Here is a 72,089-nt window from a genome sequence, read left to right as displayed (position 1 = left end):
CACCACCCTGACTGGGAATTGAACCCACCACATTTGGCGTACAGAATGACCCTCCAACCAACTGAGACACATGGGCCAGGGTGACAGTTATTTTTTTGAATCTCTCATCATATGACCCCTCAGATTGTAGTTTTGTTTTGTTTGCTTGCTATTTCTTATTTGTAGCTGTAATATCTGTAGATCATTATGAGAACTAGCTCATACCATTACAGTCTCATGATTACAAACCAAGTCACAGGAGGGTGCCAGACAATTTCTTACATTCTCCACAGACTCATCTAACAGTCACTGATGGTTGGGTCTCCTTTCTTCCACTCCTGCCCCACAGAACAGGCAATCTCCCCCCTCTCTTGGGTCCCAGCTTCATGCCGGAGGAATGGCATATAACTTTTCAGGTCCTTTAGAGTTCTCAGAGAAAATTATATATATACACTAGAGGCCCAGTGCACAAATTCGTGGGGTCCCTTGGCCTGGCCTGTGAAATTGGGCTGAAATCAGCTTTCCAACATCCTCCAAGGGGTCCTGGATTGAGAGAGGGTGCAGGCCAGGCCAAGGGACTCCACCAGTGCATGATTGGGGCTGGGGAGGGATGCGGGAGGTTGACCAGCCAGGGAGGGGCTGTGGGAGGGTTCCAGGGCATGTCCAGCCTGTCTTGCTCAGTCCCGATTGGCTGGACCCCAGCAGCAAGCTAATCTGCTGGTTGGAGCGTCTGCCCCTTGGTGGTCAGTGCACATCATAGCAAGCAGTTGAGTGGCCTTAGCATATGATTAGCATATTATGCTTTGATTGGTTGAACGACTGTCCAAATGAGCAGACACTTAGCATATTAGGCTTTTATTATATAGGATGACAAGAAGACTTTCTATTGTTGGTAATGACTGCCCCTCATTGCTTAACTTAGCTGTGTTATGGTAATAATACTTTGTCTTTCCAAAGATCATTTACCAGAAAGGGCTGATGTGGAGATATAAAGAGAGAGGGTGTTGGTGATGGAAGATTGGGACAAAGTGGAGAAAATGCTGTTTTTTCCTTGCTGATTATAAATGTAATACATGTTCAGAGTAGAAAATTTGGGGAAGACATAGACTAGTGTAAAAAAGAAAACACAACTATTCAGAGTTCCACAACTTAGAGATAACTAAGATCAAGATTTTGAAACATTTCCTTCTATATAGCTACAAGAATTTGGAAAAACAGAGCCATCTGTAGAGAGCTGACCTACAAGATCATTGAAGGGACTAAAAGGTGACTTTAAGAGCAGGAATGATATATCCATGCCGACATGGATCAGTAGGTAGAGAAAATCTGTTTTCAGAGAGAAAAGTGAGATAAGGATTCAGAGAGAAAAAGAAAGACTCTTGACCTCAGAGAGCAACAGAGGAGTCCAGGTGCTGGTCCAGGGTCTGCAGTCTCATCTGAGAGTTGGACCTAAGAAGGGTCTGACTCCACACTTACCCAGTGGTGTTGGCAGCTTATGGTTCCATCTGGGACTGAGGGTCTCAATTCCTTGCTGCTGCTTCCCAGAGACTGTGCTCAGTTCCCTGCCATGTGAGTCTCTCCAACAAGGTGGCTTGCCTCACCAATGCAAGCTGAGAAAGAATAGAGAGTAGGCTAGCAAGACACAAGTTGCTGATTTATTGATGGTAGCCATTCTGACAGGTGTCAGGTGATATCTCATCGTGGTTTTTATTTCTCTGATGATTAGTGATGTTGAGCATCTTTTCATGTGTCTGTTGGCCATTTGTATGCCTTCTTTGGGGAAGTGTCTATTCAGGTCCTTTGCCCATTTTTATTTTTTATTTTGTGTGTGTTGAGTTTTGTAGGTTCTATATAAACTTTGGATATTAACCTCCTATCAGGTGTATTATTGGCAAATATGTTCTTCTATTCAGTGGGCTGTCTTTTCATTTTGTTGATGGTTTCCTATGTTGTTCAAAAACATTTTAGTTTGATGTAGTTCCCTTTGTTTATTTTTTCTTTTGTTTCCCTAGCTCAAGGAGATATATCAGAAAAAATATTGTTACTAGAAATGTCCAAGATTTTACTGCCAATGTTTTCTTTTAGGATTTTTATGTGTTTGAGTCTGACATTTAAGTCTTTAATGCATTTTGAGTTTATTCATGTGTATGGTGTAAGAAGGTAGTCTAGTTTCATTTTTTTGCACATATTTGTCCACTTTTCCCAACAGCATTCATTGAATAGACTGTCTTTATCTCATTGTATGTGCTTAGCTTCTTTGTCAAATATTAATTGACCATAAAGGCATGGGTTTATTTCTGAGCTCTCTATTCTGTTCTATTTGTCTATATGTCTGTTTTTATGTCAGTACCAGGCTGTTTTGATCATTATAGCTTTGTAGTATAAATTGATATCAGGTAGTGTGATTTCTCCAACTTTGTTCTTCTTTCTCAAAATTGCTATGTCTATTTGGGATCTTTTATGGTTTTATATAAATTTTTTGGGGGGAAGGAAAAAATGGCGGAGGCTTAGACGGACGTGTTGGTGCTTTGTCCTGGAGCAGATAAGGGCGAGCAGCTGAAACGGGTAACATACAGCCCGAACAAGCAGAGGAGATTCAGCTGAGAGACAGTCTGCAGCCAAGAAAGACAGAGAACTCCTAGAAAATGGGGATGGTTGGAGTTTGAGGCTGAAACCTCCCCCTGGGCGCCAGCTCAGCAGCGAGACCGCGCCATCTTGAGTAGCTGTTATCCGCATCCAGAGATTGGCTACTAACCCGGAGGCAACGGCTCTCAAGCAGCACGACTACATTAACTCAGAGGAGACCTGCTCCCCTCCATGGAAAGGTTAGACCTCCCCCAAAGGTGTGGTTTGCAATTCAGGTTGGAGCGAGGAACGCGCGCGCGCAGCGGGAAATCTGCGCCCCCCAAAATCCGCGCCCATAGAGGCCAGCATGACCCACAAGTGAGGAGGGTTCCTGCAGGGCTGCTGGAAGAAGGTAACACTATAAATAAGCCCATAGTTGGACTGGATGCAAAGGGGCAACCTCAGATTCTCCCAGGTGGCCAGGGGCCAGAGCGTGCACAGAGACTCCGCGCAGTTCTGGAAGGTGGAGCCCTGCGAGTTCGCACAGCTTCCCAGGCTCTTGTTTACACACTTCCTCTTAAATCTGTGAGTTTGATTGTTGATCCCTGTGCATGTGATTGCCCAGTTGGGGTCACTAGTGGAGCTTGTAGGGGAAGATTGTTTTTGGGGAGCCTGGGAAACAGAGCTGGGAGTGGCGCCTGGGGAGCCAGCTCTGGGCGGAGCTGGTTCAGGTACAATAGAGAACTCCTGGTCAGAGAGGACTTAAAGCCTCGGAGGTCAATCCAGACACACTGCCACCCAGAGGCAGAGCCACGAACTGACTCTTCTGTAAATACAGATAAGGCAGTAAGGGGAACCAACATGGCCTGCCTTAAAATCAGGACTGTGACTTACAACACGGAGGAACAGTGTATCAGAAGGAAATTCATCATTCTCCTGAATTCTGGGCGTGCCAAAAAGAAGAGTAGAAGATCTGAAGCACCTGCATTACTGCACATTTTTATTTTTTTAAATTACTTTTTCACCTTTTAACTAAGAAAACACTTTTTTCTTTTTTTTTTCTTCTTCCCCATCATCTGATTTTACCCTTTCAACTACTACATTTTTATTTTTAACTAGTATTATTACCGCTACCATTTTACCATTTTTTAAAGTGTCATTTTATTTTGTCTTTATTTTATTTTGGGACTAATGTTCTCCATTCTATTTTCATCGTTCCTTTAACAACATTTTTCTCTACCTCAATTTGCCTCTGTGCTAAACCCTCTTCCCCACTTTTTCCCTTTTGTTGTCCTGTTTCTCTTACCCTACTCCAGCTTTAGATTTTCCCTATTCTTTTTACCCCCTGTTAAAATTTCACCCCACTTATATATCCTATGTCCAATCCCCTGCTCTAAATCCGTATACACCTTTCCCTTATCTTCCTTCACTATCCAAATTTTTTTCTCCTTCTTCTTCTTTTCTCTCTCTATTGTTTTGTTGTTGTTTGCTTGATTGACGAGTATACTGGGTTTTTTTTTTAGGATTGTTTGTGAGGTTAGTCTGCTTATTCTTTTTATTCTTCTGCCCCTCCCACCCCCGGTTATTTCTGTGCTTCTGTTTTCCCTTACGTCGCTTGATATTATTGGTTGTTTGTAGTTTGTATTCATCTCCAGGAATCTGTTGCTGTAATTTGTTGGTATTAGTGGCGGTTCTATAGGAGTTTTCTCCTCATATAAATAGTCTCTTCCCCTCTTATACTTCATTCTCTTTTCTCTCTTACCTTTTTTTACCCTTCTTTTTTTCCCTCCCGTTTTCCAATTTCATTTTTGCACTCCTTTTTTTTTCTTTTTTTCTTTCTTTCTTTTTTCTCTTCTACCTTTTTCTCTTCTTTCTTCCTTATCTACTAACTCTCTTAGCTCGAGGGGCCACCTTTATTTGGGGTTAGTAATATCATAAATACATTCGTATTCAGTGCCTGGTACGTTGTGCCTTGTTGTGTTGTATTTTGTGCCTGTAAATCAACGCAGCAGATTCAAGCAACAGCGGCTTCCTGATCACCACACACTCTGGGGAACAGTTACTGTGTGTGAAGCCTCCCTCCACTAGCCAGAAGAGCCACCACAGCTGTGAACAGCACCCACCAGAGGCCCTGCTATCAACGGAGGAGCCGCTGCTACCACAACCACCCAAGGAGCAACCACAGCCCGAGGAGCCGCTGCCACCCAGGGAGCAGCCACTGAACGACTCAACAACTAGATATGTCAGTGAGATCAAACATGGGTAGACAAAGAAACCCCCAAAGGAAAGAAAAGGAGGACTCGCCAGAAAAGCAGCTAAGTGAGACAGAGGCATGCAACATGATGGAAAAAGAATTCAGAATAAGGGTCCTAGAGTACATGCACCGGACGGAGGAAAAAACCAATACCATATGCAAGAAGCTAGAAGAAACAGATGAAAAAATCAACAACTTAAGTAAGTCCCAAGAAGAAATGAAGAGCGACATAGCTGCAATAAAAAAACACCATTGAAAGTATCAACAGTAGACTAGGAGAAGCGGAGGACCGAATTAGTGAATTAGAAGACAAGGAAGCAAAACACACTCAAACTGTACTGCAATTGGAGAAAAAAATTAAAAGACAGGAGGAGAGCCTAAGGGAGCTTTGGGACAACATGAAACGAAACAACATACGAATAATAGGGGTGCCAGAACAACAGAAAGATGAACATGGATTAGAAAACTTATTCGAAGAAATAATATCAGAAAACTCCCCTGAGGTGGGGAAGAAAAAAGTCACACAAGCCCAGAGAGTCCCAAACAAGGTGAACCCGAAAAGACCCACACCAAGACACATCATAATTACCATGGCATATGTTCAGGACAAAGAGAGAATCTTACAGGCTGCAAGAGAGAGACGGAAAGTTACATACAAGGGATCTCCCATTAGATTATCAAATGATTTCTCAACAGAAACACATCAGGCCAGAAAAGAATGGACGGAAATCTACAAAGTGATGTAAAGCAAAGGACTGAATCCAAGAATACTCTACCCAGCAAGGCTATTATTCAAAATTGAAGGGGAAATAAGAAGCTTCACAGACAAAAAAAGGCTAAGGGAGTTTATCACCACCAAGCCAGCCATGCAAGAAATGCTAAAGGGACTGGTGTAAAAAGAAGAAATAACAAGCTCAGAAAGAAAACAGCCACACACAAAAAAAGAAATGGCTACAAACAAGTATCTTCCAATAATAACTTTAAATGTAAATGGACTAAATGCTCCAACCAAAAGACATCGAGTGGCTGAATGGATAAAAAAACATGACCCATACATCTGCTGTCTACAAGAGACCCACCTCATTAGAAGGGACTCACACAGACTGAAAGTGAAGGGATGGAAAAATATCTTTCATGCAAATGGAAAGGAAAAGAAGGCTGGGGTAGCAATACTTATATTGGACAAAATACATCTCAAAGTGAAGGCCATAACAAAAGATAAGGAAGGCCACTTCATAATACTAAAGGGATCAATACAACAAGAAGATATAACCCTGGTAAACATATATGCACCCAATGCAGGAGCACCCAAATTCATAAAAAAAATCCTGGAAGATATCAAAGGAGAGATCGACAACACTACAATCATAGTAGGGGACTTTAATACACCACTGACATCACTGGATAAATCCGCTAGACAAAAACTCAGCAAAGAAACAGCAATCCTAAATGACTCACTAGATCAGATGGACTTAATTCACATCTTCAGAACTCTTCACCCCAAAGGCATGGAATATACATTCCTCTCAGGTGCTCATGGGACATATTCAAAAATAGACCACATATTGGGTTACAAGCAAAGTCTCCACAAATTCAAGAAGATTGAAATCATAAAAAGCTTCTTCTCAGACCACGATGGCATAATGTTAGAAATAAACTACAATAAAAACAACCCAAAATACTCAAACACTTGGAAGCTTAATAGCATGTTATTAAATATTGATTGGGTTACCAATGACATCAAAGAAGAAATTAAAAACATCCTGGACACTAATGACAATGAAAACACAACAATCCAAAACCTATGGGACACAATGAAAGCAGTCCTGAGAGGGAAGTTTATAGCTCTACAGGCCTATCTTAAAAAACAAGAAAAAATGGTAGTAAATCATCTAACTCTTCAACTCAAAGAATTAGAAAGAGAGCAACAAGAAAAGCCCAGAGTGAGCAGAAGGAAGGAGATAATAAAGATTAGAGCAGAAATAAATGAAATAGAGACCAAAAAAACAATACAGAAAATCAATGAAACCAAGAGCTGGTTCTTTGAAAGGATAAACAAGATTGACAAACCTCTAGCCAGGCTCACCAAGAAGCAAAGAGAAAGGTCCCAAATAAACCAAATCAGAAACGATAGAGGCGAAATAACAACAGACCCCACAGAAATACAAATGATTGTTAAACAATACTACGAACAACTCTACTCCAACAAACTAGACAACCTGGAGGAAATGGACAAATTCCTAGAAAAATACAACATTCCAAAACTCAATCAGGAAGAATCTAAAAATCTCAATAGGCTAATAACTATGGAAGAAATTGAAGCAGTCATCAAAAAGCTCCCAGCAAACAAAAGCCTAGGACCAGATGGCTTCTCAGGGGAGTTTTACCAAACTTTCAAGGAAGAACTCCTCAGACTACTACAAAAAATTCAAGAGGAAGGAACACTTCCAAGCTCATTCTATGAAGCCAGCATCACCCTAATACCAAAACCAGGTAAAGACAACACAATGAAAGAGAATTACAGGCCAATATCCCTCATTAACATAGATGCCAAAATCCTCAACAAAATCTTAGCAAATCGGATCCAACAGTACATCAGAAGGATCATACACCATGACCAAGTAGGATTTATCCCAGGGATGCAAGGATGGTACAATATACGCAAATCAATAAACATAATACATCACATAAACAAATTGAAAGAAAAAAACCACATGGTCATATCAATTGATGCAGAAAAAGCATTCGACAAAATCCAACACCAATTTTTGATAAAAACTCTCAGCAAGGTGGGAATAGAAGGATCATACCTCAACATAATAAAAGCCATATATGACAGGCCCACAGCCAACATCATACTCAATGGACAAAAACTAACACCATTTCCCCTAAGAACAGGAACAAGACAGGGATGTCCACTCTCACCACCCCTGTTCAACATAGTCCTGGAAGTATTAGCCATTGCAATTAGACAAGAAGAAGAAATAAAAGGCATCCAATTTGGAAAAGAGGAAGTAAAACTGTCCTTATTTGCAGACGACATGATATTATACATACAAAACCCTAGAGACTCCATCCAAAAACTACTAGACTTAATACATGAATTTGGCAATGTAGCAGGATACAAAATTAACCCCAAGAAATCTGAGGCATTTCTATACACCAATAGTGAACTTGCAGAAAGAGAGATTATAAAAACAGTCCCATTTACCACCGCACCAAAAAAATTAATATACCTAGGAATAAACTTAACTAAAGAGGTAAAAGTCCTCTACTCAGAAAACTACAGGACGTTGAAAAAAGAGATAGAGGAAGACATAAACAGATGGAAGAACATACCATGTTCTTGGATTGGTAGAATCAACATCATTAAAATGTCCATACTACCCAAAGCAATCTATACATTCAACGCACTTCCCATTAAAATACCAATGGCCTACTTCAAAGATCTAGAAGGAACTCTCCAAAAATTCACCTGGAATAAAAAAAGACCCCAAATAGCTGCAGCAATCCTGAGAAAGAACAAAGTAGATGGGATCTCAATGCCAGATATCAAGCTGTATTACAAAGCCACTGTTCTCAAAACTGCCTGGTACTGGCACAAGAACAGACATATAGATCAGTGGAATAGAATAGAGAGTCCAGAAATTAGCCCGAACCAATATGCTCAATTAATATTTGACAAAGGAGGCAAGAACATACAATGGAGCCAAGATAGTCTCTTCAATAAATGGTGTTGGGAAAATTGGACAGATATATGCAAGAAAATGAAACTGGACCACCAACTTACACCATACACAAGAATAAACTCAAAATGGATAAAGGACTTAAATGTACGACAGGAAACCATAAAAATTCTAGAAGAATCCAAAGGCAACAAAATCTCAGACATATGCCAAAGCAATTTCTTCACTGATACAGCTCCTAGGGCAGTTGAAACTAAAGAGAAAATGAACAAATGGGACTACATCAAAATAAAAAGCTTCTGCACAGCAAAAGAAACCATCAACAAATCAACAAGAAAACCCACCTCGTGGGAAAACATATTTGCCAACGTCATTTCTGATAAGGGCCTCATCTCCAAAATTTATAGGGAACTCATACAACTTAACAAAAAGAAGATAAACAATCCAATAAAAAAATGGGCAAAGGATCTAAATAGACACCTTTCAAAAGAGGACATCCAGAAAGCCAAGAGACATATGAAAACATGCTCAAAGTCACTAATCATCCGAGAGATGCAAATCAAAACAACAATGAGGTACCATCTCACACCTGTCAGAATGGCTATCATCAACAAATCAACAAACGACAAGTGCTGGAGAGGATGTGGAGAAAAAGGAACACTTGTGCACTGCTGGTGGGAATGCAGACTGGTGCAGCCACTATGGAAGACAGTATGGAGTTTCCTCAAAAAGCTGGAAATGGAACTCCCATTTGACCCTGTGATCCCACTCCTAGGAATATATCCCAAGAAACCAGAAACACCAATCAGAAAGGATATATGCACCCATATGTTCATAGCAGCACAATTCACCATAGCTAAGATCTGGAAACAGCCTAAGTGCCCATCAGTAGATGAATGGATTAGAAAACTGTGGTACATCTACACGATGGAATACTATGCTGCTGTAAAAAAGAAGGAACTCTTACCATTTGCAACAGCATGGATGGAACTGGAGAGCATTATGCTAAGTGAAATAAGCCAGTCAATGAAGGAAAAATACCACATGATCTCACTCATTCATGGATAATAAAGACCATTACAAACTTTTGAATAATAATAGATACAGAGGCAGAGCTGCCTCAAACTGATTGTCAAACTGCAGTGGGAAGGCCAGAAAGGGTTGGGGGGCAGAAGGGAGGGGAGTAAGAGATCAACCAAAGGACTTGTATGCATGCATATAAGCATAACTAATGGACATAAGACACTGGGGGATAAGGGAGGGCAGAGGATTGTCAAGGGCGGCGGGGGGGGGGGGGGGGGGAAGGACACATATGTAATACCATTTGTAATACTTATTATAATATTTTTTTAAAAAAGAATAAAAAAAATATTAAATAAAAAAAATAAAAAAAAATAAAAAGGGGGGAAAAATTTTTTTGGAATACTTGTTTTAGTTCTGTGGACTATGCCATTGGCTTCTTGAGAGGAATTGTGTTGAATATATAGATTGCTATGCATATAAATATGTAAGTTCTTTGGTTTATCTCCTCTCATCTCCCCAACCCCACATAGAGGTATGCCAGTTACCAGCAATACATTTATTTTTTAAATGCATTTTTATTGATTTCAGAGAGAAATGGAGAGAGAGAGACAGAGAGAGAGACAGAGAGAGAGAGACAGACAGAAAGAAAGAGAGAGAAACATCAATGATGAGAGAGAATCATTGACCAGCTGCCTCTTGCATGCACCCATTAGGACTGAGTCCGCAACCCAGGCATGTGCCCTGACTGGGAATCGAACTGTAACCTCCTAGTTCATAGGTAGACCTTCAACCACTGAGTCATGCCAGCCAGGCACTAGCAATACATTTAAAAGATCATATATGCTTCTGCCGGGTGGCTCATTGATTGGAGTGTGTCCCATGCATAAAAAGGATTGCAGGTTTGATTTTCAGTCATGGCAGATACCTAGGTTGCTGGTTTGATACCCCGTGGGGGCGTTTACAGAGGCAACTGATCAATGTTTCTCTCTCACAAAGATGTTTCTTTCTTTCCCTCTCTCTCTCCCCCTTCCGCTCTCTCTAAAATCAATAAACATATCCTCGGGTGAGGATTAAATAAAAGATCTACACTGTGATCAAGTGAAATTTATTCTTAGGATGTAAAGTTGATACAATACCCACAAAATAATTGTGATACACCACATTAAAAAAGATAAAAAATCACATGATCATATCAATATATGCAGAAAAAACATTTGATTAAATCCAGCACCCATTTATGAGAAAAACTGTCAGCAAAGTGGGAACAGCAAAGTGGGAACATAATAAAGGCTATAGAAGAAAAATTCACAGTCAACATTATATTTAATGAGCAAAAACTAAAAGTATTTCCCTTAAGATTGGGAATAAGACAGGGATGTTTGCTTTCAGCATTCCTATTCAACATAGTACTGGTGACTGTCTCTTCAGTTTTCTCTCCAGAGCCACAAACCCTAGTTTCTCCTCAAGTGACTTTAGTCTGCCCCGCCCTCCTGCGGGAGACCAGGGTGAGTGACTTTGAATAAGATTTTGTTCATTGGCCCTTTAAGAGGGTGCCTGTGCCTGGCCAGTGTGCTAAGTGGTTAGAGCATTGGCCCATACACCAAAGCATCTCAGGTTCGATTCCCGGTAAAAGGCATATACCTGGGGTTGCAGGTTCGCTCCCTGTCCTCAGTTGGGGCGCGTGTGGGAGGTGACCAGTTGACGTGTCTCTCTCACATCGATGTTTCTCTCTCACCCCTTCCCTTCCTTCCATTCTCTCTGAAAAGCAATGGGAAAAATATCCTCAGGTGAGGAATAACAACAGCAAAACAAAATAGAGGGCACCTGTGTCTCTAGTGGACTCCCTCTCTTCCTGGCAGACCAATCCCTGACTGTTTTCACAGCCAGATGCTATGTGTGTACCTCTTCCGGGCTCTGGCACTCTCAACTGGGGAGCCTGCCTTTGGGTTGAGAATCCACATTTCTGAGGGGAAACTTCTGCAGCTGAGATATCCCTCCAGAATCTCAGCTGCCACTCGTGGGAGCAGGGCCAGCCCTTTTTGCATCTCCATCCTACCTACCAATCTCAACGTGGCTTCTTCTATAAATTCTTGGTTATAAGACTTCTCTTGAGCTAGTCTTCAGATTGATTGCTCACTATATTTTATTATTATTTTTTGCTCACTATATTTTAGTTGTAATTCCAGTTTGATCCTGGGAGGAGGTGAGTGTAACATCTACCTACTCTGCCACCATCTTACCAAGAATCAGAAAATAGAACTTTCATGTCATGCTCTGTTGAGCTAAAGGAATTCAGGGACATCTGTGTTGTTTCTAGCTTTCGTTGGAGCATATTATCTTTACTTAAAAAATATGAACTATTCTTGGAAATTAAACCTGAATTTTGGTGAAGATCTTTCTTTTTTTCCATTAAAATGTATGAGTAATTGTATTTAATGTAATTTTATATTTACAACTGTGGTTTTTATTGATTTATATTTGAAATAGCTTGGTGGATGCAAGACATTTTTAATCATTAAAGGATAGCCCATTGTTTATTGAATAGACTCTCAATTCCACTCTCACCTGGGTAATTGGAAGCCTTCATCTCAACAGTTAGGCCCCACAATTTTTATTGGTTGGGAATATTCTTAGAAGTGAAATCAAATGATCCTATAGCTGCTCTCAGCTCTAAATCTCACCTAAAATATCTTTTAGTGCACAGTAAATATTAATGGAGAGTCTAAATGATCTAATTCAGAAGAGCTGGATTCAACACAAAATCTGATGTCATGTCAGCAATCTCCTTCATGGAACTTTAGAGCAAGTCAGGGCAGGAACAGAAGAAGGGAGGATTGTAATGTTAAAGAAAAATAACACTTAATTGAACCTCACAGTTAGAAAATTGTAAGAAAAAAATGCTTGAACTTTTGCCATCATTAGGAAGAAAAATAAATAATGAAAATTGACAATAAAAACATAAAGAACTAATTTTCAATTTCAATTTGTCTTTCTGAATGATGGCTCTTTGGTCTTTTATGAAGGATAAATTACATTTGAAATGAAGTCTTTTAAATGAGTTATCTTTTGGGTAATAATTTTGCATACCTTTACAATGCATTTTACTTATTTGTGGGGGGCGGTGGGGTAGAAAGATGAATTCTGAAGAAGTTGAGAGGAAAATAATTTCAGGAGGTAATGGATGAACTTGGTCTGGAAGATTAATCAGGGCAGTTGCAAGAGATTGCCAAATGCATGACGGGAGTAGGACTAAATATCTGATTGTAATTAAAACTTTAGGTTTCTAATGGCTGCATGAAAGATATTTTAATAAACGTGAAATGCACTTTCTAAATGGCACGCTAACTTTTAATGACTTGGGTGTTTTGTTTGATTAGTAACCTGGACTGTTAAATTAAAGCCAACTGCAAGTGCATGATAAAATATTGATGGTTTCAGGCAAATGAATTGGGGGAGTTATGCTTGATAGATTTTTTGTGTCATTAAGGATTTTAACTGGTGGAAAATATATATTGCTGGTGCTTAAAGATAGTTAAAGAGGATCTTACTGTTTATACGACCTCGTTTTAATTTTACAGTAATAATAAGGGGAAAATCTGAATTATTCACAGATGGTTGGTCAAGAGAGGTCACTTAATTAAAAAAGTGTTATTTTAATTATACCTGTTTCACATTCCTGGAGGAGGAAATTAAATATTTTGAAGCATTTGATTATTTCTGTTTCACAGAGTACCTGAACTTTTGCTGACTCTTGTGAAGGCCTGAGATTGTTGTGTGTGAACCTTTTACTTCCCCTTATTAGGGAGTTTTGCTTTAAGAATCAGGATTTAAAAATTAAATTTTCACTGATAGTTTAGAAATAATACAGGAAGAAGACATATACATAGTATATAATATACTACAATAATACAATGCAATATAATATAATATAATAATGGAAGAAGAAAACATATAATTATATATATCATATTCTTGTACATGCAGGACAATTTCTAGAAGCAGATATAAGAAAATATGAGGCACAGTTATTCCTAGGAGTCAAGCTGGGGAGTCAAAAGAAAGGAAAATTTTATTTCTTCTTTTTTGGGAAATAGAGTATGTTTTGCAATGAAAAAGCCTCAGTTTTATTTAAAAATTTTTCTTTGAAACCCAGATTTATTTTTTAACAACTCAACTGTTCCTTTTCACACCTGTCTCCCCATAACAGAATTTTCTTGATTCTGTCAGATGTGGTTAACTTTAATGAGTTTTAAAAATTTAAGTCAAGTAAATTCCTTTCCTTCATTCTATCCCTCCCTCCCTCCCTCCATCCTCAAATATTTAGTATTTAGTATCTCTTACTGGTTTTTGTGGCATAAATAAAAGTAACTCTTTGAAAAAGAGACCTCAGCACCATTCTCAAGGTAGCTGTCCGCCTGATGGGTCTTCAGCTGTGTGAAGAAAGAAAAAGGTGAGACTTTGAGAAATGGAGTAATTTTGCAGAGGACAATGATTTGGGGGGGCCTAGGCTCTGTGTGTCTAGATGTTCCCTCACATAGAAGGAAAACAGTTCATGAGAGTCTTGCAAAGTGCCGGAAGGACCTTTCGAGGAGAAGTGATGGAAAGGCCTCTTTATAAAGGAAAGGGCCAGCCCTTCCTCAGGCATTGACCGTGGGGAGCTTTAGGAACACAGGCTGTTTGAAGTTGAAAAGACACAGGGAGATTATTGGAGAGTATTTCACACACACACACACACACACACACACACACACACACACACACTTCTTTCTTGTTGCTTGCTCTTCAAATGACTGAACTTCAAGGGAATGAAGGGTATAAAATTAATTCAAGCTTTGCCACTTACTGTTTTTCCCTGAGTTTCTAGTTTCTATACCTTTCTAAGCCTCTTGAATATGAAATGAAGATATTGATTCCATGTCAGAGCTGTTCAGACAAATAAAATAATCTTCAACTACTATATTATAATGTAGTAATTTAAAAGAGCTAATTCTAAGGAATTATAGTTGTTTGGATTTATTTTTGAGATAGCAAATTTTTATATTAATAAATAGTAGTAGTAACAGTAACAACAGCTATAATTTATAGAGTACTCACTGTACTAAGAAAGTTTACATACATTATCTCAATTAATTTCTTCTGCAACCCTGTGGAGTAAGCTAAGTTTTACAGATTAAGAAATCGAGGCTTAGAGAAGTTAAACAACTTGTTAGCAAATGACAGAGGCAGAGATGAGAACTCAAAGTTTTAGTTAGTATATAATTTTGCTGTTGTAACAGATACCCAAATAAAATAGCTTAAACAAAATAAGTTTATTCCTCTGTCATGCAGTCTGGAAGTGCACATGTGTTTACAAATTATTAGGGTCATAGGCTCATTCTATCTTGTTATTTTGCTGTCCTCAACATGCAGCTTCATTTCATTCAAGATGGTTGTTCCCTCTGCCAGCATCCCACCAACATTCTAGGTAGCCAGAAGGAGGGGGAAAAGCCACTGTAAGGCTAACTCCTTCTCTTTAAGGGAACAACCCTGAGATTCTCCACATCACTTCTACTCTCATCTCATTGGCTAGAACTAGGTCACATGGCCACCCAACTGGAAGGGAACCTGGGAAAAGTAGTCTTATTATGGGTAGTCATGTGTCTCACTAAAGTATACCCTCCCCCTGTCCGCCCCCCCCCCCCCCCCCACCGGAGAAAAAGGGGAGAATGGATTTTGAAAGAGTAGCAGTATCTTCCTTATCTATTTTGTAAAATTGCCAAAGTTATGTGTTAGTGAGATTCATTTTGCCAAAATACACCAATATTAGGGAAAACTTTTATTTATTTATTATTTAAAAATATTTTTATTGATTTCATAGAGGAAAGGAGAGGGAAAGAGAGATAGAAACATCAATGATGAGAGAAAAACATTGATTGGCTGCCTCCTCCATGCCCCTCAGTGGGGATGGAGCCTACAACCTGAGCATGTGCCCTGACTGGAAATTGAACTGTAACCTCTGGTTCATAGGTTGATGCTCAACCACTGAGCCATGACAGTTGGGCAAGGGAAAACTTTTAAATATATGAAGCCATCCAATCACAGAAAGAGGAGTGAGCTATTTCCATTAGAGGCTATTTAAATAGACACTGATGGACAAATACTGCTGTGCACTGTATTGAGTGTTCTGAACATGTATAATATTATGTTCATGGATTGGAAGAATTAATATTGTTAAAATGATGATATTACCCAAAGCAATCAACAGATTCAATGCGATTACTATCAAAAGACAGTGTCATTCTTCACAGAGCTAGAACAAGTAAGCCTAAAATTTACATGGAGCCACAAAAGACCCCAAACAGTCAAAGCAATCTTTAGAAAGAAGAACAAAGTTGGAGAAATCACAATACCCGATACTAACCTATACTGCAAAGCTCTAATAATTAAAGCAGTATGCTGGCAGAAAAACAGGCACATCAATGGAACAGAATAGAGAGCCCAGAAATAAACCCTTGCATATATGGCCAAGTAATCTATGAAAAAGGAGGTAATAACATACAATGGAGTAACCACAATCTCTTCAACAGTGGTGTTGGGAAAACTGGACATATTCATGTAAAAAAATGAAACTGGACCACTCTCTTATAAATACATAAAAATAAAGTCAAATTAGGTTAAAGACTTAACTGTAAGGCCTGAAACCATAAAATTCCTAGAAGAAAACATAGGAAGTGAATGATTTGACATAAGCCGGAATAATATCTTTATATTTTTATTACTTTAAAAAATTTTTACTGAATTTATTGGGGTGATATTGGTTAATAAAATTATATAGGTTTCAGGTATACAATTCTATAATACATCATCTGTATACTGTATTGTGTGTTTACCACCCCAAGTCAAGTCTCCTTCCATCACCATTAATTCCTCCTTTACCTTCTTCTACTTGTCTCCCTTCTCCTCTGACAGTTGTCAGTCTATTCTCTTTATCTATGAGTCTGTTACTATTTTGTTTTGTTTTGTTCATAGAGTCCTTGAATAAGTGAAATCATGCCTTTTTAGATATGTCTCCTAAAGCAAGGGAAACAAATGAAAAAGCTTTTGCACAGTGAAGAAAACCTTCAACAAAACAAAAAGAAAACCTACCTGAATGAGAGGATGTATTTGAAAATGATATATCCATTAAGGGGTTCATATCCCAAATGTATAAGAAACTCATACAACTCAATAACAAAAATAAATCCAATAGAAAAATGGGCTGAATACATGAAAAGACATTTCTCCAACGAAGACATACAGATGGCCAACAGATATATGAAAACATGCTTAATATCACAAATCACCAGGGAAATGCAAATCAAAACTACAATGAGGTCCTAGCCAGTTTGGCCAGTGGATAGAGTGCCAACCTACAGACCAAAGGGCCCCAGATTTGATTCTGGTCAAGAGCGCGTACCTTGGTTTTAGGCTTCTCCCCAGCCTGGGTCCTGGTAGAAGCTCATGCGGGAGGCAACCAATCAATGTTTCTCTCTCACATCGATGTTTCTCTCTGTCTTTCTCTCTCTCTTCCATTCTCTAAAAATCAATGGAAAAATATCCTTTGGCTCAGGGCTTCTGGCTGAGTGGCGCTTCCCCTGTGGGAGCGCACTGACCACCAAGGGGCAGCTCCTGAATTGAGCATCTGCCCCCTGGTGGTCAGTGAGCATCATAGAAACTAATCATTCTAATAGTACAAAACAACAAAAAAAGATAAAAATAACAACAAAAAATTACAATGAGGTCCCACCCATAACATTCAGAATGGCTATTATAAAAAAGTCAACAAATAACTTGTGTTGGTGAGGATATGGAGAACAGGAAACCCTTGTGCACAGTTAGGACTGCAAACTGGTGTAGCCCCTATGGAAAATAGTATGAAAATTCCTCACAAAACTAAAAATAGATATAATATAAGACCCAGCAATTCCACTTCTAGTTATTTATCCAAAGAACACAAAACAAGAACACGAAATCAAATAGATATACTAGTATGCACACCCTATGTTCATTGCAGCATTATTTCAATAGCCAAGATAGAGAAGTAGTCTAGATGCCCACCAACAGATGAAAGATGTGATATATATTTATCATATCTTATATAGTAAAAGGCTAATATGCAAATCAACCAAATGGCAGAACGATTAGTTTCTATGATGCTCACTGACCACCAGGGGGCAGATGCTCAATTCAGGAGCTGCCCCTTGGTGGTCAGTGCGCTCCCACAGGGGAAGCGCCACTCAGCCAGAAGCCCTGAGCCAGGTTCACAGCTGGTGAGCGCAGCGGTGGTGGCGGGAGCCTCTCCTGCCTCCACAGCCTAAGCCGTCAGTGAGACATCCCCTGAGGGCTTCCGGACTGTGAGAGGGCACGGGCCGGGCTAAGGGACCCTCCTCCCCCGCCGAGTATATGTATTTCATGCACCTGGCCTCTAGTCTATATAATAAAAGCCTAAGCGACTGTTACGGCAAAACAACCAGAACAACCAGTCACTATGACGTGCACTGACCACCAGGGGGCAGATGCTTAATGCAGGAGCTGCCCCCTGGTGGTCAGTGCGCTCCCACAGGGAGAGTGCTGCTCAGCCAGAAGCCGGGCTCACGGCTGGCAAGTATAGCAGCAGTGGCAGGGCCATCTCCCACCTCCATGGGAGCACTAAGGAGCAGCAAGCTGAGCAGTAAGGAGCAGTGAGCAGGCGGGCGGTAAGGAGCGAAGGGTTCTGGACATCTTCTGAAGGCTCCCGGACTGTGAGAGGGCACAGGCCAGGCTGAGGGTCCCCCCCCACCCCGAAAGGCATGAATTTCGTGCACCAGGCCTCACATCTATCTATCTATCTATCTATCTGACAAAATCTTGCCATTTGTAACAACAGGTGGTTGCAGAGGGTATTATGCTAAACTAGAGGCCTGGTGCATGAATTTATGCATGGGTGGGGTTGGGCCGGCCTGCCCTGATGGGGGCCAATTGGGGCTGGGCCAGCCGGGGCGGGAGAGGGGCCGCAGGTAGTTGGATGGTGGGGGAGGAGGGGCCACAGGTGGTTGGATGACCAGCCCCGCCCCTGATCAGGGTTGGGGGGCCGATTGGGGGCGGGGCTGGCTTAGGGGAGGGCCCTCAGGAGGTTGGGGGGGCAATTGGGGACCGGATCAGGCCGGTTGGCTGCCGCAGTGCACATCATAGTGACTGGTCGTTCCGCCTTTCCAGTCACTGGGCTTTAATATATATAGATGATATGTCAGGCAGAGAAAGACACACACCATGTGGTTTTGCTTATATGTGGAATTTGAAAAAAATCAAACAAATGAACAGATAAAACCAATTAAGAAAATACATAGAAACAGAGACCAAAGGGATGGTTACCAGAAAGGAGGAGGTGAAAAGGGAAGGGGAATGTAGTCAATAAGATTGTGATAAGTTTGTACTATGACAGATGATATTGTATGCCTGAAACTCATATAACCAATATAATATTATATACCAACTATACTTAAATAAAAAAATTAAAAAAATGAATGTGAAAAAAATAAACTTGTGTATTATACAAGTGTTGGACAGCCTTATGTTTCTTCTAATTCTAAAATTCTGTAGTTTCATTAAATTGCTTAGTGACTATATCAGATATGTTGACTCTACAAAAGTACCATGTATTAAACCATGGGTACTCTCTGTCATGCAGAATATTTTTTTATAGATTTAGATGTGTATTTGATATTTCTAAAGTTATATATCTCAGGCTGAGCTTATCGCCCTCTCTTCATCTTAAACCATATTAACTTCCTTTTTTCCTAAGCATGTTACTGCTACTCTTTTACACTCCTCACTTAAAATTTTGACCTATTTCACCTGTTTTACTCCATTATCCTAACATTTCTCAACATTGTATAAATTTTGCCCCTTCAACAGGTTCTTCAATTTTTCATTCCTCCTCCCATTCCTTCTGCCATCCCCATAGGTCAAACTCTCACCTCATCTCTAGACTGCCTCAGTGGCTTCCTAAGGACTCTGCCAGTCTCTAGCCCGTATCCTTTCCAGTCTGGCCTTCACATGCTGACACACTGGTGCATATTCCATGGCTTTTAACATGCTTCTAATGCTATAAAACCAATGGGTGCTCCATGGTGCAGTCTTGCCTACTTTAAATAAGCCTCTTTGCCCTGACTTTGGTCAAGGCCCTTCCTACCTTTGCTCCAACCAATCTTACCAACTTACTTCCCTTCACTGCAACACATATCTTCTTCTGTGGTCAGACATTTGTACTCTCTGTTCTGTTCTTATTCATTTGAGTTCTCTCTCTTGCTCTCCTCTCCCACTTCCTTTTCCCCCTTTCCCTCTCTTTAATCACCAATTAATTTCTGTGTGCCTACTGTGTGCGAGACTTTGGAGATATAACTGTGCAATAAACTAAGACATAATTCCTTCTCCCATGGAGCCTACAATCTAGGTTAACCCTTTGCACTCCGCTGTCCCCTCTCAGGGGACATCGGAATTCTAGCATATCACTCGGATGTCCCCTCTCAGGGGACATTGCAGTTTATTAGTGATTACGGGGAATTGAGTTATTTCAACGCAACTTTTTGAGACATGCATGTTTCCCTGAAGTTTTATCTTGAAATGGCACAAGAAATTAAATCAAAATATCGTAAAATTACTAAGATATATACAAGAAATGTCAGCGGGTTTTGTGTCGGACGAGAACGTGAGATGCGTGCTCACGACGGTCCAAGCACTTCGCGATGCCACTTGAAAAGAGCGATAAGGGGAGTTTGTAGAAGAAAGGTCGGTTTTCGAACATAGCGTGCACTGTCTAGTGAGATATATAATTACAAATAAACAAGTCTACATCTGGAGGAAAAGATTTTCAAAGCTGAGCTCATTTTGGTTTGAAGCTTCGAGCAGTGCACATAGATCTAACGAGGAGAAAATCGGAAAAGTGATTCTTTTCTTAGTGAATAAATTGTTTGGTGAAAGCTATTTTGGTAAATATCATCTTGTCAGTTAGTAATAACAATTAGAAATTTTCAACCCATGCATTTATTCATATTTTTTATTAGAACAATGGCAAAGCGTCCAACCACGAATGAGTCTCATGACACAAGTAGTAGTGAAGATGAGCTCCAGATAGACCTCTATACAGACACGTTAGAAAGACTAACTGTAGAACAAAACGGCAGCAGTGATAGTGATATCGTTCAACCTAGAAGGCGACGAATTGTTCGCATAGATAGCGAAAGCGATAATAGTAGTGCGGAAGAAAACACACGGCAACATGACAACGTATCGTCAAGTGAAGAGTGGGAAGATGTTACCGAATCGGACGTTCCTCCAGCCACGATAAATTTTGATTTACACGAAGAAATAGCCGGACCACAAGTCCCGAGTAACATAAAAGAGCCCATAGACTATTTCACATTATATTTTACTGAAGAATTAGTAGACAGCATAATAAAAGAGACAAACAATTATGCCAAAGAAGAAATTGGAAAGAAACAGTTGCATACAGAAAGAATAATACTACGCTTCTTGCGTGGAAAGATAAAAGAATTATTACCATGCTCACCAATTATTATAACACAAACCTACAATCTACCCAGAGAACATTACTCGGTGGACATATCGTAACAGTCAGTAAGCCTGAAATGGTGTTAGAATATACGGCAAATATGGGTGGTGCGGATCGTGCGGATCAATACACTTCGACGTATTGTTTCCTCCGTAAATCGCTCAAATGGTGGAGGAAGTTATTTTTTGGGGGGTTGGAAATGTGTGATAAACTCATACATAATGTATCGCATCGAAAAACAAACAAGTAATGAAACGCCAATGACACACCACAAGTTTGTCAAGACACTCGTTGACCAATTAAAGGGCGATTTTCGTGTATCGAGAATGTGTCCATCCACATCTTCTGCGGACAATAGATTAAACAATAAACTACATATTCCCAATGTGGGACAAAGAAAACGGGACTGCATTGTGTGTTCTAACAGGAAAACACCTGGTGGCAGGCGTCAAACCACTTATTACTGTCAAACATGCACTAATCAGCCTGCAATGCATATTGGGGAGTGTTACAAAACTTATCATACTGTACAAAATTATAAACAATAAAATATTGGTTTTTTTTGCAAATATACATTCCTCAATGTCACCCAATTCATATAAGTCCAATATCATTATAATACGTTACTTGGTTCCAAAATTATACTAAATAATACGAGGGTCTGTAAATGCACGTTTCCACCGCAAAGTAGCGTCGAGTAGCTGGTAGCCAATGTCCAGAATGGTTCGGAGTGCAAAGGGTTAAAAATATTCCCTTTTATGCTTGTTTATGCCTCTGTGTCAGTTTGTTTCATCTGGCTGAAAGCTCTCCTTTTTCCTTCTACCCATCTAAATTGTGTTCTTATCTGAGGCCTAACTCAAGTTTTACTTCTCCTTCAGGCACATTCTCTGAATGCCTCACTGCACTCCTATTCCTAAACACTGTTAATACAGTCACCACTGCATACTTTAGTTTCTGATTATTCTTTCTCCTGGTACACTAATTGTGCTCTATTCTTGAGAGCAGGAAATATGTCTTATCCATATCTATATCATATCCATATCCATATCCATATGTAGCTGTATGTAGACCTCTGTTTCTTTCTCTGCTTGTATAAACCCTTGGCACAGAGATCTTTCAAAATTCTCTAATTTATCAGAGTAGAGTTGTTTAAATTTAGGCTCCTGGACTTTTCCAGATTTATGTCTATTCGGGGCCAAGTGTAATCTTTGTGTATTCTCACATCACAAACAATCTTTTAAATGTCCACTAAGGATACCTCTAGCACCTAGGGCCATTTTTTTTTCCACATGGTAACAAAATTCTGAGTGCTCAAGAGCTTGAGATTTAGAATGAGACACACCTGGGGTCAAACCCCTGACTAGCTAGCTCTGTGAGCTCCTCAATGATACTAACTCCACAATCTCTCTTAATCACACTAACTAGCTCTGTGGTCTTGCTCAGTCACACTAACTAATTATATGGTCTTGAGAAACTTTCTTCATGTCTTAGGATCTCATCTATGAAGTGAGGATAAAGTTGTTATAATCACTGTGAAATGAGATAACATATAGAAAGGAATTAGCACAATACCTGGCATGTGGTAAATTGAGAAGGTAATAATAAACAGGCTAACTGGGCTCACTTGCTAAATGACTGTCTCCCAAACACTGGTGCCATGGTATTTAACATTCAAATTTGGGCCTTAGCAAAAGACAGATTGCTATAGGCCACGAGTCTCTTGGAATGCTGTGAATGCTAAATGCGTGAGTGTCAGAAGTTTAGTGAGCTTTGTGATCCCCAGCTCCTGGCACGCGCTGGATCTTAAGAGAGGCTCAGCATATGATTTACTGATTCATGGTGGGGATGGTTAGGTAGGGAGAGTTAGAGTAGAGAGCATGAAGGGACTGCTCAGGGCTTTCTTTTTTTAAAAAATATGTTTTTATTGATTTTAGAGAGATGAAGAGAGAGGGAGAGAGAGAGATAGAAACATCAACGGATGAGAGGGAATCATTGATGGGCTGCCTCCTGCATGGTCCCCACCGGGGACTGAGCCTGCAACCCGGCCTGTGCCCTGACTGGGAATCGATCTGTGACCTCCTGGTTCATAGGTCAATGCTCAACCACTGAGCCACACCAGTTGGACTGCCCAGGGCTTTTTTAACCACCTGCATCTAAATCCAAGTTCATTCTGGACCGGAGCACAACTGGAGCTGTTCTGTGAGGAAGCAGCTCATGGCCTTGTCTAAAGATTTTGTGAATGGAATTGAGAAATGGAGGAGAGCCAAAGATAGCAGCTGGGCTATTCTCTCGGACCAAGCAAAAAAAAAAAAAAAAAACTTTTATGGAATAGGGTGTGAGTTTGTCTGGCATACTGCAAAAAGAAGAAATGTTCTCCAGTGATCTTCCCAGCCCCCACCTCCATTCCCGCGGGCTTTGGAAACCCTGGGAGAGAGCATGGCCGCTAGCTCTGGCCAGGGCCCCCCGCCTTGTGGGCAGAGAAACAGTGTCCCCCACTCCCCAGAGGCTTGTAGCCTGGACAGGGCAGGGCATGAGGTAATTACAGAGAGAATACAGGTGTGTGCACGCGGCTCAGGGTCACAGGAAACCAGATTCTCCTGAGAGCTAGTTATAGGACTGCTGCGTCTGCCCCAGACCCTGGATGGAGGCTGCGTGTGGTCACACAGACGCCTAGTCCTGAGGATCAGATTAGCTAGTCATGCAAGGGGAGGCCTGGAGGGAGTGCAGCTCGGGCTGCCTACAGCTGAAACGATGCAGTCTGTGGTAGAGAAAGGAAAGATCTGGAATTAGGGAGGCTGCTGTGCAGTGAGGCCAGTTTATTTGTAAACCACCAGCACAGAGTTAGGGAAGTTTGTTCTGCGTGATGATCTCTCTCCTTTGGATCTTTCTGGGTCCCCTGAATACTTAGAGAATGGATTTGTGGTATAAAGCCCAAACCCTCCTATCCAGGTTCCCTACTCGTTCCTTACTTATCTATTCCTACACCCTTTCCCTGATCCTCTGTCACTTTCTTCCTGGCTAATGGCTGGCCCCACCCCATGCAGAGCCATAGACCAGCAAAGGGGCGCCCGGGGAGAGGAGGCTGGGCGTGGCGCGCGCAGTGCGGCCCGAGTGCGTCTGCAGCGCTCCGCCTCCTCCCGCAGGCTGTCTTTTCACAGGATTGCACACCAACACCTTCGAAGCGGAAAAGAAATCCCACCCTTCCTTTGAGGCTGCTTTTGTAATATTGCTTTCCCCTGGCTGGTTGGATTAGTTAAAATTTCATCAGCTTCGCTTACACAAATGTCCCTATTGTCATATCAATAAAAGAGAGGATATCTCTTGAAGTTGTTTCCTGTCCTCAAGAAATAAGGCAGAAAAATATCTGATCCGGCTCTTACTCTGGAAACTTAATTTCTCTTGCAAACCATAAGCCAGTCAGATGATGTATTTTAAAATACACGCACACACATATACACATATATATTTTTTGTGGTTGTTCAGTGGTCTTATTAAAAGAAAAAAAAAGAGTCTTCCCACTGTTCCCATGTTCCGTGTTCTTTAGGGCATGAGAGGCAGGTTTGCAGATCCTAGCAAAAACATGCTGAAAGCGAACTCAAAACAGTAGCAGCCAGGATGGCATTATGAGACTAGACCAGTAGGGGGCAATGTGACACAATCTAACAGAGGTTGACAGTCTAATAAAACATCAGAAATAAGGGTCTTTGAGACAACAAAGGCAAAAATTGTGCTAAGAGCTGTAAATCTTGTATGCTAAATTCCTGTGCAAGAGACAGTCGTGGTTGTTTCATAATTAAACATGCTACTAAAGCATAAATCCTGTGTTGATAACTTCCTCTTAGTGGCCTCATTTCCCGTGGAGTGAACCAGAGGCTGTCCTGGCCGCCCATTAGCAATGGGAAAGATTTCTGGTGTACTCAGGACAGACTCATCCTTTGTGTATTGGAAACAACAAAGTAAAAGTAAATCACCATCATCACTGCCACAAAGGGTTCCCTAACCATCTTATTGAACATGTTTGTGCTACAGGGTGAGATTTGATGGTTGACTCCAGCATCTTCCAACCATGCTGGGCAGTGGGTGGAGAAGGAAGACAATTTATAGGCCTCGCATTAGTTTCTTGGGGCCACCAAAACAAGGTACCACAAGTGGAGTGGCTTTAAACAATAGAAATGTATTCTCTCAGTTCAGGCTTGAAGTCAGAAATGACGGTGTTAGCAGGGCCACGTTCCCTAGTCTAAGTCCAATGGGGAAGAATGCTTCCTTGCCTTGTCCCAGCTTCTGGTGGCAGACATCTGTGCCTGGTGTTCCTTAGTTTGTGGCATCATGACTCCCATCTCTGCCTTATCTTCACATGGCATTCTTGTTGTATCTCTGTCTTTACCTGGCTGTCTTCTTATAAGGACATCAGCTATATTTGATGTGTGGCCCCCCCCTACTCCAATACACCTACAGGAACCCTGTTTCCAAATAAGGTCACATTGTGAGGTACTGGGGATTAGGGTGCAGGACTCAGGAACATATTTATTGGTTTATTATAAAAGGATATAACTCAGAAAGAGCCAGAAGACATGCATAGGACAAAGTCCATGGGAAGGGGCGCAGAGCTTCCGTGCTCTCCCAGCCTGCCCTCCTCCCAGCAACTCCACGGGTTCATGCAACTGAGGTGTGTGAGGGGCTTGCATCGCCTGTCTTCAGTGAGGTTGATCATAGACTGAGCTGTGGCCCTGTGGGACAGCCTGTAGTTCTGGGGTTTAACTTAAATTTTAGTGGTGGTGAGGACCTTTTTAGTAGTAAATTCATTTGACTCTCATACCTAAGACATGTTCTCCAGAATCTTCCTAATCAGTAGTGAAAGTGATACTTGATTTTTATATCTGAATCCTATGTCTTTAAGTAATTCTAAAATCCAATAGGAAAATGGACAGTATTACTGATAGTCCCTTCAAACTTCAGTAATAGAGAAAAATTCTAAACAACCATAATGTCCATTAAATAAATTGTGGTACTCCCATTCAATAGAACATCATGCAGCCATTACAAAGAACGAGACAATCTTATACATAGACGTAGGAAAGTGTCCACGATATGATGCCAAGGGGAGAAAAGGGCAACTTGTGGAAGAGCTTACATAATACTAGTAAGAGCTCATGTTTGCTTTAAAAAGTTTGTATGTAAAAATAAGTTTTTATATTTCCTAACAAAATGTTTGGGGAAATGCATACTGATCTGTTAAGAGTGGTTACTATCAAGCACTGGTGTGGTGGGAGTTTGTACTTATACAATATGTTCTGTTTGGTTAGAAGGCTTTTTTTTTCAATGAGTTACTTTTGTAAAAATAATAAAATCAGTTTCATTCTTTTAAAAGTAAAAGTTATGATTTTTCTGTTACTGGTGAGATTAGATAATCTAGTTATCAGAAATTCAACATTTAAAAATGTTTTTATTGATTTTTGAGAGAGAGGAAGGGAGAGGAAGAGAGAAAAACATCAAGGATGAGAGAGAAACATTGATTGGCTGCCTCCTGCACGCCCCCTACTGGGGATCAAGCCTACAACCCAGGCATGTGCTCTAACTGGGAACCTAACCGGTGACCTCTTGGTTAATGGGCTGACGCTCAACCACTGAGCCACACTTGCTGGGAAGAAATTTAACATTTTTCTCTGGCTACAAAGATAGTGAGAGCCTTAGAGGTGATCAAAATACATGGCCCTCAGATTCGAAAATTATACTTGGCCATATTTACCTTGGATATTATTTTTGAGTTGGTATATAATTTCTCAGTTTAATTATCTGAACTCTAGTCTTTTCTGTTTGTCTCTTTTTTCCTGATAGTAAAAACAATGCATACTGATTGTATAAAATTTGGAAAATATAGATAAAACACAAAGAAGCAGTGAGATGAATGGCTTTCAGCCCATCATCTAGAGACAAATATTTTAAACATTTTGGTTGTTCATTTCCAGTTTTTTTTCTATGCATATTTGTACATGGCTGATACTGTAAAGTAAGTTTAGATTTGTAACCTCTATTCTTTTATTTAATGTTATATTGTAAGCTCTCCCCCATTGTGGGGGAGGAAAAAGAATTTTCCTTCTAGCCTTCTAAGTTCTTCTGGATGGTCTAATAATCAAATTGACATGAGACGGATTAGCATGAGAAAATGACCAAATTTATTATGTATATGTGGGGGTTCCATAAGAAAATGGGACCTGAGGACAAACTAAGAAGAAGGTGGCAGGGATTGTAGTTTGGGACTTCAAAGGGGAGGGAGGCCCTTCACATGGAGGTGGAAAAACAAATGTTTGGTAAACATTTAACAATGGGACATAGAGAGGAGCTTGAACCAAAGGGCCTTGCTGGTTCCTCCCTGTATATCACGCAGTAGTTCACATTACATTATTCTTATCTATGATGGTAGCTCCCTTCCTGGAGCAGGTCCTCTGTCTGAATACTTTTAGGCAGTTAGAGGGAAGATCAAAGGTTTTTCCCGAGTCTTTCATTTCTTAAAAATAGACAGCTTGAAATAATCAAATCCCCAAAAGCATAATTTGGGGTGGTAAACTCTCACCATCATGTCAAAAAACTTGTTAAGCATCATTTTGAAAAACAATAATGTTTTATTATACAGACTAAAGGCCCGATGCACGAAATTTGTGTAAGAGTAGACCAGTGAAAAACCCTAACTTAACTCTGGTGCCATGTCACATATAGAAATTTTTTGATATTTGCAACCATAGTGAAACAAAGATTTATATTTTGATATTTATTTTATATTTTTAAATGCCATTTAACAAAGAAAAATCAACCAAAAAAATGAGTTCGTGTGTCACCTCTGACACGCGTGTCATAGGTTCGCCATCACTGGAGTAGGCCTTCCTTCCCCTGGCTGCCGGCACCGGCTTTCCTCTGGCACACGGGACCCGGGCTTCCCTCCTGCCACCAGCAGGTACCTGGGACCTGGGCTTCCCTCACAGCTCCGACTTCGTCCAGAAGGTCATCTGGAAGGACATCCAGAAGGACGTCAGGTCTAATTAGAATTTTACGTTTTTATTATTATAGATGTGTTTCAGTTAGAATGCTTTCAAAATGCAGCCTGAAAATAGATGGGTCCAGCTTTGATCAGGGTGATAGATTGTGATTCATTAGGACTTTTCATGGTAGTTTCAAGATTGCTGCCACAGTTCTCAACTGTATGTCTACACAGTCAAATCTTAAGCAGGAAGCATGAGGGGTAGGGGCAGAGTAGAAAAGAAACTTTTTAAGAATGTGATTTTTTTTTTGGTGGGGGAGATGTAGAAAACTTTGCCAAGTATTAAGGGCCTTAAAAATATTTATAACCTTTGCCCTGGCTAATTTTGTTCAGTAGTTAGAGCCTCAGACCTAAGGGTTGTGGGTTTGACTCCCAGTCAAGGGCACCAAAAAGTAATATTTATACCCTTTAATTTAGTAATTCTATTTGGGAATTTTTTTAAGGAGTCCTTCCCTTACATGTCCTTGACAGAACTGGCTCTCATGTTCATTTCTGGACTAATGATTGCCATGCTATTCTAGGACCACTGCCACCTAAACAAATTGTCAAGGGGATAAGAAGAGGAATTTGACTAGGAGTTGAGTAGGTAACCAGGAGTTATTCCCTTCTTTTGTACTGGAAATAGTTTTGCATATAAAGTATTTGAGTCTAAGTCTTTTTGCATTTTAGATAGTTTCCTGTGGAGGGATTCACAACAGCAGAATTATTAGATCAAAGGTATAAATGTTTTTATGGTACTAGATACTTATTACTGACATGAATTTTTTTTATTCAATTCTAGATTTACATTTGATATAAGTCAGAGAGAGCTCTAGATTCCCCTTTACAAATAAAACAAAAGGCCTCCCCCTCCCCGAAACTATACCCCGTGAATTTGTAAGCTTTTCTTTCGTAATCACTGAGTGAACTGAAATTGAACAAAAATCATAATTATCACGGAGGAGAGCAAACTCTGAGGTGAACATGACTGCTCATTGAGGAATATGGGGCTGACTGGGTTGGTCTATCTCCCAGTTCTTCTCATTCTGTTTCCTTCAGATCATGTTATTCGTCACCACTTCCACATAAATGTAGAAGCTGTGGAAGGGAAAATAAAGTGAAACTCAGCTAATTTTGCTTTTTATTATTGATTAAGCAGAAGATAGAAAAGTGTTAAGAAGTTAAAACTTAGGAAAAAATTAATTTAAAAATATCTACTCTTGTTATATTTTCAATCTGCTTCTGAAGATTTACTCAACTGCAATCAGATTCCTGCCCCCCTCCCCCCAATAAAAGCATTAGTCACACTGGATTCTTTTAGGAGAAGGACAGAAATATGGTTCAATACCCAAGAGAACTGTTGTGAATGTTAAATGAAATTTGAATTCTAAAGAAAAGTAGAAGGATTTGTTGGTATGACTCTCTAATGGATTAATGCTTTGTGAGTGGGTGTGCTAATTAAGTCCACTTCGTTGATCCATGTGTGCCTTTTCCAACCTACCTTGAAAAATTACAGTACCCACGGCACTATAACAAAGACCTCTTCCAACACGTGTGGAACTGACAGGACCCACTGATAAATTTGAAGTTCCATCCCTTTGAGACTCAGTTGAGATTCCTCTCACATATTGCTTAAGTTTTATCTGAATCTTGTGTAAAAGATAATCTTTAGAAATTCTTTCCTCGGTAGACTGCTCTATTTTCCCATAAAATACACTTGCAAATAAGGGCAGATTTTTTAACACAATGCCTGCAGCAACAGCCATGATAAATCCTTTCTCGGCCTCAGCTTTCTGTAACCTTCTCCATCCCTCACAATGACACACACTTTCTCTCATTCATCTTTTATTACAATTCAATATTGTGCTTGAATATCATTAGCTTGTATGCTGCTCGTATGCAGCATTCCCCACCCCCTTTTCTTTAAAGGACAAACTACTGTTGTTGTGCACATTTCATCTGGAAATTGACTTTGGTGTTATAGGTTCTAATATATTTACACAACAGGTACAGAAAGGTATTGGAAAAAAGAAGAAATATTTTTAACATCGTAAACCTCTAGCAAAAATATGTGTGTAATAGAATCTGGTACTGTGGTATTACACACATTACAACTGTCACTGTGACTTAGAGCCTTAGTTTAGCTGAAAGAAAATCTATAACCCCAGAAATGCAACAATGTCTGAGTCACAGTTCAGGGTAATAAATGTTTTTCACAGAATACTGTAATCCATATTTCCAAAAGCTGATGCAACAAAAGAATTTCTACTAGAAATCTTTCAATTTCATGGGTGGAGGCTCCAATGCAGAGAGAAACAGAGAGGGAGGAAAAAAAGTATTTAGAAAAAAAGATACACTGGAGTGACATGATAAACTGCCGATGTTCAGAAACCTTAGCCCTCAGGCTAGTGAATTTGGGTGCTGTAGACCCTCCTCTGATAAAAGGCCACAGAAGGCAAACTTTACTTAAATAATTTCAACTGCACAGCTTTCCTCTTTAAAGGGCATGTTCCTTTTAGGAGCATTGTTTTCATGACTACAACAAGAAAGTGGGAGAGGAATTCCAGACATGAATCAGGAAGAGCTTTCCTAAATGGGGAAATGAGGAAATAATGTCTTACTATCCTATTGCCTTTGGATGGGCCTGGGTGGGGCTTGATAGTCTGAGGAACATTCTCAAGTACCTGTGCCTGCCAATCACGTTCTCTTGACTTGATTGCGGGTGGGGCAGATAGAAGTCTAGGATGGCAAGCAGCAGGTCCAATGGAACCAGTGAAAAGAAGATGTTTTAATTTGGCAGGCCTTCTTCTTTTGGTTGTTTCTGGCCATCTGGGACAGTTCCTTTAAAAAAATTTATTAAGTTTATAGGGGTGACATTGGTTAATAACATTATATAAGTTTCAAGTGTACAATTCTATAATAACTCATCTGTATATTGCAATGTGTGTTTACCAGCCAAAGTCTGGTCCCCATCCATCACCAAAATCGGACCCTCCTTTGATGAAGGAAGGGCAAACCTCTTCATCCTTCCTCCACCCTCCTTCCCCTCTGGTAACCGCCATTCTGGGTGTCTATGAGTTTGTTTTGTTCATTTGTTGCTTAGAACAATCATTTTTGCTAAGAGCAGGAACTAAAATACTTTTCTTGTCCATTTGAGGAAACATGGGTAGAGTATCTGCTTGACTGTTAGAATTTGATATCACAAAATAGGCCTGGCACTTTACTGTGTCTGTGTCACCCTATTCCCTTCCCCTGTGTGTGTGCTAAACTCCTCCTCATTCCTCCAGACCCATTCAAATGTTCACTTGGAAATTATTTCTCCCAAATCTTCAGCTCTCAAAGCAGCTTATTTGCATCCCTTTTACAGTCAAACCTCGGTTCTCAAATGTCTCCCATCTCAAACAATTCAGTTGTCCACCAAATTGTTCATGGAAAAATATGTCTCTGTTGCCAAACAAAACTTTGGTTCTCCACCTGACAACCCTTTCATGTTGATGCCTGTGATCAATCACGTGTCTCTCTGGAAGCAAACAAAGGAGAGAATGAGCGAGTATGAATTAGTTTGCTGCTAAACCTCACATTGTTAACATCTCAGGAAATTGTGCTGTGAATATTTTCATCATTATCTTGCTTTTGTTGCCACTTATTACTATTCTTTATAGTAAAGTCACCATGGGTCCTAAGAAGTTTAGTAATAACAGCAAAGTGAAAAGGAAAGTTGTGAGAACAGCAATAGAGTTTTAAAAACAAAGAATTTGAAAGCCTGATAGAGGTGTTCCTGTGTCTGATCTGACTACCGAGTATGGCATAGCAAAGTTGACGATTAGCACAATTTTAAAACAGAAAGAGGCCATCGAGAGTGCTGATACTGCTAAGGGTGTGAAAATGCTCACGAAACAATGGTCGTAGGCAATTGAAGGGGTAGAAAAATTATTGTTGCTCTGGATAAATGAAAAGCTGTTCGCCGGTGCTAGCATTTTGGAGGCAATGTTATGTGTACAAGGAACGATGCTGCCTACTGACCTCCTGAAGGACACCCCTGGAATGAGTGCCGAAAGTGATTCATTCAAGGGAAGGAGAGGGTGGTTGGGTAAATTTCAGAAAAGAAGTGGCATTCATAGTGCAGTGAGGCATGGGAAGGCGGCTAGTTCTAACAAAGTAGCTGCTGATAATTTTGCGAAGGAATTTCAAGAACACATAGAGGCCAAGGAATTTGTTCCCTAACAAATGTTCAATTGTGATGGGACAGGCCTCTTCTGGAAGAAAATGCCAAAGAGGGCCTACATCACACAGGAGGAGAAGTCATTGCCAGGACACAAGCCAATGGAGGACAGGCTGACGTTATTATTGTGTGGGAATGTGAGTGGGGACTTTAAATTGAACCTCTTCTCATCTACCATTCTGAAAACCCACGAGTTTTCAAGAAAAATGTTGTTTAAAACAAGTTGAATGTGATGTGGAGGGCTAATAGCAAAGCCTGGGTAACCAGGCGATTTTTTTAATTGAGTGGATTCATGAAGTGCTTGCCCCAAGTGTGAAGAAATACCTTCAGGAAAAACAATTGCCACTCAGGGCCCTTCTTGTAATAGACAAAGCTCCTGCCCATGCTCCAGGCTTGGAGGCCCAGTTGGTGGAGGAGCACAGCTTCATCACTGTTAGGTTCTTGCCACCTAACTACTCCTCTCATCCAGCCCATGGGCCATTTCTAATTTTAAGTAACTCTATACAAAGGCACTGGTTCAGAGGTGCTTTGAGGTGACCTCGGAAACGAATTTAACCCTCAGGGAGCTCTGGAAGGAACATTTTAATATCCTCACTTGTTTGAGGCTCATAGACCATGTAATCAATCTGGAAGACATTGTGGCCTGAGCCTGTTGCTGAAAGAGACTTTGAGGGCTTTGAGGATGGGCCTGTGCTGCTTGTGGAGGGTACTGTGTCTTTGGGCGAGTCCACGGCTTAGAGGTGGATGATGATGATATGGAGGAGTTGGTGGCGGACCACTGCACTGCGCTGACCACTGAGGAGCTCCAAGACCTGCAGAGGGAGCAGCAACAGGCGGCAGCTAAGGTGCTCTCTTCAGAGGAGGAGGAGGGGAGGGAGGACATTCCTACTTCACTAATCAAGGAAATGCCTGGGAAATGGGGAGAAATGCAAAGTTTTATTGAGAAATATCACCCCACAAAGAAGTAGCAAACTGTGCAATAAACTTGTTCAGTGACAATGCAGTGTTTCACCTCAGGCAATGGTTAAAATTCAGATAAAAAACAAACATCATTGGATAGGTTCTTAGTGAGTTGGGCCCAGTGAGCCTGAAGCAAGTTCTAGTGGAACAAAGAGGCAAAGGGAGAAAGATCCCAGAAAAACGGCTACCTGACCTTTTTATGGAAGGGGACTCCCCTTCCAAACAATAACATCCCTCCATCCGCACTCCCCATATTCAGTCACCAATAGCTGTCAACATTTTTTTTTTTTAATTTTTATTTTTCGCTAAAAGTTTTACAAAGGGTATTACATAAGTGTCCTTTCCCCCCCCCCCCCCCCGCCCTTAACAAGCTGTCAACATTAAAGGTAAGTTCGACTGTGTACAGAAATTTTCATTTTTTACTATACATTTCATTTCCTTTTTGCTAAATTTTCACTTACAACTCATGTATTTTTTGTTTCTAAAGTGTTTATTTATAGATTAAACAGTACATTTAACATGTATATAAGAAAGGTTAAAACAGGGAATCAGTTGGGGGTCTTGAATGGATAAATTCAATGTATATTATTTCTAATGGGAAAAAATGATTCCGTTTTCAAACAAATCGCTTCTCAAACAGCCTCCTGGAACAAATTATGTCCAAGAATTGAGGTCCCACTATACCAGTGGTTGGCAAACTGTGGTTCGTGAGCCACATGCGGCTCTTTGGCCCCTTGAGTGTGGCTCTTCCACAAAACACCGGCTCTTCCACAAAATACCAACTTCTGCGCATGGGCCAGGAAGTTTCAATCGCACTGTACATGCGCACCCGCAAGTGGTATTTTGTGGAAGAGCCATACTCAAGGGGCCAAAGAGCCACATGTGGCTCGCGAGCCGTGGTTTGCCGACCACGGCACTATACCATTCATGACGTTCCAATGTTAGTTGTTCATATGGGCAGCTGATCAGTTTGCTGAAGATCAATTCCCCAAAGTCATCCAGCCAAATTAAATTCACCAAAAGTCAATTGAGGAAAGCAATTTGCTTAAAACAAATTTTTCTACAGGTCTGTGATTTATTCATCATGAGGCAGAAACCTTGTCTGATTCATGCCTGGTGTTCTTGCACAACTCAGCATATTGCTTGGGGCATCAAAGGGGTTAGTGGATGCTTAGTGCTTATTGAATTTAACTAAATATAATTCTAATACAAATGAAATAGATTCATATTATTCTTGCTTTCCCTTTGTTCACCTTTTCTATTTTAGTTACAATGTGCAGACCACACCTAGCCAGAGTATATAAACCTTAAGAAGTTTTTCTGCCAAGTCTGTCCTGCAGGTATAGAGTTTCCATAGATTTATGTGTGAAACTCAGCCCTTTATTGGATTTAGAGCCTCTTGGTTCCCTAGTAGCTTGTATAATGCTTGTTTTACTGTAACTTCTAAAAAGGATTTATCTTTGCTTACAATTGTTTTCTTGTCCCTTTCATTTAGTTCTATTGTTGTTTCTCTTTACATAGTTGATTCATCACCATTGGTTATGAGAAATGGATTAGACATATTTTCCTGTTCTGTCACATCTGACAATACTCAAAGTCCAGGGAAACTAAGGCAAGCTGCTAGGACATCTGTGGATGAGGGCAGTGATGTGGATGTGGCAACATTGTTGGCTGCCCACCAGCAGCAAATCCACCCCTTCCCTGGTACTGGGTAGCCATATGCCCCAGGGATTGTGGGACTCTTCCTGTCTCCAGGGGGAGAATTATGATTAGTCCAAGTCAGTCTTAGTAATTCATTCCCATTTGCCAATGAGTGGTTAGGAGTGAGCATCAAACCCAACATTGGTCAATGAGATGTAAGGGGATGCCTGCTGGGGGACTTCAAAAGGTTTTCTCACTTAGTAAGAGTCAGAACAGGGAGATTTATTTCCTGCTTTGGATGTTGCTAGGTGTGCAGACTTGGCGCTTGGTACTGTTTCTCCGGATTACAAGGCAGAAAGCCAGAAGAAGCACCAAGAAGTGGATTCCAGGCAGACTTGTGATGTTTAGCCACCAATGAGCCAATGCTATAGCTGCCTTACCCCAGAGTTCTGTGCTTAAGCTTTGGTACCTGGGTTTTCTGCTATTTTCAGCTGAAAACATCCTAATTAAAACAGTAGGTGTTGTATTTTACAAAATAGTTGAGTTCCCTGACTATGAACATTTGGTAGATGTCCCTCAAGTCCTCTGATCTCAGCCTGGCATGAAGTCTATATGAAGTGGGAGTCAACAGTTCTGTGATCCAACTCTGGTGCTACCATTTATTTATCAGCTGTGTGACCTTGGGGAAGTTGCTCAATTTCTCTGAGCCTCATTTTCATCCTCTATACATTTGCTGTGTCCCACATTTCTAGAAATCGGAGTCTCTTACCAGCCCTCACTCCATCTCTGATCCTCATAACATCTAGGATGAGGATTTTGAAAAGTTTTGCTTTTTAGCAAACACTTTCTAATAAAAAAAATCTGAATATATTATGGATTTCAACTGGCCTTCAGGAAATGGTATTAGTTCTTAGTTCATATTCATGCCATTTATGTTGGCAAGAATGGCCTCTTCTGTGTTAAACAAAAGAGATAATGTAATTGCTTGAAGCTTTTAAAATACTTGAGGAGTGAAAGGAGTAAAGCTTTTAGAAGACTTTTATGCAGGTTATAAAAATATGAATGAACATCTTTCAAGAGAATCCTGAAATAATTAAAAATAAAAAGTCAGACATTTTCATTGGAATCCCTCAGTAGATTATACAAGATCTAAAATATATGTCTCTTGTACCTTTGGCTCTCCCCTTACTTGAAATATGCTATAAAGAAAAAATTCTCCTCAATTTTGGTCCTAGTGAATAATATACTGGGGTTTTAAATTTTGGATCTGGTGAGTAAATAGAGCTAAGATTCAAGTCTAAGTTTCTAATTTCAATGTCCAATAATACTTAACTGAATAAAGAAATATTCCATTCATTTATGGAAAATCCTATATTCAAGATAATAACAATTAGTGAAAATGTAAACTCATCATGATATATTTTATAAAGGCATTTAATGCAAATTAATATTTATTTCACATAACATCTATTAATAAACTAAGAGAATGAATGAAGACTTTCTTAATATGGTAGAAAAAAGTCAATCTCAAACCAATAGCTAAATTCATTCTTAGTGCAAAATACCAAAGGCATTCCCAAAGCCAGGAACAAGGTAGAGTTGTTCACTGTCACTGTTATTTTTTGTATATTCTAGCCAATGCACTACAACAAGAAAAATACATATAATTAGACATATAATTATTAGAGAGGGAAAAATAAAATCTTATTATTTATAGGTAGCATAATCATCTGTTAAAAACCAGAGTATTAGCTTAAAGACTATTAAAACTAGTAATAGAGTTTAAAGAGGTGGCCACTCACAAAATCTTTTCCTTATGCTTAGCTATAAGGTTACCAAGAAATGTGTAGGGCCCATATGATGTTATAGTGAGGAACCTGATCATTTTTTAAATCCTCATCTGAGGATATGTTTTATATTGATTTTGGATAGAGACAGAGAGAGAGAGAGAGAGAGAGAGAGAGAGAGAGAGAGAGAGAAATATCACTGTGGGAGAGAAACATTGATCAGTTGCCTCCCACATGTGCCCTGACTGACAGACTTATCAGGGAAACGACCTGCAACCTAGGTACAGTAGGTCCTCAGGTTATGTCGGCGATCTGTTCCTATGCTGCGACTTAACGAGATTTTTGCCTTAAGTCGGAACCCACGTACATAAGCACCTACGTCACTCACATGGAGCACATACACAGCAGTAATGAAGTGAAACAGTAAAAAAATTTTAAAAGATAACAATTCCTGACCTTTACTTGTGGTAAATACACTAAATAATAAAAAAAACATAGAGCACATATATACATATGTCGAAATGATGGAACTTTTTTTTTAATAAGCAAATGGGAGATGGCAATGTAACCACAAAACAATGTACTTTGAGTCTGACGTAACCCAAGGACTGCCTGTATATGCCTTGACAGGGAATCAAACTTGCAATACTTTGATGCATGGGACGATGCTCCAACTAACTGAGCCACCTGGCCAGGGCTGACCAATTTTTTATATTTAACTTCTAACTGCTTTTAAGTCTTTCCCTTTCCTCTTTTCTTTGTACCACACATATGGAAAGCTGATAAGAAAGTTCCTTCTCCTCTGATGGGAGATAGCCCTATCCCATGTGGTAACATACACTGAGTGGCCAGATTATTATGACCACCCCATCAGTAATTCATTGACACTTCCAAAAATAGTGAATATTGAAAACTTCCTAAGCAAATACTCTCAAGGTTTTATTATTATTATTTGCATAACTAATTCACTTCATTGTACTGATGGGGTGGTCATAATAATCTGGCCATTCAGTGTATACACCAAGTCCCTTACTGCCCCAACCACAGTAAAAACCCAGAACAGTCTCCTTCTCTTGCTCTTGCAAGCGAGTTTGGACCTGCTAGAGAGTCCTTCCCTGTCTTCCCCAGGTGGCTGAATTATGTGAGTAATAAACCTTTTCGTACCCTCTTGATGTGTGTCTTCAGTTTGACATTGGAACTAAACTTTGCATGAGGATCCCTCCTGCTTTTGCAGAGTGACCATAAGGAATATATAGCAGATACACTAGTAAAAAAGATTGAGATTAATAATGATAGCTAACATTTACTAATGCTTATTATGTTTTTACATACTGTATTCAGTGCATTGAATTATTTAATTCCTACAAAACTACATGAGTAAGTGACATCACTACCTTAATTTTATAGATGAGGAAAAAGAGGCCAGAAGTTAGGTATTCTGCACTAGGTCACATAGCTGACCACAGGTGGGGTCAGGATATAAATCCAAAAGTCTGGTTCCAGAGCTCTCTCTAAGCCACTACATGGGCATGAAAGGTGAAATGGAGGCACAGGATGTTGAAGGGAACTTGTGTAAGTCACACATCCATAAAGAGGCAAAACCAGGATCTGCCTTATTGCCTTTCTGAGTTAATAATTGACATTGATATACTGCTTCATATCTAAAAAGGCATGATACATACGTTATTTCATTTGATAACCTCAACAGTTGTGGGAAGGTAAATTAGTAGAGGCACAAATCTCCCATTGTCCAGATGAGGAAACCGAGAGCCAGGAAAGTTCTGTAATTAACCCAAGATGACATACATGTTAAACGTGTCTAGCAAGACATAAACATGGTCTTTGATATCACATTTTTCATGGTACCAGGTGTCTGTGTTCAAGGTTCTCCTAGAAGCGTGCTTAGATGTGGAGAGGCTTCCAGATGTGAATCATCCAAACTGGAGTTTCCTCGGAACCTGTATCTGATTTGTGGGTGCTTCTTCCCTTCTGGCAAGTGCCACGCTCTGGTACTAAGGTCTGGAAATGGTCAAAGTCTCAGAAGGTGCTTTATTGTCCTGTTACTTTTAATCACAGTGAGGCTGAGCCAGGGGATGTCTTGCTAGGGACGACAAATACCAAGGCAGTTATGGTAGAGTCTATCTTGTAGAGATGGTTGCTCTTCTGCCATGTGACTTTGCTGTCCTCCCGCTAAGAGATGCAGTCTGTTTCCCCATCTCCTTGAACCTGGGCAGCCTCTGTTTCTGCTTCGGCAGAGTGATGCTGTGCAGTTTCCAGGCGTGGCCCTTACCTGGCCTAACAGCTGCTGCTTCCTGCCTCTTGGAAGCCAGACACCATGCAATGAGAACACCTGCCCTGGGACCACAATGCTCAGAGAGCCCTCGCCCCTGTGTGAGCGGTGTTGGAGGCTGAGACACGCTGTGGGGAGAAAGAGAAGCAGAGGAACACTTGGAAGTGGGTCCTTCAGCCCATGCTGCCCAGGCTGTCACCCCACATAGCAGAGATGAACTGCCCTGGGCCAGACCTTCCTAAATTTCTCATTTATGAAATGGTGGCACAGTTGAAGCCATTAAGTTTTGGGAGTGGTTTGTTATATAGCCAGAGATGACTGAAACTAATAATTTTAGGCTCTTCCTAGTACTACACAACTGAGAAGTCAACAACAGCCACAGCTTTGCCTCCCATGTACATGGAGTTGCTTCTCATTTAGCAGAATGAACCACAACTGGAGTGGCCACTTGTCATCAATAATCATTTTTCAGCTCTCAGGTGCTTAGGTCTTTAAAGATAACCCCTTTTACCATTAGGATTGGATAGTTCCCAGAGAACTCATTTATACATCGCTGAGCTAAAATATCATGATTTGTTTTGAACAAGAGGAAAAGAATAACTCAATTATGTAATTACATTTGTCTTATTTTTTGAAGTTTCCAAAGTGCTTTTTCAAATCTACCATCTCTCTTAATCTTATTAATCCCATTTTTCCCGATAAGAAAAGAGAGGCTCAAAAAGGTTATAAGACAGGGAGATAGGATGGGAGGTAAGGCTAGAATCCAGATGTCTTGGCTCACAGTCTGTTTCCAATCCAGCAGCTAACCAACCTGTGAGTTGGGCAACCCAGAGAGTGGATGGCAGGGAGTCCTGCCTCCAGCTGATGATTTATCCATTATGGTAGGTGTATGTTCAATGAAACTTGCTTGTTTCCAAGACGACAGAACTCAAACGAAAACCTCAATTGCTTGGGAGGAGGCAGATTCACTGTCATTTCCATCCCTTTGAAGAATTGCACATTTTGATGGGCAAAGTGCCAGAAATAATTAAACCAAATAGCTCCAGAGCAGAAGAAAAGAAACATATATATAAATGTGGGTGGCATTTCTGCTGTGAGAGTCTTTCAACATGACAATCCAGGAAAATCCAGGGATCAACCCCTTATAAAAAAAGAAAACCTGGAAAGAAAAAAAGGGAGTACCTTGAAGTGGAGAGAAGAGAAGGAGAGGGGGGGAGGGAAGAAGCCATGGGCAAGGGGGAGGCACAGACCTGGCCCTCTGTCTTCTCCCTGGTCCCCACGGGAAGAAGCAGTGGAGGAAGCAATCAGATTTTAACTGGAAATCCTTATGTTGAGTCAAGTGGCTTGAAGCATTCATTTTGTTTTTATTTTATTTGCTTTTCTTGTGAGGTATCCACTTTGGCTCTAATTTCCCGATTTTGCTGAGGAGATCAAGAGATTTTGAGCAGAGCAGAGATGGAATACATTCTCCTGTATTGGCCACATGCCAGATTTTATTACAGTTTTTTGTTAACTTAGCTTATTATGGAATGGAAATTTGGTCTCTCAGACATGTGAAAGGGATTTCTTCCTTTTTTGATTTCTTCCTTTTTTGTCTTTAATTCATTCAACCACTATTGAGCAGCTATTCTATAGAAGGTCCTGCCCTAAGAATTGGGTATTCAGAAATGTCTAGGGTACACCATTTATGACTCATGTTTAATGTACCCACTTGCCTGGTCTTCATAGCTAAGTAATGAAAATTCCATAGTCCTGTTGTGAGCTACAGAGTGACTGTCCAATACATGGCTTTTATGCATCATTCATGTATTCATGAATTCATGTAGTCAACAAATAATTACTACCTCTTGCTAAGAACCAGACACTTTGCTACGTGTTGGAGTTTTAAAAAGTGAACAAAAGCAACATGTATAACAAAGAATTAGTATCCAGGATTTATAAAGAAACTTACAAATCAATAAGAAAAGAACAAATAAATCAACAGATAAATGAATAAATGATATAAACATGGGATTCACTGAAGGGGAAAACATAAAAAGCTAAAAAGCATTTGATAATATGTTCACCTTCACTTAGTGAGAAATAGAAATTAGAATCATCACAAGATGTGACTTTATTTTTACCTACTCATGTGGCAAAAGTGAAATATTTATTAATATCCAGTGGTGTTGACTTTTGGGAAAAGGGCACATTTCCTGTATTTCCGGTGGGAATGGTAAAATGGTCCCTGATTTTGGAGGACAAGTTGAAAGTATCTATTAAAATTGTCTGTACCAAGAACAATTGGAAACAACCTAAATGTCTCTGGACTGGATAGATGGGACATGGTATATTCATATGGTGAAAATTTTACACAGCCATTCAGAAGAAAAAATTAGAGCTATCCACATCAACATGGATTGGTGTTAAAAATATATTGTATAGTGAAAAAAGCAAGTCGCAGAGTTATATGTACTCTATGACATTTATGTGGGAAAAACACAAAAAAATCAATACTCCATATATTCTATGGTGTAGGTAAACAGCCTGGTACAGATATATATCAGATATAATAATAGTTCTCTCTTGGTTTTTGGTGGTGGAAAGGACTGTCGAAGTCCAAAGGGACTTTATCTATAATACTGTATATTTTATGCAACTATATTATGTATAATTGTTAGTGAAAAATCAGCTAGACGGAAACAGTGAACAGAACACAATCCCTATCTTTGAGGAACTTATTGACTAATGGCCTTATCTATGGGCAAAGCTGAGATTAGAACCCAGATTTTAAGTTTCATAGTGCAACCATCTGCCTCTTGGATGTATGATAAATTTAACCACCTGTGAATAATCTCATGCTCTGACTTGCTTTCTGCAAAGTGATTGCTTTTCAAGTTGGTGTAAAGGTTAAGGTATTTTATTTCTTTCTTTGAGTGGGGAAGTGGGTGGATTTTTCACTTAAAAAACTGTTTTATTGAAATAAATGAATAGATGCCAAGAATATTTATAATTTATGTGTAAGCTATGCAGAATAACAGTACAATGAGCACACTCACTAACCTCCCTCCCAGTCTCATCCATTTTCAAGTGTGGTGAGGATATTTGGACTGTTCCATCACAGATAAGACCTGAAGGGCTTGGTGGTCTTTCATAGTCTACAACAGTACCATTTCCACAGCTCTCTAGCAGCCAAATAAGTGAAAGAAATAGCACTGTTTGGAAAATTGGAACCTTCTCTTTGTGTGCTAAATGGCTAAGCAGTGATTTACCTGGGCTGCTTCTAGAGGGTGAGCCGGCACACAAAGGTCTAAAAGATGCGTCTAGAGGTAAAGAGCGTCTAAGTGTATTTAGCAAACAATAATGCAAAACACAGAATATAGAGCATGGAGGAAGCAAACTGCACATTTGCTGTCTGGGAAGTAATGGAACATTTATAGTTTTGGAATAGCTAGTTCAGAGCTGAAGGAAGGGAGATCCTTGTTTCGGCCAATGAACAAATCAGTGTTCTTAGGAACTCAATGGGGAATTAAAGGAATTTACCCATTGAGTAGTCCATTTTTGAGGTTCTTCAAGTCTTTATCTGAGAAGGGATTTAAGTAGGAACTAGATAAGATTATACCCAAAATGCAGAGAGCATAAGGGACAACACACTCAACACATGCAAGGAGGGAGAGGGAGAAGGGAGGGGGGCGAGGGTGGACGGAGAAACAGAAAGAACTGAGGGATGGGTGGAGTTGAAGGCCACAGTTTGTCTCCCATGATCTGCTAAGGTGTTGGCGGCTACAACCTTTTACACACATGGCATGAAAGTCTCACAGCCACATGTTGCCTTTAATAAATGATAGATGTTTACTCCAAATAAAGGTTAGAAAATTAGTAAGAAATCAGAACTAAAAAGGGATGAATAAGGAGTCCTTAGAAGCTCCTGGCAGCCATTTGGGGCCCCCCAGAAGCTATGCTTCCCAAAGTCCCAATTTCTTCTTTGCAGACAGTGCTGGAAACCTCACTCCTTCCCTCACCTGTTGGGTCCCCAGACAGAATACAGGATGCGATATTTGGGACATACTTACACTAAGAAATGATTTGTTGTTTATCTGAAATTCAAATTTAACTGGGTGTATTTTTATTTTCTAAACCTGTCAACTCTATGTTTGTGATATATGCTTACCCTTGTTCCTCCCCCAGTTCCTTTTCTAATTCTGATCAAGTCAAAGTTCTATATCCCCCAAAGACCCCAACTGCCTCAGAAGGGGCCCTAAGGAAGGAAGGAATGTACCACTCTCATTTCTATCCACCCCAGGGCCCCCAACAATGGAAGACCATCCCATCATTTTGAAAAATTTATGATGACTATTAGCCACAAAGGTCTTTCCTTTCAATATCTTCACAGTGAAGAGATTGGGATGGATGTCACTGGGCAAGAATATTCAGGATTAAGAATTATAATCTTATTGCTAAACCGAGGCGTGGCAGAAAGATTCTGTTACCAGGAAATGCACACCCTTTCTCATAGACAATCCCAAACACACCTGGAGTTCAGAAGATGGGCAAAACATTTCTTTACTGTTCCCATTGGGCTATTCTCCTACCCAATCTTAGTTAGCCTTGGAGGAAATCTAGAAAGTCCCTTCCATTTTGCCCTGCTTGTAGTTGAAGCCAAGGAAACCTGTTACCTTTCCTGTCCTGGGGAGAGGCTGATAGAGGATCATAACTTCAATAGAGAGAGGATCTAAGTCAGAAGTTGGCAAATTACATTTGTAGGGAAAATCCTGCTCACTGCCTACTTTTGTACAGCTCATGAGCTGAGAAGGGGTTTTATATTTTTAAATGGTTAAAAAAAAATCAAAAGAAGAATAGTATTAAGTGATATGTGGAAATTACACAAAATTAAAATTTTGGTGTTCATTGTTTTATTGGGAGACAGCATGTTCATTCTTTTATGTATTGTCCATGGCTGCTTTCATACTACATAGGCTGATGTGAATATTTGTACTGAAGCCCATGTGGCCCACAAAACCTAAAATATTTACTATCTGGCCCTTTTTGAACAAACTTTGCTGACCATTGATTTAAGTAATAAACTTCTCTTACAAATAGTAGCTGTTTCTCTGAGAGTATAACTTTCAAGTGTATTTACTACATAGCTTACAAGATCTTCTTCCCACCAGGACTGCATCATTGAGAACCTTTTGGCTGTCAGGGACAGAAAACCCAATTCAAAGTGCCCTTGCAGTCAAGTTGAATCTAGCTGCAGTGGGACTGCTTTACGTGTACATTCATGTTTATGTGAAAACTTTGTTTTGGATTGAAAATGAATTACAAGAAATTTCACATGATCTTGGTTTCTCTCCATCTGCTGACCTGCCTTGCAGTGTGTGAGCTTTATCCTTTATCCCTTCTCCAGAGCGCCCCTGCTGGTAACCGAGTGGCTATAGCAGTTTCAGATCTGACAGCCTCACTCTATGCTGGCTCCCATTTGACACATGTGGCAAACAGAGAAAATGTTATTTGTACACATTTAGATTAACTAGGAGGATTTGTGAATGTTTACATAGGGCTTGTTGAAAAAAATCCATACTATCTAATAAAAGGGTAATATGCAAATTAACCATCACTCCATCACAAAGATGGCAGCACCCATAGCCACAAGATGGCGGCACCCAGTCCTCTCAGCCCCGCTGGAGTCCTCCAGTCCCAGGGGGCAGCTGCTGAGAGCAGGCAGTGTGAGCGGCCACCCTGCCGGAGTCCTCCAGTCCCGGGGGGTGGCCACTGAGAGTGGGCAGTGTGAGTGGCCTAGCGGAATGCTTGCTTCGTCGCCGTGGTAACTACAATAAAAGTTGGCTCCAAAGCAGCCTGTTTCTGAGTCTGGGAAGGAGGGGGTCCTGAGAGCTCTTCTGCTGGCTGCTCAGGAAACAGTGCTGACACTGCTGAGGGAGCCGTTGGGGAGGAGGCGGTAACTGCTGCTGCAGAGCCAGAGTGGAGGAGGCAGGGGAGCTGGAGTAGAGGAGGCGGGGCTGCCTCTGCTCCCGCAGGGGTGGCGGGTGGGCCACAGTTCAGGAGCCTCTGGGAGTGGTGGCACTAGGCCATCCAGTGCTGCATCCAGTTCCTGAGGCATGCCTGCCAGTGCCGTGATGCCAACTGCCCACAGCCATCCTGCCAAAAAATGAGGTGGGTTGTGCAGCACACCAAGGGCTGCCAGCGCAAGACCAATGGAAGTTGCGGAGTGTGCAAGCAGTTCATGGCCTTTTGCTGCTACCATGCTAAACACTGCCAAGAAAACACATGCCCCATTCCTTACAACCTCAACATCAAGCAGAAGCTCCGCCAGCAGAAGACACAGCACTGCTGGCAGCATGTGTAGCTCATGCGCCAGCGGGTGCCACCATCAACACCCGCACCACGCCTCAGCTGAGTCTTCCTTCCCCTCCTTCAGCACCACCCTGGCCCTCCACACTGCATCCCAGCACACCCTGGACACCACAGCCCTCGACTCTGCCCCAGACCTCACCTGTGAGCATGTCACTGGCTGGCTTCTCCAGCATGGCCAGAACTCAGCCCTCCACCACAGTTTGCACTGGGAAGCCTACTAACCAGGTGCCAGCCCCACTGCCCCCAGCCCAGGCCCAGCTGCAGCAGTGGAGGTGCCCAGCAGATTGCATGTGAGGCACAGCAGCAGCAGCATCTGTACTGGGTGAGCACCAACAACAGTATGCCCCTGAGGCACAGTGACCCCCGAGAGCCAGGTGGCCCCCATGGGCCTGAATGTGACTGAACCAGGTCAGTGGGCCTGTTATTCTGTCCCCCGAGCCCCGGCAGTGGCAGCTGGCACCCATCCCCCAGCAACAGCCAATGTGAGGCATGCCCAGACCCGTGATGTCTGTGCAGACCCAAGGTGCAGCCACCTCAGAGCATCTCTCCAGGGGCCCTGCAGGACCTGCTGCGGACCCTGAAGTCTCCCAGCTCCCCCAGCAGCAACACATGCTCAACATCTTCAAGTCAAACCCTCAGCTGATGGCAGCTCTCATCAAATAGCACACAGCCAAGTAAGTGGCCAGCCAGCCCAGCCTTCAGCTCTAATCCAGCCTGCTGAATCTGAATGCCATGCAAGCCAGCGGGCTACAACCTGCTGTCTCTCCCCAGCAGCGAGCAATGGGAGGCCTGAACCCCCAGGGCCAGGCCTTGAACATCATGAACCCAGGGTGCAACCCCAGCGTGGTGAGTATGAACCACAGTACAGAGAGATGCCACGGAGCAATAGCAGCAGCAGCAACAACACGGCGAGAGGCATGTCCGACTGTGTGATCGGGCCTAAACTGGCAGTCAGACATCTCCCGAGGGGTCCCAGATTGGAGAGGGTGCAGGCTGGGCTGAGGGACACCCCTCCAGTGCATGAATTTTGTGCACCAGGCCTCTAGTATGTTTATAATCATTATAAAAAGAAAATAACAAATTTTAGGAAAGACATTAAATATATGACTTGTATAAATCTTAAAAAGAAAAGTTTTCAAAAATTTAAATGAGAAGCTTGGTCTTGCTTGCATAAAAATAATATTTTAATTTACTATTTTATGTTTGAAATGGTTACATGTAATTTTTAACCAAGACTTTAAAATCACAATCTCTTCAACTGTGATAGTTGTTCATATAATTAAGTGAAAAAACATGTAAAAATTTTAAACAATCATTTTAGATCAGCTCAAATTATATTTACAAGATTTGTCAAAGTTCTTCCTTTATTTATTTATTTATTCATTTATTTATTTATATTTTTTTGTTAATCCTTACCCAAGGATATATTTTTCCATTGCTTTTTAGGGAGAGTGGAAGAGAAAGGGAAAGACAGAGAGAAACATTGATGTGAGAGAAACACATCAATTGGTTGCCTCCTGCATGAGCCCCAACCAGGGCCTGGGCCGGGGAGGAGCCTGCAACCAAGGTACATGCCCTTGACCAGAATCAAACCCAGGACCCTTTGGTTCACAGGCCAACATTCTATCCACTGAGCAAAACTTGCTAGGGCAGTTCTTCCTTTATTTTTATTGACAAATGTATTATTAAAACTTCTTATGATGGTAATGGATTTTTAATCCAATAGAACTTTTGTATACATGGTTTTAGCAACCATGTTTCTTGGATGTGATTAACATGGCACATAAGCCACAAGTGGAAAAAATAGCTTGTTTACAAAGACAGAGATTGGGGGCCATTGCTTGGAGTTGTGCCTTTGAGGAGCCCCCAGACCCACTGCCCAGCTGCATCCTGGGCTGCAGGCTTGCACGCTTCATTCCTTGGACACCTGGAACGTGAAAGTCCCCAGTAGCTCTAAGAGCCCCTTGCTCACCGGGACAGCTACAAGCTTTGCAGAGGGTGTGTGCTCTGTTGATGGCCGGGGGCAGAGCACAGCCCTGGTTGTACTCAGTGCATCCTAGCAGGTGGGTGAGACCTAGATGGCGCTCTGTGCTGCCTGCAGGGGCCATGTGGCATGCCATTGGACCCTGCTCACCTCTGTCCATTTTCTGAGGAGCACTAGGCGAGGCTATTTGCGGCCAGGGGTGACCTGCCTGTGGGTTTTGGTCACCCTTCATGCCCTCTTGTCACCCCTAAGGCAAAAGGATCAATGTCTTTAGAACCTCCCTGGCCTATTTGTGGCATACTAATGAGCTCTGCCTGGGAAGCTCCACCTTAACAGACGCCTCTGCAATGTTTCCTGAACAACTGAAGAAGGTGATTGAGGAAAAAAGTACCTACCAGGACGAAGTTGAACTCTCATGAACCTGGGTTGCTTTGGAAACATATTTTTCCATTTGTTGTTGTCAGCTATACGTTATGTGTGCATCCATATATGTGTGTTGCACCAAGGATTATGATATACCTCCTTACCTTGTCAGTCTGCCTTTAATTAATATAATCTATTTTACCTAAAAATAAGAATCTTACAGCAATAAGCTTCCACTTACCTCTCTCCAATCCTTTGTGCTACTGCTGTATTACATTTAACTTCTACATCTGTTATAAACACCAAAATACATTGTTATATTTGTATTATATCATCAATTGTTACTTTTTAAAATAGCTTTATTGGGAATGCAAATTCACATATCATAAAATTCACCCATATTCAAAGTGTACAACTCAATGGTTTTTGGTATATTACATAATTCAAAATGTGATAAAATACATATAACAAAGTTTGCCATTTTTACTTTTAAGGTACATTTCAGTATATTCACAATGTTGTGCAACCATTGTTGCTATCTATTTCCAAAAACTTTTCATTACCCCAAACAGAAACTCTATAACTAATAAGCAACAACTCTCTATTTTCTCCTCCCCACATGGTAACGTCTAATCTACATTCTGTCTCTATAAACTTGCCTCATTTAGGTACCTCATATAAGTAGAATCATATAATACTTGTTCTTTTGTGTCTGGCTTATTTTACTTAGCATGTTTTCAAGGTTTATCCATGTTGTAAAATGTATGAGAACTTAATTTTCTTTTTAAGCTAAATAATATTTCATTGTATGTATATAACATATTTTGTTTACCCATTCATCTGTTGGTGGACTAGTTAATGATCTTTAAAGGAAATTAAGAAACAAGAAAAATGCTCCTTATATGCTTATCTCTGTATTTATTATTTATGGAACGTCTCAGTTGCTCATGTAGAACTGGATTTCTCTCTGGTGTCGTTCTCTTTCATCCTGGAGGGGGCAGCGATGCCTTGGTTGCGGTGGAACTGTGACTCGAAGTGTTCATTTTACCTTTTCTTGGGTTAAAAGGATGTGAGGTGGGTACCACGGCCCATTTTTATCTCCGTGGAGCCTTCGCTGACACTCCGATGCAGAGAGTAATTGTTTGTGCCCGGGCCACATTCCCTCCCTGTGTTAAAACAGGTGTGGAAGCATGGACGTCCTCATGTGGGCAGACAGAGAGGACTGTCTCTCCGCAGGGAAAGGCAGGCCCCAGGCGACGCTCAGCAGGACACAGCCATCTCCAGGCGGGACTCTTCTCTCTTATTTCTGCTATTTGCCTGTCCATGAGGACTTGTGTTAGTGAGGAAACAGAACATGAATATCGTTTCCTGCTGGGAGATACTTTGAGTCCTCTCCCAGGCCTTTGGGACCCCCCTGTGGGAAGAGAGCGTGCTGTGTGTTAGGCGCTGGTGGTAAGCAACGCCATTCATTACCTGCTGGTTTTCAGACTGTGTCAGCCTTCTGATGGCAACCAGAAGTGACTGTGGATCTCTAGAGACCGAGAGTTCTCTTTCTGAGTAATGGCCTTGGTGAAAAGGGCTTGAAATTCCAGTTTTCCCCTGAATGTCTTTATCATCCTGCGGCTTCATATTTAAGTACTATTTTCTGGAAGTCATTCTTTTCAACAATAATTTGGAAGGAAGTTGCTTAGAGGCATCAAGGAGAGGGAGCAACTTGGATAGAATCAAAATGGGAGAGAGATTGAATTCCAGGTTAAATCCCCAATCTGTCCCTTAAGGCTGAGGCATACACACGAGAAAGCAAGCAGCAAACAGTGGGTAAACACGCTGGACTCTACAGTAGGTAATGGATATTGAAGGATGATCTTGTCATGCATGCTAAACAGATACTTTTATGGGTTTAAATTTAATTACCACCTGGAAATTAACAAGGCTAGAAAGAAGGGCAATGTGTTGTTAAGTGATGGCGATGGATAAGTACTGTTTGGAGCACATAGATAAACGAATATTTAATTTGTAATGCATAATGAGCTAGGTGTCTATAAACAATTTGTTTTTCAAGTTCCTGTCACAAAACAAAATAATATAATCATCCAAGGTCAGGAAATTACTGTTATTACTGTTTTCCTTTGGTTAAATGTTAAAATCAGTTTGTAGGTAGATATTGATTTGTATTGTTCAAGTTGGATAATATACATATTTTTATTGTCATACTTTCTGCTGCTTCTTTAAGGGATGGGGCATAAAATAATTTTTGGTCCTATATCTTTTTGCTCATTTACTTCAAGTATGTGTGTTTGGTTAGAGTGTGCTCCTAGAGGAAGGGGGAGCGGACTTCTATATCTTCTTTCCTAACCCCTTTTAATATTTAGAACATTTGTTTTGTTGATGATCTTTTAGGAGGAGAGCCTGAGAAAGAACCTTTAGCTAGGCAGTAGAAGAAGGGATCCAGTTTGGTTTGAAAATGATATAATTTCTCTTCTTTCTTTGGTCATAAACTGTATGGATCTTTCTAAAGCTTAAATTGAGGCTGCCCTTTGCATCCCAAATGGTGTTGAGTTGGGGCTGAAGTCAGGGTGCTGTAGGAGAACTATGTAGGCCTGGGTCCTGGTCCGGGGAGTCCCACCGGAAGAGTTTGTTCTCTGGTGGAGGCCAGCCCTTTGTGCTGAGCACAGCATGTGTGTACATGAATGTGTAGATCCTCCACTCCCTGGATTGCAGGGAGCAATGCTGTTTCTTGCAGAGTTAATCAAGAGTTAAGTAGCTCAAGAGTTATGTGGGTGCCCATCCAGACAGAGGCTCATGTGGAAGGGGTGCACATCCAAGACACAAATCTACGGAGTGGATCCCGCTTCAGGCATCAGCTCTGCAACTGACTGCCTTTTTTCTCTTTCCTCAAAGTTGTGCCCTATGAGCCGGGGAAGAGTTGTCTTGGGTGGAAGTGGAGGACAGGGCTGAACTGTTTTTATTTATTGAATAAATTTGTGTTTCTGCTTTATTGTTTTCTTTCTTTTGTTTTTATGCATTTTAGTATGTGTATCTGGGAGTGTGTGGGCAAACCATGTATTCCAGGGAAATGTAGTCACTCATACAGGTCTCTAGGGTTGGGGAAGGGTGCACAGAAGATCATCCCGTGCAGCCATTCCCAAACCTCGGCTCTGCAACTGGGCCCCTCCAAGGAGCTTCGAAAAATTCAATGTCCAGGCCCCACTCCTGGAACTTCGGGGTCAGTCATTCTGAGGACCCAGAGATTTACGTCTCAAAAACACCTCAGTGGGTTCTGGTGGGTAGCTGGGTTGGGACCCTCAGAGCCAGTATATCTCCAGCCTATCAGTGGAGCACACTTCAATCTTCCCAGTACATAGGGGTTAAATACAAGCCAGATGACACCTACAATCATGAATTTTGGCACTGGAATTACTTTGCCGTCTTTGGGCCCTCATGGTCTCTTTGATCTTTTTAAAGTACAAACTCTAGCCTCTCTCTGCTTCCCGCACCAGGAAGCCTTCCACACCACGCAGGTGTTGGGGGTGGGAGTCGCTGTGGGGCCCGGCTCTGGGACAGGTTCTGTAACACGCAAGCTATTTGAGAGGGAGTGTGAGTAACCCAGACCAGGCCAGGATTCTCATGGGCAGGACCTGGTGTGGCTTCCTGCCCGGGCTCTGCTGTGCCCCAGGGATCCAAGAGGCTTTCCTGCCAGTGGGAGGTGGTGAGGTCAGTGCACTGAAGAATCCACCCTGGAAATGAAGAAGGCAGGGGGTGACTGGAAAATGTTTTACAGTGGGTTGGACGCTCGCAGAACCCCAGAGGAAAACGACTTTAGTAATTTTGTTTTTTTATCATTGTTTCTCAAGTCCCATAGTGGAGAAGTAGGGCCTAGTTTCCAAGGTGGGGATGCATTTTAGCTTTTGTGTACTTGAAAGGGGGTCTCTGGGGGCTCGGGGCACACCAAGGGCAGGGCAGGGAGGAGATGTTGGCTGCTAATCTGGGAGCACCCAGAATAAGAGCTGGGAGATTTATGTGGTGTTTGTGTGCGGTTGAAACCTTGGCGGGGAAGCAGTCCAACTCTTCATTGACAACCCTTTGTTTTGAGATAAATTTAAACAGGGCTGTTAAGAGCATTTTGCGTTTGTACAAGTGCTTTTTATGAACAATAGTTTCCAACCATTTAATAATGACCTTGGCGCTTTCATCAGAACAGCACAATTCTCAATCTGTCCCTGGCTTTGCCGAGGAACCGTCACACTTCCTGTTCTCCTTAATCGCTTCTCCCATCTGGGAAGCATGGGGCTCTCCAGAAGACACCTGCTTTCTTGCCTGTTATTTCCAAAGCTTGGATCCCCGGCTGGTCCTGAACGGTTGTGAGTGAGGAGAAGGTCAAGTCTCTCTCTTGAGGGACAGAGATCGCCAAGACCCCATCATCTCAGTGCCTGCATGTGAATCCCCAAGTGAGCCTGGGCTCGGTTCATGAACTTTTTCTTAGTGAAGGTGACTTCTGTTCATTTCACAAAAAAGGAGTTCATGGAGGATGAGAAAAGGAAGATTTTGAAGATGAATTAAAATCAAAATTAGGAGAAAAAGAAACACATACAGAGTTAAAGAAGGAAAAAGTTGTATTTAGTTTAGAAAAATCCTGTGTCCTTAGGAGACTAGCATCTGTATTAGATTTTACTTATTTTTTTTAGCACCTGTATTTTAGAAGACTATCCTGGTTGCATTCACAAGTAGATTTCTTGGTATTTGGTAAAGAGAATGAGGCTAAATGAGAGGGGAATGACCATGCTTTCTATAAAGGTTCCCATGCTGGTGGGATGTGAGGACGCAACATTATAAAGGCTGAGGTAGAGGCTGAGGATAGGATTGAATAATGTTCATTGTTTGGCCTAGTCCCAATTCTTGGGTTGCAGCAGGGGTTACTGGTGAAATGGGCTCAGGCAGCCTTCAGCAAGGGGTTATGGGCTGCAGCAATCTTTCTTGGCAGCATTCACTGCCCAGCGCTAGCAACTCCCACCTGGACAACTTTCCACAAGAATCCCAGTGGCTTGCACTTCCCATTTCTCTACAAAGGAATGCTTGTGTGAGACAACAGTGTCCTCCTCAACATGAGAACCCACCATGGACTTGGGAATTGTCTCACTGTGGTGTGGGTGGGGGTGGGGGGTAGCAGAGAGATGGTGCAGGAAATACCCAAACAATGTAAAACCCAGCTCCTGCCCCCAAGCACCATACTATCCATAAGGTATTTTAAAAAAAGTCTATTGAAAATAATTAAGAATGTTTATTGAAGTAAGTTAGAATTGAAAAACTCTTAAACAACAACAGAGTCTAGGGCAGTGAGGGTGAACCTATGACACACGTGTCAGAGGTGACATGCGAACTTATTTTTTTGGTTGATTTTTCTTTGTTAAATGGCATTTAAATAAATAAAATAAATATCAAAAATATAAATCTTTGTTTTACTATGGTTGCAAATATCAAAAATTTCTATATGTGACACGGCACCAGAATTAAGATAGGGTTTTTCAAAATGCTGACATGCAGAGCTCAAAAGGTTCACCATCACTGATCTAAGGTGATTGAAGTGTCATGGGACTAATCAACAGAGGCATGCTAAAAAGGAGAGATTAAAATGCAAAGTCAGGTAAAATAATAATAATCCTATATAATAAAAGCCTAATATGCTAAGTGTCCGGTCGTCTGGTTGGTTGTTCAACCAATCAAAGTGTAATATGCTAATGATATGCTAAGGTAACTCAATCGCTTGCTATGACATGCACTGACCACTAGAGGGCAGATGCTCGGATCGGTAGGTTAGCTTGCTGCTGGGGTCTGGCTGATCAGGACTGAGTGAGACAGGCCGGACACACCCTGGAACCCTTCCACGGTCCCTCTCTGGCTTGCCAATCTCCCGAGTCTCTCCCTAGCCCCAATCGTGCACTGGTGGGGTCCCTCGGCCTGGCCTGTGCCCTCTCGCAATCTGGGAACCCTCAGGGGTTGTTGGAGAGCTGGTTTCAGCCTGACTCCACAGGCCAGGCTGAGGGACCACACTGGTACACGAATTCACTAGGCCTCTAGTAGTAGTAGTAGTAATAATAATAATAATAATAAACCACCCATAATAAACAGGGACATCATAAAATGCTAAGATGTTATTTTTTCAAAACTCAAAGCTCATTAAAAAGTTGACCTTATCTGTTACAATATTTGTGAGACATAAGCATCATGATCTTCATGTTGTGGGCAAGGAAATGGAAGCTCAGAAGGAGTGAGCCTTTTTTCCTAGCATGTTCCATGCAGAATCATACTCAAAACTCAGACTGCAAGATCAATCCTTGATCTGTTGCAGGAGTCCAGGAGTTCACTACCTTCTTCAAGCTTTTCTTAAAACTCTTTCTGAGGATAAACTATTGCATTAGTTATGTTACCATGTTAGTGTCTTTTTTGGGGGGAGGAGGGAGTGGCTGAATAATATTTGGAGGGTTATAAAACTGTATTTGAAATGATTTCATTTTTGCACACACACACACACACACACATGAAAAATGATATATACCAATTTGTTAACAGTGGTTATTTCTGATGTGTAATTATGTGTTATCTTTACATTTTTAAACCTTCTTATAAATTATAGAAATGAGTGTGCATTGTGTTTATATTAAAGAAAAGAGCCCTGAAAGTAGTAAAACAAAAGAAAAGTCTGTAGGATTTGAAAAAAACATTCCAATTAATTTTTAGGTAATTACACCTTTTTAATCTTATTTTGTTAAATACTAAAAAATTCAATTTACAAAAATCCGTTTATATTGTTATAACTCTTTTTGTATATTATCCACACTACTGTGTAACTTATTATAATTTCTTTAATCAATTCCCTTCTGTTGGACATTTACTTTTTAAATTTATCATTATTATAAACAACTTAGAGTAAACAAGATTCGCTAAAATGTATTAAAATGAAAGTAAAAACACCTTGCCTTTTCCCCAAAAGATTCTGAAAAATGAGCAAAGATCCTTTTGGGGAAATTTTATTATTTCCACCAAGTTATTTTTTTGACCAGACTGTGATATTAGCTAAGGAATGGAAAGAAAAGAACATATGTTAAATTTTTATAGAACAAATAAAATTTTTATAACACTTTTTGTTTTTGTATTTTAGTAGGTTTTAAAGTCAGAAATGAGTGAGAATTAAGGTAGGAGAGAAGTTCATTTCAGACGAATGTTCTTAATATAAGAATGTTCACACAATAATGGGGTATTTTGCAGAATCTTTAAATAGAATGGATAAAGAAACCTTGTGTGTGTGTGTGTGTGTGTGTGTGTGTGTGTGTGTGTGTGTCCCTGCTGGTTTTCAGACTGTGTGTCAGCACAGGGGATGCATAGGGGTTAATGTCACCTGACTGGATGTCCCTGCAAAGGGTTGTCCCATTTTGTATTGAGTGCCTCTGAAGAACAATAGAACAGTATCGTTCTCATCATAAAGATTATGGGAACCAAGTGTCAAAGGATAATTAAGTTCTTTTTCAGGAAATATTACTGTGTTTCTGGCACCATGCTTCAAAGATAAATCAAGAACCACCTAAAATGCCACATCTGCATGACCTTTTCTAGAGATCCTCTGGGTTCCCACAGGACATTTTTATTCCTCTATATAGTACTTACCACATAATTTTAAGGGTTTTTTTTTGTTCAGGGGTTCATCCCATCCAGTAGATGGTGAACTTCCCTAAGGAAGTCCCTAGGAAATGCTTCATATTTATTAATTGAATAAATGAATGAGCTGGCCCATGAAGGATGATTATGACTCAGTCATACAAAGAATGGACAGAAAGGAAGGGAAAGGCAGGGGAAATCGTTTCATGGAGATGAAATGATGGCGCTAAGACACTATGAGATGTTTGTCACCTCTGCCAGAGGTTGAGCTTCTGTCACAGAGCTGACCACCCTGCCTGTTCCATGCACTGAGGACCCCTGCTGAGTCTAAGATTGGGCAGGAATCTTAGAGCACATCCTGCAGGGAGGCGGGAGCCATCTTCAGAGAGGATTTCCGGAAACACTGAAAATATAGTGAGTAGGTAGGTAGAGGGGGAAAGTTGAGTTGGTGTCAGGAAAACTTCTGGATTTTTATCTTCTGATTTAATATTAAATTAGAAGTCTTCATCATCCCCATTTCTCTAAGTCTTGACCTTTTTTTCAGAAGACAAACTGGTATTTCTTGTTTTTTTTTCACAAAATAAATGCAAAAATTATTTAAGGAAGGAAACAAAACAGACCATTTAAATCAGAGACTAGCCGGGCTGGCATGGCTCAGTGGCTGAGCACTGACCTATGAACCAGGTCATGGTTCGATTACCGGTCAGGGCACATGCCCAGGTTGTGGGCTTGATCCCCAGTAGGGGGCGTGCAGGAGGCAGCCAATCAATGATTCTCTCATCATTGATGTTTCTATCTCTCTTTCCCTCTCCCTTCCTCTCCAAAATCAATAAAAATATAGTAAAAAAAAAATCAGAGACTAGTCACAGAGTTGGTAGTTGTCCCTTGATACCTGTTCTTCCCTTCTCCCACAATGGTAGAAACCCAGATTTTTGGCTTGGCACATGGATGTCCAGAAGAAAGACTGTATTTTGCACTTTCTTCCAGCTATGGAACGCATATTAGCTAAGTTCTGGCTAATGGATATCAGTGGGAGTGATGACTACAACTTACCAGAGATCTCTCTCTCTCTCTCTTTTTAAAAAAAAATATATTTTATTGATTTTTTTACAGAGAGGAAGGGAGAAGAATAGAGAGTTAGAAACATTGATGAGAGAGAAACATCGATCAGCTGCCTCCTACACACCCCCCCACTGGGGATGTGCCTGAAACCAAGGTACATACACTTGACTGGAATCGAACCTGGGACCTTTCAGTCCACAGGCCGATGCTCTATCCACTGAGCCAAACCGGTTAGGGTCAGAGATCTCTTTAAAGAAAAGGGACTGCATATTTTTCTTCTTGTTGGCAAGAGTGTGGATGTGCTAGCTTAACTCCAGCAGCCATTGTGGGCCATGAAGTAACCTTGGAAGGGAAGCCACCTACAGGAGAACAGCAAGACAGGAGAAGCTGGCAGTGGGGTCCTATTCTAGCGTTGGACTAATCAACCTCTATACTTTTGGAAAGTGAGAGAGATAAACTGATTTGTTGAAGCTATAATTGTTTTGGGTTATTCCATTATAGCAGAACTTAATTCTAATTAGTGCAACGACTATGACTTGGGGGGAATATTTTGCTGGTTTGCTTCAATGAGGCAGAGCACTGTCTCTGAGGAGGGTGCCTGAACTAGGCATGCGTGTTCCCTGAACCCAGCACTTCCCCTGGGAGCTGCCTGATAGCAGAGTGTGAACTGGAGGCCAGAGCCCTGACCAGAAGCGTGTGGCTCAGAGGGAGGCCTTGTGTCAGGAAGAATCACAGCAGAGGGGAGAGAACATGGGCTGGGATTAGAAACATGGGTTAAAACAGTGAATCTGTCATTTACAATATGTGTGATTTCAACTTCAGTTTCTGTGGTGTGAGGATTGGTCAGATGTTATACTGAGAATATATATCAGTAACTGACACAAAATAGGCACTTAAAAATGTACCTATTATTATTAAAATACATGAAAAGAACCATATATATCCAAGGCTTATAAAACTCTTGCCTTTATGATTAACTAGAGGCCTGGTGCAGAAAATTCGTGCACTCGGGGGTGGGGGGATCCCTCAGCCCGGCCTGCACCCTCTTGCAGTCTGGGATCCCTTGGGGGATGTCCACCTGCTGGCTTAGGCCCGATCCCCTGGGGATGGCAGTCAGACATCCTTCCGGGAGCCCTTGGGGGATGTCCAGCCTGGGAGCCCTGGGGGGAGTGGGCCTAAGCCACAGTCGGACATCCTTAGCACTATGGAGGCGGTGGGAGAGGCTCCTGCCACCGCCGCTGCACTCGTAGCTGTCAGCCCAGCTTCTGGTTGAGTGGAGCTCCCCCTGTGGGAGCGCACTGACCACCAGGGGTAGCTCCTGAATTGAGTGTCTGCCCCCTGGTGGTCAGTGCACATCATAGCGACTAGTCGTTCCTGGTCGTTCTGCCGTTAGGATCAATTTGCATATTACCCTCTTATTATATAGGACAGCCAGGCATTGATTAATGCTATCTAAATGAATCCTCATAGATGGGAATATAAGAATTATAAACAAAACCTCCTAGTGTAAAAATGTTTTTCAATGTGTGTTATGTTTGCTCAACAATAAGTGTAAAGTGATAGCTTTTCCCTTTATAAAAAATAATAACAAAACTCTGTCATTGAAAGAGTTTAAATAACTGTATTGAGCCCTGGCCAGTGTTGCTCAGTGGTTATAGTGTTGGCCCGCTCACCAAAGGGTCAGGATTGAATTCCTGGTCAAGGGCATGTACCTGAGTTGCGGGTTTGCTTCCTGCCCCTGGTCAGGAAGCATATGGAGGACAGTCAGTAGCAACCAGTTGATTTGTCTCTCACATCCATGTTTCTCTCTCTCTTCCTCTCCCTCCCTCCCTTCCTCCCTCCCTTCTACTCTCTCTGAAAAGCAATGGAAAAACTATCCTCAGGAAAGGATTAAAAAACAACTATATTGTATCAGGATTCTTAATATCAGAAAACAGAACCCTAGAGACTAGTTTTAATAGAAAGGAACTTACTCCAGGGTATCCTATATAATAAAGAGGTAATATGCAAATTGACTGTCACGCCCTTGCACAAGATGGTCACCCTCATGTGATCAAATATGGCCACCCCCATGTGGTCACAAGATGGCCACCACAAGATGGCTGGCAGGGGAGAACAGTTGTGGGTGATCAGGACAGTAGGGGAGGGCAGTTGGGGGCAACCAGGCCTCTAGTTAATTAATAGTGTCTGGAATTTCCAAGAGACCAGAGATCCAAGGTTGGAAGGTGTTCAGCCAGGAGCAGCATGACTGGTGAAACTCTATTCATATCAGGTGATGGGTCTTATGAAACCCCACTGGAGCCCCCATGTGCTGCTTGGCACCTGTGAGCTGGGGACTGGAGACTAGAACAGCAGCCACAGCTGCCACAGAGGAACACTGCACTGTCTCTTTGTGTCACCATCACCCACATGGCTCCTTTAGGCCTTTAAATTCTACGCGATGCTCAATAGAAACTAGGTCCCATGCAGCACACTAGGTGCAAAGGAGGGGAAGTGTAGCTTTGAAGCTTTCAGACTGTAGGACAGGAAGGTGTCTTCATTTGGGTTCCCTTAGGATGCAGAGCCTGAGACAAGACAAGAGCTTGTATGTGAGTCATTTATTTTGGGAGGTGATCCTGGGGAACAGAGTGGGGGGTGAGGAGGAGCTTTAAGCCAGAGATGATGGCATTAGTTTAAATTGACAAGTTTAACTCTTCTCACCATCAATGGAAATAAAGGCTCCAGAGCTATATGCAATTCATGATGGAAGTTAATTCACCCGAGTTGGGAGGATTCACTGTAAAAAAATCATACTTGCCATAGATTGGAGATAGAACCATTGAAGTTAGGGGACAATTGCAATAGTTGAGATAGGACAGGGACTGTGAGAAGTAGAATGGGACACGTAGGACCTGACTGATGGGCCTTGATGACATGGCTTGTGGAGGAGGGGAGGGCAGTTGAGATGGTGCTGTGTCTCGCCTTGGTGCTTGGGAGATTGGCAATGTGCTCCACTGAGATCAGGGAAACTAGAGAAGGGACAGATATGTGATAGGGATGGGAAGGGCGACGAGTTCATTTCCCATATGCTGAGCTAGGGGTGCCTGGGGGGTCTACAGTAGATAATCAGGAATGCTGGTCTGGAGACAGGAGAGAGGAGAGGGCACAGCTGGGAATATGGATTAAAGAAGCTTAAGCATTTATTTAATGGGAAAATGCCTAAATGTGGTGAAGGCCTGGAGGGGAGGGTGCGAGGTGGAGGGGTCAATGGGAAAAAGGGGGACATCTGTAATACTTTCAACAATAAAGATAAATTTCAGAAATGAATCTTAAGCATTTAAGAGGAAGGTAAAGGAAAAGGAACTGGCAACTAGACTGGGTAGCCTCACTCCCCCTTGTCAGACCAGACAAGTTTGTTATTCTCTCTATTCCTTGCAACAGGTATTGGGCACGGGGCCTGCTTCCTCTCCTCCTGGTGCCGGCATTGCCAATCCATCCCTCTTGATGTTCTGTTCCCCAGAAGGATGGGGTGTCCCCAGTTCCTCTAGATCCTTGAAGACAAGCCACCAGACCCCTTTATTTACCTGTGTGCTGTCTTTGAAATATTTTTACTCTTAATCACTATGCCTAAAATAATGGGAACAATAAAATTCATAAGCCCATAAAATTGAGAGAATCCTGAAAAATTCACATGGTTTTAATTTCCAGTCTGTGTTCTTGACTCAGTTGCTGAGATAGCAAGCGGAAGTCCCCTAGACTCCTACCATCTGCTTTCTTTCCTGGGACGGGAATATCACCTTCTCTCTGAGTCCCTCTTCTCGGGGAAGGACGGGACTCCATAATGACCACTTTCTGACGGACACCGGCTTAAGAATGCAATCTGGACAAAAGGAGACATGTCTCTTATTTCTACAGGTTCAAGGACCTTAAAATCCAGTGCCCTCTATATTCCTGGGCTTCTGCCGTGTGTAGGAACACGGGCCTGGGAGATAGAGATAGAGATAGAGATAGAGATAGAGATAGAGATAGAGCTAAGGAGATAGAGATAGAGAGATAGAAAGATAGAGAGATAGAGAGAAATGCTCTAGAGTGCAGATCACAATTTCCAGAAAAGGCAGCTTTAGATAAAGGCAGATGCCTCTGTTATGAGACAGGTAGGGCTGCAGGTGGCAGGAAGAATGCGAGGCTTCATGTCTGGTATTGTCTAATTGCTTTCTATTAGAAGGAGGCAAAGCCGTCTGTTGAGAGTGAGAGGAGGAGAAGGTGAAAGTTTGCTGGATAAGGGTGGAGATAAAGGTTACGTTAAACAAAAGCGATTTAACTTCTACAACTGAAGACTTTTCTAAAGTAAGCTTTTAGGGAGCTAAAACTAACCAAAAGAAGACCACCAGACTTGGGGCATGGGGTCTAAATGCCCAGCATTATGGCTAGGTAGAAAAGACAGCATGCCCATCACCTCAGAATCTGCAAGCATTTTTATACACCAAGTAGGGGGGAGTGGGAAGGAAGATAGAGGCTGGATAAAAGCTATATCCATGAGCTATAAGCAAAGGGGTGGGAGAAGGTGAAGTGGGCTCGGCTCTGGGTTAGGTTCAGGGTCTGCATAGAGGAATGTATGCTCTGTACATTGGCTGCGGGCAGCAGTCTGGAAAGCCCACGTGAAAACAACAAGTGGAAGCTCCTGGCTAAAATAATCTGCGGAAATAGCCACCTGGAAATTAACCCAAGATTCCAACAGGCAATGGGAGGAATGTAAGCAGTCTTCTGCTGGCTGGCCAGCCACCATTAAAAAGACTAACAATTGTATCTCTCCCACTCTCCGGCCACTATACTTTAATTTAGAACATCTCAGAATTTTCTCCTTATCAGATGTTAGTAGCAGCTCAGGTGTGGGATTCATCTCCTAAGATTAGAGTTAGGTTATTCTAAATTTCACTATCATAAACAGAACAGAGAAAGAATAAGTAACTAAAAATGAACTTGATTTTTTTAAAGTAAAAAATCAACAACAAGAAAAATCTTTCAATAATTTTCAGGAAGAGGCCCAAGGAGGGTAGCTTCAAAGTTAACAATATTTTTTGGGGAACAAATCAGTAACTGGTGTCAATATTTTACAATCAAGTTTTTATATCAACTAAATTCTTTCACGCTGATTAATTTGCTTTTAGCCAAATTGTTTTTGACCAAGTTGCTCTCTACCAAGTTAACTGTTGGTTAAATCACTTGGAATTGGGCTTTATAGGACATATGCATAAGTTTGGATAAGTAAACAAGAGAACGTGTTGGCCAGTCATATATCTCGTCCCTCAAATTTCATTTTTGAAGCAACAGCACTTACCTTTTGGTGTGAAATAGAAGAATTTTGGTAGTCATGTTACCAAACTAAAGAGGTTCTTTTGCCTGCGTGCATCGAAGCTCAGAAGTTTGCAGCAAAAAAAAAGTAAAGGCTTATTTAAGGAAATGGCACCACGCCCGGAGTCACAGTGAGTAGTGCTCCAAGGCTTGGCTCCTGGAGAGGTTCCCGGGGACAGGTTAGGTGGGGGAAATCGTTCATCATGTTGACTAAGGGAGGTAGGGTCGTGGTCTCCACTGATTGGTCAGAAGCAGAGTAGGGGGTAGTTGACCATTTCACCTGGTCCTGATGTCAGCCATGGCATCATTTTGTCTGGTTTTGCAAGGATGTGGTCGGTGGGGTCACCCTGCTTTTCTGGGTGTGGTGTTGAAACACAGCTAAGACCCAGATATTATCTTTAGTTTGACCCAAATTCTGTTTCCATGGCCAACAGACCCGAGGCTTTGTTCCTAAGACAGATACTGATCAGAACATAATTGTCCTGAGGACTTAATGATTAGGGGAGTTGACGTGCAAGGAAGGAGAGAGGCAGGTGAGTCAGGGTGCTGGACAAGGCCAGTCTGAATCAAAAGGAAAGAAAAGAGAAAAGGCCATATTAAAGAAATGAGGTTTTTACGTGGTTACAGTTGGAAAAATGAAGACTTTATTTTTATTTATTTATTTTTTAAATTTTGTTTTATTGCTTAAAGTATTACAAAGAGTATTATATATGTCTCCTTTTTTTCTCCTCCTTGACATTCCCCCAGCCTCCCCTATCCCCCAGTGTCTTATGTCCATTGGTTATGCTTATATGCATGCATACAAGTCCTTCGGTTGATCTCTTACCACCCCCCCTCCTGCCCCCCAACCCTCCCCAGCCTTCCTGTTGTAGTTTGACAGTCTGTTCGAGGCAGCTCTGCCTCTGTATGTATTTTTGTTCATCAGTTTATAATGGTCTTTATTATCAATAAATGAGTGAGATCATGTGGTATTTTTCTTTCATTGACTGGCTTATTTCACTTAGCATAATGCTCTCCAGTTCCATCCATGCTGTTGCAAATGGTAAGAATTCCTTCTTTTTTACAACAGCGTAGTATTCCATTGTGTAGATGTACCACAGTTTTCTAATCCATTTATCTGCTGATGGGCACTTAGGCTGTTTCCAGATCTTCTCTATGGTAAATTGTGCTGCTATTGAACATAGAGATTCATATAACCTTTCTGATTGGTGTTTCTGGTTTTTTGGGGTATATTCCTAGAAGTGGGATCACTGGGTCAAATGGGAATTCCATTTTTAACTTTTTGAGGGAACTCATACTGTCTTAAAAATGAAGACTTTAGGTAGCTGATTCTTATATGGAAACAGAAGTGCCAGCCTTCCCATCCAGATATCTCAGAGCGCCAGTATCACACAATTGTTGATTGTTCAGTGGGTCTGATTTCAATAAATCTCTCAGAATTTCAAAACTCAGTGGGAGAAATACTTTTGTAAATAAGTTATCTACATTTGACAATTTGAACAGTAAATAATTCTACCAGTAAATAGAGGGGACAAAAACATATTCACAAATGATTCTAAAATACCAAGTTTAGTAAACATCAGGGACCTCTAAGATAGCAATGGTTTAAACAAGAGTCTATATCCCCCTCCCCCACCGAAATTCAGTTTATAAGAAAAATAGCTAAGTTACTGTAGTAATAAGCATGTAAAATTTTCTATTTTTAATAATTTGTTGTATAAGCCCAATTAGCTTAGAATTTATTCACCCCCCTCAAAGCTGGCAGAAAATCCATAATAAACAAATCAAATATATAACCCATGCATAAATGCATAAAGAAGCAAAAAGAGTAAGCCTTTAGTTCATATTATAACCTAATGTACCTGAGAAAAATGTGCTTCATCTCCCTCTGTTGCTGTTGGGGATGGAGTCCTTGTAGTATCTTGAGAAAAGAGATTTTCTGAGACTTGCATGAGAGGATGTGATATAGTAGAAAGTTTTATTGCTGTGGAATTATATCCCTGGGTTTCCATGGTCTTTTTCCCCTTTATCTAGTCATAGAAGAAGTGTAGCTGGGGTTTCAGTAGAGCTAAAATCAGAGCTGTTGTCCAGAGTTTCTGTTCCATGTTGGAGCAGCGTCCAGTCCAGCATCAGGCTAGTTGCAGTCCATTAGTTAATTGTGTGTGTGGGTCCACATGGCTGTGGGCCACATGGGAGGATGCCAGGGAGCCAAGAGTGCGAGCCCTGAGCAACAACAATCCCAAGGGCTCCAAGAGCACAAGAGAGCAAACTTTGTTTAGGGCAGTGGTTCTCAACCTTCCTAATGCCGCGACCCTTTAATACAGTTCCTCATGTGGTGGTGACCCCCAACCATAAAATTATTTTCGTTGCTACTTCATAACTGTAATTTTGCTACTGTTATGAATTGTAATGTAAATATCTGATATGCAGGATGTATTTTCATTGTTACAAATTGAACATAATTAAAACATAGTGATTAATCACAAAAACAATATGTAATTATATATGTGTTTTCCGATGGTCTTAGGTGACCCCTGTGAAAGGGTCGTTCGACCCCCAAAGGGGTTTCGACCCACAGGTTGAGAACCGCTGGTTTAGGGGATTATATATTCCCAAATATTTGCGTCCTTGCAGTGGTCACACCCATTCTGGCTAATGACCTCTGTTCCCAGGTGTGACTGACAGTAAGCACCTTTCCTATGTCACCCCAACTTTACTGGGCATATGTCTATCTTTCCTTTGTTGGATTCCTGGAGAGTGTAAAGATGTAGCTTCCTAGTGAAGCTGCCCAAATGACATGCCTATAATGTCTGCCCTTCCCTTTGCTTCTTTCCTATCATCAATAATGGCATTCTTAGGATGGTGCATATAAAATCTGGGACCTCCCAGGTAGTGGCAGAGTTGCTCTCCTGTGGTGTCCCACAAAAAAAGCAAGACTTGGATCTTGTTGCCGGTCTCCACAGCATACTAAATTCTCACGTTCTCACATGTAAAATGAGGAATTAAGCTGGATTCATGGTGCAAACTTTGTATCCAAATTACACAAATAGCCCAAAATATAAAACAGAGTGAGTGGAACTGCTCCGGCTGATGTGGAGGGCGGCCTCGGCCTACCCACTCGGAGTTCAGGAGCGCAGCGGCAACGCAGTTAGTGAGAATCGATGGCAGTGTTTGAAGACTGAGGAGTGGGAAGTCATCTGTATTAGTCGGAATATAAATATAGGGACTAAGAATGTAAGCACACCACCAAGATAATGATGGAAGGAGCTTGGCCTAAAAATAGATGTTTGGAGCTGAAGTATAAGCGGGGAGGCTGAGACAGTGCTCAGAGCCAGACTGTTTTCCTTCATCCAAGGGCTCCACTTCTTTCCTGCCTCGAATTTTTTGTGCAACTCCTAATAAAGTAGAAGCACGAGCTTCATGAGGGAAGAAGCCAAATCTGTCTTGTTTACCGGTTCCTTCATGCTTCAAAAACCCCAGTTCACCCCAAAGTTCCATGAGGGCATCCGTCATCAACCGCTCACTTAAGGAGCCAGTGCTCTCTGGACATTCGGGTCCTTCCTCCCAGGAGCAGAGATTAACAGCAGCTGCTGTTAATTTCTCCTCCTCCTCTTCCCACCAGTCCTCTATATTTCAGGGATGGCATGAGGCGGGAGAAACAATAAAGCTGTCTATAGAATCATCAGGGTCTTTTTTACTGTAGTTTTGTCCCTCATAGACCTCATGTGAAAATGGAGCTGCTGGTGGAGTGAAAACTATCCAAATCTAACTGTGGCAGAGCTGGCCACTGTCCTCTAACAGTTGGTGCTCTTCCTGTTATGTGACTGGTAAGTGGTTGTTCAGCCAAGGACTACATTTCCCAGCACCACTTGCTCCTTGGTGAGGCCCTATAACTAATCTTTGTCAATGAAATGTGAGGGAAAGTGACTTTGTCACTTGCCTGTTTGTCTTTAGATCCACTTCCTTGTCCTCTCCTTGCTCTGCTCATTCTGTAGGGAACTGTCCCTGCCAACTGCAATTTTCCAGGCTTTCTGCCCTTGCAGGACAGGCTAGGTTGGGGGCGGGACAATGGCAGGAGATTGGAGGGAGGGAGGAAGAGAGAAGACAAGGTATTTCAGCCCTGATCTTTGGCTCTAGTGACCTCTCCGTGGCCTCAGCTCTGGCTAGCAGCCCCTCTTCCATGTCTCCGTTGCCCAGCAATCTTCTCTGTGGTTCAGAAGTGGCCAGTGAGCCGGTTCTTTCAGGCCTGGGGGTGGCAGTGCCTTCTTAACTGATCTCCAGATTGTCCAATGCCCCGTTTGGCTTTTCAGCCCTTGAAATTGCCCATATTAAATGGTCTTTTTTTTCCAGTTACCAGGCTTGAATGTTTCTGCCAAGACCCTGACTAATACCAGTATATAGGCCAAGGTGGTGAAGAAGCAGGCGTTCTCTCTCTTCTCTTCCCCTGTCTCCTGGTGGGGCTTGAGGGGAAAATGGAACCAAGAGATGAAAGGAACCTGGATTCCTGTGAGGAGAGCCACCTGCAGGCCAGAAACCCCCACATCAAACTTGTTATATGAATAAAAAAGGAAATTCTATGTTGCCAAGCTGCTGAAATGTTGACGTTATTATTATTATTTATTATAGTACCTAGCCTTGCCCTAATATATTAAGCTAAATAAGAATGGAAGTATCAGGTGCCTTTCCCCTTAGCCTCTACTTGTCCCCTGAGATGGCCTTTACGACATTGACCAGAGCTTGAAATTAATCATAGTGGTAGGGTCTAAGTCCCTTCCATGCTCTATGATGCTGTATGTTCACTTTAAGAACATCTTGAGTAAGGTGATAGGGAAATTATAAAAACAGAAATGACCAAATTCTAATATTCTTTATTTCAAAGCTATTTTACTTCTGAAACCATTCATTAATTCTCTCATTACTGAATTAACTCATCAATTTCTTGAAGCATTTACCAAGTGCCTATTTGTGAAAACCTTTGCTAGGCACTGACTTCCTATTTCTAGGTTTCAGTAAGGCAGCCTCAGAGAAAGGGCTTGGGAGTGACTGGGCTCTGGGTGATAGAGAATTCAAATAAAAAATGTAAATAGAACCCTGGCTGGTGTAGCTAAGTGGTTAGAGCATTGGCCCGTGCAAGGGCATGTGCCTGGGTTGCAGGTTCGGTTTCCATCGGGGTGCATGAGGGGGGCAACCAATCGATGTGTCTCTCTCACATCTATGTTTTTCTCTCTCTCTCCCCAGCCATCTCTTCCATTCTCTCTAAAAATCAAGGGAAAAAAGTATCCTTGAGTGATGATAAACAAAACAAACCAAAAAAATGTAAATAGGAAACCACAGACCTCCCAGGCACTGATTCTCTGGGGCATTTGATGCTACCTTGGTCAAGTTCTTCATTCTGGGGCTTAGGGAAGTGGAAGAAAACCTGGTGGACATTTTTCTAGGTGGCGGTCTGGCCAGTTTAGAGCAGCTAGCAACATGCAACAGTCTCCGTTTTTGGTTGTAAGTCACAGGATAAGTTGTGCCTAATGCTTTTTGTGAGCAAGAAAATATGGCCGGTGTGATAGACAAACCTAGCCGTGCTTTTCTTCTGGCCTCTTTCCTGGCCTATTAATGTAGACAAATCGTCACCGGTCATGCACTGGAGACAGGCTCACCCAGGGCCGACTCAGACTTTGCAGGTGACCGGGTGCGGGCGCATGTGTGCCAGGAGCCCCTTGCTGCCCTGGGTCAGCTGGCCGTGCTCAGTCAGGGCTGTAGCGCACCGTGGGAGACAGATCTGGAGAAGGGCCGAGGGCAGTGTCCGTGGTGGAGGGAGGCAGATGCCCACGTGCTGGGAGAACTCGAATGGCTCTGGAATTCCCCAAGGGGTGCGGCGGGCGCCTCATGGAGCCTGTACTGTCTGGGAAAAGCACCGTCGAATGACAGCTGTCCAGAAACTTCAGGGCTGAGTTGCTCAGGAGAATGTCTTCTTTGTGGATGGTGAAGGGTTTATTTATCTTTTAAACCCCAAACCTTTTATTTAACTAGATGAAGTGGGAATTTAAAAAAATGTATGGCCTGCCCAGCCCTTCTCACAGCGCCTCTGCCCCGTGGGCTCCACAGACACGCAGAGGCCAGTAGAACAGACTGCCCCTGAGGCTCCGGTAGTCCCAGTGTCTATGGTTGTGACGTGAACATAGAAATATCTGTCGAAGGGTAACACTTAGTGTTCTTTCCATTATGAAAGCTCAGGAAGAAGGAGAGGGGCTCCCCCCAGGACCCTCTGGTGCAGCTTTGGAGCAGGAGCCTTGCAGGCAGCAGTGAGGACGGACAGGAGTGTGGAGAAGTCACTCCTGGTACTTCAAGGCTTAGCTCGTTCTCCTAACCCTCTCCTTGCCAGAAGGGCCAATAGATCCCTGGGCATGCCCCCCTTTCTTATCTTTGCTTGGGAAGTGACCTCTCTCCTTTTTTCATACCTTTCTTTACGTGGACATATTCCACACAATTCTACCAGTTAAAGTGTGACTCAATAAATTTTCAGGTATTTACTAAGCAGTCATCACCACACTCATCTGTAGAATATTTTTGTTACGCCCAAAAGAAATCCTGCACTTCTTAGCTGTCTTACCCCACCCCCACCATCCTCCTTCCCCTTCCTGCCCTGGGCAACCACTAATTTACTTTCTGCCTCAATAGAGTTGCTTATTCTGAACAATTCATATACATAGAATTATATACTACTAGAGGCCCGGTGCATGAAATTCATGCATGGGGGGCGGGGTCCCCTCAGCCCAGCTTGCAACCTCTCCAATCCGGGACATCCCTCTCACAATCCTGGAATGCTGGCTCCTAATTGCTCACTTGCCTGCCTGCCTGGTCACCCCTTACTGCCTCCCCTGCTGGCCTGGTCACCCCCAACTGCACCCCCCCCCCCGCTGGCCTGGTTGCTCCACGCAGCCTGCTTGTTCAGTTGTTTGGTCGTCCCTCACTAACCCGGCCTGGTTGTAGGCAGCCATCTTGTGAGGGTGTGAGGGTTACTTTGCATATCACCTCTTTATTATATAGGATGTGATCCTTTGTGACTGGCTTCTCTCACTTAGCATAATGTTTTAAAGTTTATCGATGTATAGCAGGTATCAGTACTTCATTGCTTTTTACTGCCAAATGATGTACCAATGTATGGATACACCACATTTTATTTATTCATTCACTAGTTGATGGACGGATTATTTCCACTTGTGGCTATTGTGAATAATGCTGCTATAAGTATCCATGTACAAACGCTCATGTAGACATTCATGTTTTCATTTCTCTTGGGTATATACTACAGGAGTGGGATTGCTGGATTAGATGGTAACACTGTTTTAACTGTTTGTTTAGGGCTACTTATAAAGCTCTGCTTGTTGGAGAACTCCTCATGCTTCATTACTCCTTGTTTCTATTTTACTCTTAGACACTTGGATTAAAAATGTGTGCGTGTACTGATTTTTATTGCTGAACTTTGAAGTCAACTTTATTACTGTTCACGTGTTTGCTTTACCCTGTGAGGTAAAAGTTCATCCTATTTTTTTGCATGTTGTTGTCGAGCAGTCTTCCTCATTCTTCCATTTTGTTCCACTGCGGATTAATTTCTGTCTCTGGGACTGTGGTTTGTTTTTCTTATGAATTATAGAAATAACAAGAGTGGAAACAATTCTTATTACACTAAAGACTGGGGGCTGGCAGTGAGCTTAGCAAGGGGGCAGAGGAAGTATGTGGGAAGGAGCTTATTCCTGGAATGCAGGGGGCGCTACAAGGCCCGGGGCCACCAGCCCTGTGCCATGGGTCACCCTCCAGCAGCTGTGTCCCCACAGTGCTCTGGGGTCTCAGCGCCCTACGTGCGGCCTGGCTCTCACAAGAAACACCTGCCCACAGCAACTGCCAAGGGCTGAGGAGCTGTTTGAGACTCCATATCCTGTTTGGGAATTGTTTCAGATGAAATCAGCGACTCTTCCCTGCATCAAAACAAATTTTTTTAAAGAGAGAAAAAAAAAAAAAGAAAGAAAGGAGAGCAGCAAGGAGTCTGGTTTCAGAGAAGCAGCCATGCACAGCTGTCACCCTGCCCAGCCGCCCACACCGCACGCAATGGCCCCGCACCCCTGCCTACTTCCTCTCTGCCTCTCTGGGCTGCAGGAGCCAGTGAGACCCTGCCCATGGACTGTCCCTGCCCGGGGACCACCCCTGCCTGCATGGACCTGGCAGTCCTTTATGCCCACCTTCCTTTCCCTCCTCTTTTTGTCTCACTCTCCATGTATTTCTTTCTCTTTTTCTTATACTTCTTTATCTTTACATGTTAAAGGAACACCATTTTTTTTTTTAAAAAAGGTATTTTCATGTCCATGTTTCATTTACTGGACCCACACAGAGAGAATTTAGGTTTGAGAGGATTTGGCACAGCCTAAGTGTCCCCCCGCCCATGTCCCCAGTGACCTCGTCTCTTCCTTGGAGAGGATAAGGTGAGACCCAGGCAGAGCGTATCCAAGGAAACATGGGAGCCGAGCACCTTCCGTGTCCATGCCCCTCTCCTGGCTGTGGGAGGAGGCCGTGCTGCCCAGAGAAGTAGGCTCCAGAGAGGGAGGAAGTGTGAGGGTGAGTGTGTGTGTGTGTGTGTGTGTGTGTGAGTGTGTGTGTGTGGAGGGCCCCGGGGGGAGATGGGACAGAGAAGTACTGTCTGAAGGCCTTCAAGTCTCTCAAGCCCAGTTGGGCCACTCGCCTCACACCTGGATATAACCCCAGAGCATGCCCTTGGGAGCCCTTCTGCCCTCTGGAATACCTTGTCTCAACTCCGTCAGGGTGCTGTGGGTCTTAGGTGCGGTCTTTCCTGGAAGGTTTGGGGCCCTGCCTCTGACCAGTCTAATGGAAGGACAGGTTCTTTCTCTTAGACAGATGTGAACAATAATCTTTGCCTCTTCTGTGAGTCGTAGCTTTTCCTTAGAGAGAAGGCACAGCTGTATTCCTGTCTTCCCTAAGGGACTGCCGGGGGCCTGGACCAGAGGAGGGGGAGTTGAGGTCGGTTTCTTCAAACTATTGGCAGTGGAAGACCAATAGTTCTTGTTCTCCCCCCCCCCCCCCAATCATTTGTGAACTGATATTTTTGGTAAAATACAACAAACACTATAAAAATGAAGGAAGAAACTCAGACTTACAAAATATAAGCTCTGATTTTACTATTAGATTTGATAGATATTAAATTGCCCTGAAAATTTATTTTGAAAGTTCCTAAACTCTTACTCTCAGTTTCTGTACGTTTTTGTGGCAGACTGGTAACAGACTGTGAGCTGACAGCAGTCTGCAGACCACACCCTGGTCCCCACCACCTCCCCTTGTCCCCAACCCCCGCCCAGGGAGTAGCCAACGCCTGCCTCTGGCTGAACAACAGGAGCATTGGGGGGCTGAGTGCTGGCTGTGGAGGCTTCTCCACAATGGAGTGGAGTAGGGAGCAAAGTCCCAACTTGAGTCTGATAAAAATTCTAAGCTTCGGGGTTTCTTAAAAAGCAATTTTAGTAATAGGGAGCTGAACCCACTTAATTTGGTCTTAGGCACGAAACTCATGGAATCCACAGAAAAGCTGCCATGGTAGGAAGGGCAGAAGTAAGGGCAGCTCCGAGGATCTCAGAAGCCCAAGTTCATGGACCTTCACTTAACGCCTTATCATGAACATGGCTCAGTTGCTAGCTTCCTCAGTCTCTGTGCCTTTGGCAGAAATTGCCAACAGAGAGATTCTTGGATTGAATGTGGAAAAGGGTCCACCTTAGTCCAATCAGTGGTGGGCCAAGGCATGCTCTTCACTCAGTAGGGCTGTGGAAACTACTCCCTGAAAAAGAAGGTAATGGCAGAGCTGGGGCCAAGAGTAGCTCTTTGTGCGAACTGCTGCCCGAGGAAGGTCTGGGATGATGTACCAGTTCTCAAGCAGGAGAAAGGTTTTAATCATGTAATTGCAGGGAGAAATTCGTGGCCCTGCCCTGTGCCATCAGCGCGTCCCCCTGGGTCTCCAAGTGCCCTGAAATGTTGTTTCTTTGCTCCTGGTCTAACTATTCACTTAGCAAACAGGAGTCTCCATGGAAGGCACTGACCTGTGATTTATGTGTCATAAAAGGGCCGGGTGTTTGATGCCTGGATTTATCTGCTTGAGAAGAAACATTAAATGAGAGCTAATGGATCCGTGGCTTCTAATGTGGCCTCTGCCTGCTTAACGCACAGCGCACAGGGCTCGGTTTCCGCCTCGCGCCCCGGCCAGGCCACGCCGATGTTCATCCTGCAGATCTCAGCGAAGCTCAGCCATAGCCACAACCACGAGAAGCAGAACTGAAAGGCCCAGGAGCTGTTGTTTGCTCCTTCCTATACC

Source organism: Myotis yumanensis, unplaced genomic scaffold (assembly GCF_028538775.1).
Source record: "Myotis yumanensis isolate MYYU_CA2020_CCGP unplaced genomic scaffold, mMyoYum1.0.hap1 SCAF_1, whole genome shotgun sequence".
NCBI classification, from domain to species: domain Eukaryota; kingdom Metazoa; phylum Chordata; class Mammalia; order Chiroptera; family Vespertilionidae; genus Myotis; species Myotis yumanensis.
The sequence above is the reverse complement of the archived record's forward strand: the minus strand, read 5'-3'. Positions refer to the sequence as shown.